We start from the raw sequence: 72,089 nt of genomic DNA, 5'->3' as shown, positions 1-72,089 counted from the left end.
GATAGCCAATGTGATGCATAATTTATGAGCTAGAAACAACTATCATTACAATGGAATTGATCTTACAAAGACAGGAAATCACGACCTGTCTCATAATGTTATGCCGAAACACACTTATCACACTCTTTACTAACGTGGCGTATCGCCACGCACGGAGTTTCTTTTAAGGTGTCTTTCGCATTCCTATTTTCATTTCTATCACTTCCGTAGGGCGCGTAAACTGGTAAAATTCCCCGTTTTGAACTGACGACGGGTTGTTCCGTACGAAGGACTGAAGGTTTTGGATAAACGCGTGGCTTTCGAAGTCGAGGGTGAGTTTTTCTATAAGGGTTGAAAAAATGGGAGCACAATAATTTCGGGCGGCACTTTTTTGAAACTCAATTTACTTTTATACCTTGCAGAGAGACACATGTAATACGATGGTGGGTTTATAGCTATCGTCATCATAAAATATCAACATTGAGCTCCGATACAGCCTTTTGTATGCGGTGAGTTTTGAACTTGGCTTAGCTTGCACATTCAAGATTTCCACGTACCCCTTAGAATATGAGAATTACGTAGTTGTGTCTCATTATTTCAGCGTTATGTGGCAACACTGAAGCAGACATTATTTATTCATTTTTGGTGAGAGCGCACGTGAGTGACATCGTCACTTTGATATTTGAGTGGTAAGCGCTGATGATTCTAAACATGGGGCATACGGGTCCTGCCATTAATATTAAATGAAGACTTGACATATACTCTCGTACTTTGGTGCATTACAGGTACACCGCATCAGAACAGTACGCGTATCTTGGTTCAGACGGTTATTTGTTGGCTTTATGCATGATACTGGAGGTATTCTGTTTATTTATTTTTTCTATTTTTTCTATTTTTCTACTCTTTTGATTTTTCATCATATATTGTTACTAACACGGGTGACTCACACCAGTATAACCTTGCGGTTTTTTTGGTTTTCAACATGACATGGTGGTTGGGCTTGACATATTACACCATATCTTGTTCCATACTACGTTGTGTGTAATGAAGGCCACAGTTAATATGATCTCTGCATTGCTATATTGACCTTTGATTCTCGTAAAAGACTATGATCATCCTGGAAGTTTTTGCCATAATTTAAGACTATTTTGTGTGTATAAAACCAGTAGCATAGTTATTTGACATATATACATTTGTTTGTAGATTTCCCCTGACGAAGGGTGAATGCTCACCCGAAATGCATTGGGAGCGATGAATCTCCTTGTATGGGAACAGTTTACATTTTAAGAATCGACACGACAATGTTGAATTTGCTGAATAAAGCATGTTGAAGACGAATATGGAGATAATCTTCAGGGTTATGATTTTGAGTGACATTTGAATAGATTCATTGTGTATTTTGGTTTAACAATGTCAAGCTCTTTATTACCAATGTTCAAATATGCTTTTTAACTTGAACCAAACATACTCATTTTGAGTTAATTAAGGTAGTGCGCTTTCTGTTTAAGACTTCAGTCTTATTCGTTTTGTCTTAGTGAATAGGTGGCACCGTGGAACCACCACAGCAGGCGCACACCGATTTTGATAACTAATTATATCGAGTAGAATACTTAGTTCAATATTCATAAACTGAGTGCATCACCGCTGCTATCTTCTTTATCATAATCAACAACATGTAGCATTTGGCACAGACATTCATGACACCGCAACATGCCAATATTTATTGTCCATACTCACCAGTGGCGTGTGGGTCCCGGAATCTGTCCATGTTCCCCTGTGTGATAGGTTGACGTCCATCTGTGAGTGAACAAATGTAAACGTGTTGTTACCAGACGTAAACAAACGTGACGTATTCTTTTCTTTTTTTTTTTTTTACAGCCCAATGGTTTCTTTTTTTTTTTTTTTTTTTTTTTGGCGAAAACCTTTATTGTACATAAAAATCAATACAAACATGGGCCTACAACCACCAGGGCCGGCCGCTAATATGTACATGATCAACAACATCAGGGCAGCAACAGGCCCCCTGGGGCCCAGCCGAATTAACGAGTTACTGAGTACACCACAGAGATTATCAGGATACATAGATTTTAAAAATACAAACAAAGAAAAAGAAAATAACACCAAAAAACAAGGCGGAAACCATCGAAAAAGGGGGCGTCTAACCACATCCGGGGAATGCACAATACAAACTCCACCCGCAGGTGGACAATGAGGATGAGCAAGAGGGAGGTGGGGGCGACGGGAGAACCACAACCGTCTACAGGTAAAATGTAATAGTCCGGGAACCTCAGGATCAGGGGGACAAGGCAGCATCAGATGTGTCCACGAGGGGGGGCGTGCAGATGTTCCCTCGGTACGCGTTCCACCGACCCCAGATTCTACCCCACGCCCCCGGCTTACCCCGAGACACATACACAGTCTTCTCTCTGCACATGCACCAATCCATGCTCTCCTTCCATACCGACACGGTGGGAGGCCGTCGGGAACCCCAACGCTGTGCGATGTCCCTCTTAGCAATCATGTTCCCAAGGGCCGCCCACCGAGCCTGAGCCGCATTATAGTCATTAGGCTCCCACACGTTCAACAAACATCGGCGAGCCTCGGGCAACAAAGCGACCCCAGTGACGCATTCCATGACAGCATGCACCCGGCGCCAATACTCCGCTACCTCACAGCACTCCCAGAGAACATGGAGAAAAGTGGCGCTGAGCCCACAGCCGCGCCTACAGAGCCCGTCTTCAGAAAAACCCATCAAAACTAAACGAGGGCCCGTCACGTAGACACGGTGGAGAATTTTAAGCTGGACAAGACGGAGACGCGCGGGTATGGCCACTTCCTTAGGGGAGGACAGCGCAGACTGCCAGTCCTCATCGTCCAGTTCCACACCATCCCCGGTCCATGCCATCCCCGGTCCACGCCTCCCGAAGGCGCACGAGGAGATCCGCCCGCACGTTTATTAGTTTTTTATAGATAAGGGAAATAGTACTGTCGGGCAAGTGACCGTCAAGTATGCGGTCCTCGAGTGGCGAAGACACAGGGACTGCAGTCCCAGCCCCGAAGGCCGAGAGCAAGGCGTGCCGAACCTGGACGTACCGAAAGAACTCCCGCTCACTCAATTCGTACTCACTCTGCAACGCAGCAAAGGATTTAACCGCACCCTTCACCCAAAGGTCACCTACTCTACTGATGCCAATCGTGTCCCAACGCTCGAAGCCCTTCGTCGTCCAGAGGCTTCCCAATCTTACAGACGCAAACAGAGGGGTCGCACCCGTCAAACGCTCATTCCAGCCCATGGCCACATTCGCAGCCCTCCACACGCGCACCGCAATCTTAGTGGGACCGGTTAAGTTCCTCCCAGCCGATCGAGAGTAAAGCGCTCTGTTAAAGTTGCCGCCAGGCAACAAAAATCTATCCATTTCGACTTCGGATTCGGACCAGGTGCGTACGTTGCATGGTTAATAGCAGATAGCTGGGAGGCCCAATAGTACCTCCTGATGTCCGGGAGCGCAATGCCCCCGTCATACCAGGGGAGAGTCAGTTTTGCAAGAGCAATACGTGCACGACCATCCCAAACAAGCCTCCTCTGTAAGCTCTCCACCTCCCGGAAGTAGGCCGCCGGAATAATATCAAAGGAGTTCTGAAGTGCGTAAAGGAATCGGGGAAGAGACATCATTTTAAAAAGCGCCGCACGACCGAGGGGAGACAAGGGAAGCTTACACCAACGGGCCACGTCTAACCTCAATCTCCGAAGTGGAGAGAGGAGATTATGCTCGTAGCGGATCGCCGGGTCCAATGAGACGTACACCCCCAGGTACGTAAAGCCGGAGTGGGACGCCTTAATAGGAAAACGAGAAGGCAAGAGAGGAAAGTCACCGGATATAGCATAGACACAAGATTTGGACCAGTTAATAATCAAACCAGAGTTCTTGCCGAAGGAAGTAAGGATGTCAAAGAGCACATTGAGTGACTGACGTGGTGAGGTGAGGTACAAAAGAATGTCATCTGCGTACAACAAAACTCGATCCTCGAAGCCAGGGGCCCACCGGATCCCTCTTATCGACGGTTCCCAACGAAGCCAAGCAGCGAGCGGCTCCAAAGCCAGAGCGAAGAGCAGGGGAGACAACGGACACCCCTGCCTAGTGCCTCTCCCAAGAACTAAGGGCCGGGAAACCCTTCCATTAACGACAACCTGAGCCAACGGAGCAGCATATAAGAGTTTAACCCAACTAATACATCCCGCCCCGAGTCCAAACTTTGCCAGGGCGGCCCAAAGATACGGCCATTCTATCGTATCAAAGGCCATCGTGGCGTCCAAGGAAACCAAGATGGCCGGCTCCGAGAGATATTCCGCCCTTGCAAGTACGCCATGTAGGCGCCGCAAGTTAAGGGCCGTATTCCGGTGCGGGATAAAACCGGATTGGTCCGGATGCACCAGGTCACAGATAACAGTAAGCAGGCGATTAGCAAGAACCTTGGCAAGGATTTTCGGCTCAGCGTTCAACAGAGAAATAGGCCTGTACGAGGTGCAACGGTCCCGAGGCTTACCGTCCTTGGGAATCACGACTATAGTGGCCAAGAGCTGGTCAGCAGGGAGAGAACCAAGTTCAAGTGACTCCGAAAACATACGACGGAGAAATGGCGCAATTTTATCCGGTTGCAGTTTATAAAGTTCAATAGGGAGTCCGTTGGGGCCCATAGCCTTGCCTGAGCGAAGGGAACGAATCGCGGTAGCAATCTCGTCGACCGACAACGGGGCATCTAACTGCTCACGCTCATCCACCGACAGGCAGGGCAAAGCAATATCCTTCAACAAGTGACGGGAGTCAGCCTCATCCCTATCAGACACCGGGGAGTACACAGCACGGAAGTAATCCGAGAAACACTCCACAATCTCACCAGGGTCAGTCACACTCACTCCCTCCGACGTCTGAAGCACGGGGACCACTCGATTCACTCTCTCCTTCTTATCAAGCCAAGCAATCAATTTACCCGCCTTATCCCCAGCATCATACAGTCTACCCTGCTGTTCCCTATACATTGTTCGAGCAGCCTCCGTAACAAGGGATTTATATTCGAATTGCTTCAGGCTGAGAGCGTGGAGCCCGTCCTGAGTGACAGCCGTCTCCAAGGCAGCCTCCAACCCCGATATCTCGGCCTCCAACGCAACCACCTCCCCGTTCTTAGCTTTCTTGGCCTCCACGATCAGGGATAGGGCGTGTCCTCGGAGAACCGTTTTGAAAGCCTCCCACAAGGACACAGAGGACAAGACGGACCCCTCATTCTCAAGAAAATACTGGTCAAGCGACTTAATGAGACCCTTGCGGATCTTGGGGTCACGCAGGTACAACGTGACGTATTCTTAATGAAATCCATTACAGTCACTGAAAAAGCAACATCACTGTGGTGTTGACTTACATGTTGGCCACATGACTGTGTCTACTTTGACTGCCATTCACAAACAACCTGTGAATGCAGTGGCGGCCCACACAAAACATCACTGCTTAAAGTCGTGCACATATGAGTCGTGTCACGCAATCTCAAGGCACCATTTCTACACGGGCATGAGATAAAACACGTTCTGTGTATGATGGCATCTCTGCAGTTTGAAAAAGGCAGTTACACAGAGCTTTGTGGTGTATGACACTCTGGAGCTATCCTATTTCCTTTGTGTCTTTTGACCTCCCAAAATTATTACCACACATTAACTATGTACAGTGGCAGCGAAGCTACGGTTAAACTTTTTATGTAGGACTGCTATTTTTACACTAGATTCTGTCCCGCACATAGCTCACACACAATGGCTTGGATTGTACATGTACCGTCACCCTTACTGTACACAAACATACGTCATCCTGCACACAGACTTTGCACAATTGTTCCAGCTTTGGCACCACATTGCTAAGTGTTGATCCAGTGCAGCGGGTCACCCATAATAGTCCCCTATGCTTGTCAACATGATGCAGCGTTGTGTGTCTGATGTGACCACATCATGCGTAGACACATTGCACCTCACACCTCACTCTGCGAATCTTTAGCAATCGGCCCACTACTTAATGACGTCCGCTGCGGGGACAGACGATCAAGACCACTGACTATTTGTCAGTGAAATTGCTCTCCCCCTCGCAGATCCACCATTGAATGTGGGCTCCCACAAGCCCATGCACTCTCTAGTGTGAGTGTTTGGAGGCCTCCTCTATCCACAGGTTCACCTGCGCCTCATCCCTGATGTTCCAGTGGACCTCTGTCTCCGACTTACGGCTCCATTTTTCAATCATTAAAAATTGTTAAATCACTTGTTTTCACCCTCGTCCATTAACTATTGGTCTTCAACGTCAGGCCTTCTCCTACTCACTCTTTTTGTCCTTTCAGGCTTCTTTTCCTCCCTTCACGCACGTTTGTTGGCCACCGATGCTGCCCCCGTGGGCCTCTTGCCAAATCCATCCCCAACACCATCTCCCCACATGCCATTGCATCCACCACCTACAACCCGCTGTGGAACCGCAACTTCCATGTCGATAAACAACTGTACCCCAGCATAACATTCCTCCTGGACAACCTACACAACATTGTACTCTGCCAGATCGTGACTGACCCCACGCACTCATCAGGACCCACCCTTGCGCCCCTCTTCACAACAGGAAACTCAATCAGCTTCAGCCACGCCACCAAAATTCCATTGACTGACCATCGATGTGTCGACTTCACCTTCAAGACAGTCACCATCCACAGGAACCAGCACCTACTCCCACAAACAAACTGCACCAGAATCACTGCTCAACATCCAAACTCATCACACAGCAACTCCACCCCAACCATTGTGGAAGACTAGAACCACAACAACGCATCACGAAACATGCACAGATGCATCTCCAACAGCGACAACACCCTAGCCCCCCAGAAGAAACTGTACAACCCCCCCCCCCCTGTAGTAAGGACTCCCTTAATACGTACATACATTGTTAAGTTAGCATAACCACGTTAGATGTTAGAAAGCCATCTTGCTGCTTTTGCGCACGACACTGCGTTCACATGTTATTGCTTAAACAAACTGCTGACTCGAGCTTTGCCTCACACAAGAGCAATCTGTTGTTACCATCCAGAGCTCTGCGCAGCGACCTTGGTCTGTACATGATGTGACAAACAGTCTGGGTTGTTAGAGAATGCATGTTTTCCACTCTAGGTTTTAGCCATAACACACAGGCAGCTGCAAAATACCTGAAAGTTGGTGCTTTTAATATTACAGCCCTCATGTTTAATATTCAGACCGAAGACGAGCCTTCCTGCGAGAAGACTCCTGATGCTCCTGTGATGTGATTTCACTAAGCTGATCTTTGAGGTATGGGGTCCCCTATTCAAGCCTAAGAGACCTTCTATTAGCATAATAATAATATTAGCTTCTTAGTAAAGGGAAGGTGGTAGTATCCACTGTCCTTATAACATGATCACCCCTTTTATATTCTATGGTATTGTAACGATGTTGATGGTTTTGATTTTAATCATTTGTCTGCTTGTATTAGCCAAAGTACTGCATCTTAGGACACGTGGTCTATAAAAATAAACTCTTTTTATTTTCACCGTGTCTCTGTTGATTCTTGTTGTGGACTGATGTGAGAATAATATACGAACAGGTATTTCCGATTCCCACCATTCCTGAGAGTGTACTGAGTCGCTTGTTCTGGGTTGTCTTTTCATTGGGATCGCCGAGCTAAATCTCGGATAACGAATGGGACACTTATGCTAGCCGGATACTGGGTTCTGGGTTCTGAGGTGAGTTTCTGGTACACCACAATTCACTGAGGTCCTGGGGTTCTATGCATAGTTCTGTATATAAGCAGAATCCCTGCAACATGGCGCACCTAACGTTTGGTCTATGAGTTGAAACGCCTTAGTAGTGCTTATATTAGTCCACAACACCCTCATTCTTGTTTCCGGATAACAAGTCTGACGGATTTAAACCTACCTATTTCTGTTGATATAGGTTTCTTCAAGCTTGATCATTAAAAAGGTTATTGAACCCTTGTGCTACTGAATACTTCAAGTGTAGCTTGTCCTTATGGCGGTAGATATTGCGGCGCATAGCCGTGCAGCTCTGAAACGTCATTTGACGCAGTATGGGGTGCCGGACACTGGTATGAACGTCATCTTTGTGGTGGGAGCCGATGCGGCTCATCCCTATGAGTTGTTCTACTCTTGGGTGACGATTCCGGCGGTGAGTGCGGATGATAATACCTTTCATTCTTACACTGCCACTGCCGTGCCAGCGAACTATACACCGTATAGGACACAGGAAATACCAATATCTGCTTGGCAGCATCATATTTGGTTTAATGGCGCCCTTCCCCATGTGGTTATACCGCCGAGAATGGGCCCTTTATCAATTGCAGGGGCCACTTGGCCGGTACTAGCCGGATTTACGCCTCATCCCGTTACCTCACGGTGACGGTGGCTGAGTTGCGTGTACTACACACTGCCCTTATTACGGTATATAGGGCGTTAGTGCAGTACGTGTCGCGCAATATGCAGGCGGGGGCACCTGCTGTTGCGGGGCAGCCTACTGACCACCACGCGGTAGTCATTAGTCCTGTTATGGTTAATTCTGTTATGGGCAAGCGCCCCCAAACTAGGGATGATTTCCCCTTTTGGCTTGCTGAAAAATTTGACCAAATAGAAGCGGTATACCCGAATACGTCGCCTGTGGAGAAACACAGGATCCTTACCATTAGTTTGCCTAAAGACTTGGTCCCCAACGTAGATGATTGTGTTAACTGGGGTAAGGTCTTTGCAGCGACGTACGCGCAGTGCTTTGGCACTCCGTCTATGTTGCAGCTGCCCTCCGTTATTAAACGTGTTCAAGAGAACCACGGTGCGGAGTCTGCGATAGAATTAGGGATGCGGCTCCTCGGACAGTTTGACCTGGTGGCTACCATGATAATGGGTAACCTTAAGGGTGATGCTTTGCAATTCCAGGTTCGTAATGAACTGAAGAAAGTTGCTGAGGAGGATAAGCCGCAGGAATTTGCGAAAATAATCTCAGGTGCATACAGAGATTTAGGTCGTAGCTCTTTAGGGGTTAAGCCTGTGATCAAAACTCCCGATATTAAGCAGCAGGGTAAGGCGGAAGCCTCTGGCAAGGATGACCGGCCAAGCTTTCCAAAACAAAATTGGCGGTCTAAACAACAGGGAAAGCAGCAGCAGAAACAGGGCTCTCGGCCTGCCTCTCCCGTTCAGTCAAGTGGTGAACGCACTTATGATCTGCGTGATCGTGCTACTATTAAGTCTCCTGATAGATTTCAGGTTTCTGAACAACGTTCTCCTCGTTCTTCACAGGAAACATCGGCTTCACAGTCCGGTGGCGGAGGCGGTGGCAAAGGTCGGGGTGCACCACAAACACGTGACCAGCCCCGACAGTCTGAGGGTAAAGGCAAGCAGGACGAATTTGCACGACAAAGACCCCCGTTTCAGAAGAAGAAAGTGGCAGCTCTGACGGCAAGGTATGCCTCAGATAGTGCGGACACAGCTTCGGAACCGGACATGGGCGCTGACGCTACTGGACAGCGCAGCGGAAATTACCATAGTCCGTCAAGCTCTGCGTCCATTTCTGGCGGCGACAGCAACTGATATATTGGTTACTGTTGAGACAGCTGACACCAGAGTGGCACCCCCTGACAGACTTTATGAAATAGTCTTATTGATTGAGGGTGACATACAACGAACAATAAAGGGGATTTTTTGGGATAATCTGACTACCACCTATGATATCCTCCTAGCGTAGGCAGATTGGCCCCCAGATTTCATTTTAGAAGCTCCTAGAGGGGAGGAGGTGATCCTCCCGTCCTTTGCGCACACAGTGCCTAAGGACCAGGCTGAAATGTACGCTGAGGAGTGGGCGCTAGCGCTTGCGCCGGCGGTATATCGTACTCAGGTGGGATGGGACCGGTTGTCCCCCTGCCATGAGATTCCATTGCGGTCTATGCCCCAGCCTCAACCCCAATATCCCATGCGTCGTGAAGCTAGGCCACACGTTGCGGCGATCCTGGAACAATTGGAATATCAGGGTGTTATTGAAACTTGTGTGTCCCCTATGAATAACCCTTTATTCACTGTAACGAAGCCTGACGGCTCGTACCGTTTAGTTTTGGATTACCGGCACCTAAATTCCCATTGCCGGACCTGCACGGTACAGAATACACACAGCTCGGCTCTTGTCGACAGTCTCGTGCGTAAACGATTTAAAACGACACTTGACATTTCCAATGGCTTTTTTAGCCACAACCTGTCCACACTGATTAGCCAGTGGACGGCGTTTACATCGGGCGGCAAACAAAAACAGTTTACGAGATTGGCCATGGGCTACAAAAACAGCCCTGGCGTCTTTTCCGCTCGCGTGGTCTCTCTCTTAGAGAGAATAGACCCCGATGCATACTCCTATGTTGACGATATCTATCTCACGGATGATGAGCTGATGCCACATCTGTCTCGAGTCGACAATATTATTGTGAGTTTTGCAGACTATGGCTACAAATTTAATTTTGCGAAGTCTCACATCGCGGAATATACGGTGTTGTTTTTGGGCTACGAGCTCAACAATGAGGGCAAGGGATTAGCTCCTCACTTTCTGGAGAAGTGCGCATGCTTGCGCGCTCCTACAACGCTGAAAAAATTACAATCTCTTCTGGGCTTTCTGAATTTCGGACGTACGTATATTCCTGATTATGCCCAGCGTATCAAACCGCTTTATGCCTTGGTACAACCTTCCTTTTCGAAGTCTAGCTGGCAGCTAGAACACTCTGCTATTCTACAGTCTTTACAGGCTGATCTTCTTGCTTCACAATACTTGCTGACGCGTGATAACCGCACTAACCTGGTAATAAGAATAGTACCAGGCGCCGTGGGTTTCACGTATTTAACGTTTAATGAGGGCGATACAGTCCCCATTGCGTATAAATCGCACTTGTACACCTCTGCTGAATTACGTTTTTCCACGGTCGAGAAAGTTCTGACTGCTGTACAGATGGCGATCCTTAAAGAACGCGCACTGTCGCATGGGAAACAGATTCTGGTTGTAACACCGTATCCTGCCCTGGAGGCAGTGACTAAAGCAAGTGTACCAAATTCTAAAGCTTTGCATCCACGGTGGATACAATGGGCCACAACTCTGACGTTACCAGATGTCACTTATATCTTCGACGCCTCATTACAGACTCAAGAGTACTTGCAGTATGAATTCGTTCATCCGGCTCCTCTGTCTTTGCGCCCGCTGGAAGAATACCATTGTGTCATATACACTGACGGCTCGGCGCAGCCCGCGATCGGATCAAAGCACGCTTATTCTGCGGCTTGCGCAATTGTCGTAGGTACATTCGTAAATGGTGAGTTCCAATCTGATGCAGTGCATACGCAGTCGTTGGGTGATTGTACCGCGCAGTTGGCGGAGCTTCGGGCTCTGGTGCTTGCACTGGAGTTTGCAGATCCCCGTGTCACGACTTTAATCGTTAGTGACTCTTTTTATTGTGTCCAGTCATACAATGACAACTTACACTTCTGGTCTCAGAATGATTATCGAGACACCAAAGGTAGCACAATTAAGCATAAACTGCTTTGGGTTCGAGTGGCAGACTTTAAAGAACGTCTCCCACTCGTGAATGTTATTCACACTCTTGGTCACCAACGACTTGGTGTCCATGCTGTCGGTAACAGCTTGGCTGACGAGGCAGCAAAAACAGCAGTGGCAACATACTTAGTGGCAGCAGTTACAAGATCCAAAAGTAAGATTGATGATGACATCTTGGCAGCTATTGCTGCTACAGAGAAGGGAAGTGATTACCCGAAGGGTTTTCCTTCTCGTTATTTTTATCATTTAAGTCCTGATAACGTCCCGTTAGTGAGGATTAACGACGTTGGTGACAGAATTATTCCCAACGCGGACTGCAGACCAGCACTGATTCTAGCTGCACACGAGAGGTTGGCGTCAGCCCACGCCGGTGTGTCCGCTACTATATCTCTGTTACAACAACGTTACTGGTGGTTTGGTTTATATAAACAAGCGCGCGCTTATGTTCTTGATTGTGACATTTGCCAACAGATTAAACCTTCTACTGTTGCGCGTCCACCACAAACACAGTTGTATATATCTAATAAGCCATTTGGTTGTGTTTATTTAGATCACTGCGGTCCTTTTTCTTCTGATACTGCGTACAAGTATATCTTGGTTGCAGTGGATTCGTGCACACGTTTTCTCTGGGTATGGCCACAAAGGAGTGCTGACTCACGGACTGTCATCAGGGATTTGCGTGTCTTTGTGGGAACTTTTGCGTGTGGTACCTTCCATTCTGATCAGGGCCCTGCGTTCGCCTCTAAGGCTTACAAGGAGGCTATGAGAAATTTGGGGGTCCTAGTCAAATTTTCGTCCCCCTACCGACCTGAGGGTAATAGTGTGGTGGAGCGAATGAACCGTGACTTAAAGCAATCATTGACAGCACGTGTTTTAGGCATAGGCCGGAACTGGCTAGCCCATTTGTATAACGTCCAACGTGCACTTAATAATCTCCCTAGAAGGTCTCTGGGTGGGCGGACCCCATACATGATGCTCTTCGGAATCAGAATGTTTGTTCCAGACCTTGATGGTCTAGACATAGCGGCGTCGACCGCACCCTTTGACGTAGATGATCACTGTGCTGTTTTGCAGACTCTACAAGAAGCCAGAGACACTTTTTCGAAGGAACACTTGCCCTCCACGTCTGAGGATGAGGTTCAGATTCCGGTAGTCGGCTGGCTGCCCCGAGTTGGAGACCTGGTCCGTGAGAAGGTGGAGAACAAGAAGGAGTTCGGCCCCTCTTATCGTGCACCGGTTCCAGTGCTTGGAGTGCAGGGTACAAGAACAGTCATTTTACCTCCACTTCCTGGTCGAAAGGACAACAGGTACATCTCTATTGACAATGTCAAACTTCAGCGAGTGGCCGATACTTCTTAGCCTGACTTCAGCAGTTTCATGCCAGACGATGCAAAGAAATTCAATGTTGGTTCCTGCTTCTACCACCTTGTCTGAAGTTGCCATCGAGATGCAGTCAGTTACTGATCCCCTGTTAATACCACCGGCTGGTGGTCTGCCCGACGAGACTGAGTATGCTTATCCTACAAATGGTCACTCGCCTGTTTTACAATCTACGGCGCTTGACCAGTCCCGTTTCTCCTTTGACACTAACTCATTGCCCTCCACTCCCCCTTCGAACATTGCTGTTTTTGCTAGTTGGTTTAAAAGACATTTTTTGGTTACCTCTTGGACATACATCTGGCTATTGCTTTTTAGTATTTTTTTGTTTATGTCCATTGGATTTGTAATAGTGTTTTTCCGTCTGGTAGATGGTCACTATCTCAAAGAGAGATCAACAATTCGACTTATCAATGGAACTTTGGCCCCCCACTCCTCATCCCACGTCATGAAAAGAGACCAGACTTTTGTGAATATTACTGCCTGGCCAGTTTTGGATGGAATCGCGTGGGATGCTGTTAAATTCCAAATTCATGGACCCACAGAGGTCATCAATGTACCTAATATGTTTCGTGTTTCTATGGGTGATGTAGTTAAGCAGAACATACGTTCTGATGATTGGGATGTTCACGCCATTGAAGCACTGTTTTCAGATTTGAAATATTATGTCGCTTTTGATGCTGAAGATTTATATGAAAATACGGCTAACTATGCGGAACAGTATTGTTTTCAGCATTATGGAAATCACTTCCTGCATAAAGCGAATACATTTAGAAATTTTGTAAATTTTACCCAATGGGAACACTGTCCCACCCCCTCTTTTGGCAGTTCACCTACATTAGTTGATAAGTATACTTATTTTACTGATTTCAGTGTTTCCGACCCGGCATCCTTTTATTTTAAGGTTATGCCTGAGTCTGCCTCGACGGTTAGACTGACACACACCAAATTACTTTATTCTAAATCCTTTATGGATGAGTTGTCAATCAAAGGTTATGATTTATGGAAGGCTACTATTGATCTTAAGTCGGTTTGGGGTTCCAAACCGTGGCAGGTTCAGGGAACTGAAGCTTTACACCGTGCCTGTCTCGTACCAAATCATATGTTGTTTTTAAATTCAACCATCTTCCAAACCACCTGTTTCGGATTGGCCACTTCTAAAAAACTAAATTCACCTTCTGTGCCGGATCTGGGCGCTTACCCCAATTGGGATAACCACACAGATCTGTCCCTTCCTGCTTTGCAGTCATTGGTTTCTAATACATCTTTCAATATTTCGAAATTTAGTAGTGAAGGATGGTTAATTTGGCAAAGCAGTTCTGATACCTGTCAACGTCGTTTTCTAGGGCTGAAACCAGGGTATACTCAGGAACGCGTAGACCCTCGATTTGAGTCGTCACATACAGTAACTACATACTCTGTAGGGAAATTATGTCAGTCCTGGCTGCGACATTCCACCTTGGCATCTGTCTAAGTTCATTTATCAAAATTACATGACAAAATAGATTTGAATGATTTTGTTAAAGGTCCTGTGGGTGGCAGATCCAAAAGGTGGGCGTATGCTATTTACAACGAAGTATGGAAATTGTCACAAATTGAGGCAGCTTCACGATTAAGAGCTATTGATCAGGCTAATATGGAAAAAGTATTAGCAGTTATTGATAACAGCATTAGCACTCTTTCTTCTCGGATTTATACATTAGATAATATTGTTTCTTCAATTGTTGATATTGTGCATGATGATATGTCGGTATTGTATCATGGTCAAAACCAGTTGCGTTCTGTTATGCAGTTTGCATGGACATTACAAACGTTAAAGGCAGGGAAGGTCCCCTGGGACTATCTGAATACAACATCATTATTTCTTCCCTTTAACCTTACTGACAAACAGCAGTTCATGTCCATGAAAGATGCTTCCTATTCCTTATTACATATTGAAAAGTTTGAGCCGTTACCTTTCTCTGTGGCGGAATTGGATTCAGCAGTGTGGTTATTACATGGGTTGATAACTCTACCGTTCGCCCTTTTAAAGTTTACCTCTTGTATGAAACACTATGCTCTGGGTAGATATGAACAGCTGGGTACCGCTTTCATACATGAGGTCTGGTCCCTCCCTTTTACGTATAGATGTACAAGAGACGGTACTGAGGTTTATCTGAAGGGTGAGGAATGTACAACGACACCTGATCATTCTGTAGTATGTAGGCACATTCAGTTGCACGGTGCTTGTAATGTAAACGCCCCGAATTTGCCCTGCGTACTCAAAGGTATCCCGGTACCGGTGATTACACCATATTTCACACTGCTTGCAAACGGTAGTTATTTGATTTTGAATAGTGAAGCTTGCTGCGGGATGTTAGTGGGAATCCCATATATAGTAACTGTATCACAGAGAGTTGTCTGCTGCAATAATGTTCTGTTTCCTCCCCCGCATGGGCGGCTGGATGTTTACAGCGGGCCTTCGATTCCGACCTTAAAAGCAAAGTTCAACAAGATGAGCAGAATAAGAGCTCTATTGTCCCAAAAGGAGGTGCCATTGACTTCCTCCCGTGAAACATTTGTCCTTCACGTTGCGAATACGCGCACTGAGGTACAGGCGCTTTTAAATACTGACCTCCCCCTGCATTTTGGAGCTTTGATCCAAACAATTTTCAATGCCTCGTCCACAACCGGCCTGGCTCATTTTTTTAAACTTGTGGGCTCAGGCCTCGTGACATCTTTCCAAACTATTTTTGGTGTGATTCCGGCATTTTTTCATTCTATTTTCTCGAGCGTCTTTGGAGGTGTCCCGTTGATTCTGGCGCTAGTGGCAGGGGTGCTACTTTTACTTTTCATACTACGGAATGGCTGCTCTTTCTGTGCCACACGACAGCCTGTCCCGTCTGCAGCTTCTTCGTGACAGGATGCTTGAATACTATGGCGTCCTGCCATTGGCGACTTTGAGCCTGGCATATGGATTATCCTTCCGGTATTCCTACTTCACCTGCGTGCAACCTGTCTTTCACTGCCTAGATTGTCCCTTTGAATGGCCTCTGGATTTGTGCTTAACCAACACGGTGTCTCCGGACCCGGATTATGATCGACTGATGAGGCCCTTAGTGTCTCACGAGTTCGCTGTTCTGGTGTTCGGATTATGGCCTGTGGTGCGGCGCATGGAATCCTGGGTAATTGGGACATCGCAAGGGCGGCATATGACTTCTTGGATATGAGTTATTTGGAAGTACACGCTGGTTGCCCTCTGATGGTGCTAGAGGCTCCGCTAATGGAAGAACATGTATGTTCCTTTTCTTTGATTAACTGGATGGCTGAAACCTTCAGTGGCCGTGCCAACGATTTTCTGCTAGAAGCAGTGGCCACGTATGCTGCATATACGTTCATGGATTGAGTGAACTGTCGTCCACTATGTTTTCCTCACGTGTCTTGAACTGTCCCTGTACATCTGCACTTCTGCCCGGTGAGGCGTTTTTTATTTTTTTTTTCACCCCGCACTGCACGTTTGAGGTTTTTTGTTTTTTCTTTCCACGTTTGGTTTTTTCGTTCTTGGACTTTGCCTGAACTGAAACTTGTTTTTTGAATTGAATACGCCTTGTTCTGCTCTGTCGCACTTGAACTCTGCGTTCTCTCTTTTCTTGCATACTAAGTAGTGCTTCGATCAAGGGGGCATGTAGTAAGGACTCCCTTAATACGTACATACATTGTTAAGTTAGCATAACCACGTTAGATGTTAGAAAGCCATCTTGCTGCTTTTGCGCACGACACTGCGTTCACATGTTATTGCTTAAACAAACTGCTGACTCGAGCTTTGCCTCACACGAGAGCAATCTGTTGTTACCATCCAGAGCTCTGCGCAGCGACCTTGGTCTGTACATGAAGTGACAAACAGTCTGGGTTGTTAGACAATGCATGTTTTCCACTCTAGGTTGATCGACCCACTATTTAGCCATAACACACAGGCAGCTGCAAAATACCTGAAAGTTGGTGCTTTTAATATTACAGCCCTCATGTTTAATATTCAGACCGAAGACGAGCCTTCCTGCGAGAAGACTCCTGATGCTCCTGTGATGTGATTTCACTAAGCAGATCTTTGAGGTATGGGGTCCCCTATTCAAGCCTAAGAGACCTTCTATTAGCATAATAATAATATTAGCTTCTTAGTAAAGGGAAGGTGGTAGTATCCACTGTCATTATAACATGATCACCCCTTTTATATTCTATGGTATTGTAACGATGCTGATGGTTTTGATTTTAATCATTTGTCTGCTTGTATTAGCCAAAGTACTGCATCTTAGGACACGTGGTCTATAAAAATAAACTCTTTTTATTTTCACCGTGTCTCTGTTGATTCTTGTTGTGGACTGATGTGAGAATAATATACGAACAGGTATTTCCGATTCCCACCATTCCTGAGAGTATACTGAGTCACTTGTTCTGGGTTGTCTTTTCATTGGGATCGCCAAGCTAAATCTCGGATAACGAATGGGACACTTATGCTAGCCGGATACTGGGTTCTGGGTTCTGAGGTGAGTTTCTGGTACACCACAATTCACTGAGGTCCTGAGGTTCTACGCATAGTTCTGTATATAAGCAGAATCCCTGCAACACCCCCCCCCCCGAAGCAAGATGGTTTTCAAACAAACTTTGCAAGTCCAGACGCACTTGCCACCGCATAAAAAAGGCATGGAGGAACAACATGCAACAGAAGACCACTACAACTTCCGACCCGCCATCAATGGCCAACACCAACTCATCATGACAAACATTAGAAATACAATGTTGACAGGATCTCCACTCATGCGCACAACATCAAAGGAATATTCTACATCATCCATGGAGTTGGCCCGACACACCAGCGAGTTCACCGACATCCCTTTCTTACAAGACATCTGCGACAAACTCAGCATTTTTTCTAAGACTAAACCATGTGCATGTAGGACAACTCGGACGAAGACAACCAACACACTGAACCCTCACCAACCACCACCACCAACCGTAAACCAGCGATTAACAACTGGACACCCATCACCAACGAAGACACACTGAAGGCAATGAAGTCAATCCACTCCGGGTGCCGCACAGACCCCTGCCGCACCCACTTTTTCTACTTGTCAGCAATATACATTGCACCCATACTCTGCCACACCATCAAACGCTCTCTCGCAAATGCATTGTTGCCCAACGACTGGAAACACGCCGAGATCAAGCCACTCATGATGGAACCCTAGGCAGACCCCACAAACATCCCAAACTACAGAGCCATCTCCTTGCTACCTATCCCAGCAAAACTCATTGAGAAAGCCATCAACAGCCTACTTACAACCTTCATCAGACAGCACAACATCCTCGACTGCTCACAATCCAGCATCATGTAAAACCACAGTCTATGAACCGCCATCCTCGCCGCAAGGGATGACATCCGCACCCTACTGGACAAAGGAAACATTGCTACCCTCATCATACTTGTCCTCTCTGCGGTGTTCAACACTGTCTCTCAACACACACCAATATGCAGGCTCCACGACGCAGGGATCCAAGACAAGGCCCTCAACTGGATCTGCTCCTTCCTCTACAGACAGACTCTGTGGGTCAGACTCCCCCCTTTCTTCTCGGACCCTACAACAGCCACATGTGGAGTCCACTAGGGATCCGCTCTCAGCCCTACGCTCTTCAACATCTACATGACTCCGCCTGCCACAATTGCCATAACCTATGGACTCAACATTGTATCATACGCAGACGGCAAACAACTCCTTCTCTCCACATCCAAATGACACAACTCCGCCATACACAACTATTGAGAAGGCATGGAAGCCCTCGCCAAATGGATGGCAAACAGCTGCCTACTACTAAACAACAACAAAACGTCAGTTCCCCTCATGCTCCAAAACAGCGATGCATGGATTTACAGCTGGTGATCCCACGCACTTTGAAACCCACACACCCCCACGGACAACGCACACAACCTGTGAATCATCATGGACTCAGATATCAAAATGAACCGCAAGATCTACCCCATCTCTTACTCCTGCTTCCACATCCTCTGCCTCCTATGTTAGACCACCAAATAAATCCGACTCAAACACACATAGACAGTCACTCATGACCTGGGCAACAGCTCACCCAACTACAGCACCAATCTCCATGCCGGAATTAACACAAGTCACATCCGCAAGCTACAGGAAATCCCAAATGCCACAGCAGGACTGATCCTCACACTGCCAGGACACTGACACATCTCCCACCACCTGCGCACACTCCACTGTCTCCACATTGGATCTAGAGTCACCTTCAAGATGTTCACCCACGCTCACACAGCCCTCAGCAACACTGGGCCAGCATACCTTAACGTCAGAATCACTTTCCACACACACCAAAGGACCCTACGATCAGACCATATATCCTATGCCATGTTCCCCCGCACCAGAGAGACCAGTCTGCTCCTTTTCCTACCTCGCAGACATAGCCTGTAACGACATTTCGCTCCACCTACGACAGACAAAATTGCTCACCATCAACAATGATAACCTCTTGACATATCTCTTCGACAGACACCCCCCTTGATGTACTTCAACATGTAAAGCCCCACTGATCCTTACTGCTGAGTAGACGCTCATGATAAGCATGTGATTTTTTGGATGGGTCACACGAGAGACCTCTGTTTCAATGTGGTCTTTACAGCGCAAAACTTATTCTACTCGATCGTTACAACGCAACTCGTCACTACAACTTGCGCAGGATGGCGCTCTACAATAAGGGATATTAGGATTGACATTTCAAACACCTTCCCTACTGTTGCACACACTGTTGTGGGAATATTAAGTCATACCAATGCAAAGTCATGCGCAAGTGTTTTTGGTGAATTGCATTGTCTTGACCACGTGGTTACAGTGTCACGGTGTTGAGACAGCATTATGACGTCATACCTTCTTGTCACACACATCACTTATTTGTGTATGTAACATTAGTCATGGACAAAAATAGGCTTTGTACTTACCACCCTGTAGGCCATGCATTACTCCTGTGAAATCGAGGAGGTCGGCCTCACGTGCCAGCATGTCCTGCCAGCGGTGCTTCCACTGGTGCACTGTCCGGTCCACTCCAAAGCACCGGAGCATCTGCGCACGCAGACGCTCCCACCGCAGCTTCCGCACTGACACATTGTACCCCTGTACTCCCCTCTTCAACATCAATGGAAGGGAAAATCGGACCATCCAAATGAAGCCCCCCAATGCCCCCTCAGTCATCCTTCCTGACCTGCCCACAGCCGGCATCTCCCTGCACCCCAGTAACCACTCAAGCCTAACAAATAATAACCCTCTAAAATAACTGAAATTAAATACCCCTACACAAATACAACATGACTGAGGACAGTAGACAGTTAAACAATTTAAAACAATAAAAACTGATTTAACAGACACTTTGGACAGGACACAGCGACACTCTCTAAATCTCAGGCCAACACCACAAACCACCAGACACCTCCTTCACTCAGAACATTCACCAGCAATGTGCTCAAAAGTGAAAGTGAAAGTGAAGACCACTCCCCTGTGAGACAGGAAGCATGCATACATCACTTCCTGTGTGTTTGCGGCCCGTTTTTTGGAATGCAATAAAAATCTGAACGCAAATAGGCCGCAAATGTCCTTAGTCTGATACTGTGAAGTGTATGCGGCCCGTTTTGTTGAATGCGATAAAAATCTGCACGCAAATAGCCCGCTAAAGTCCCAATGCTGATACAGTATTGTACAGCGATGTTATTTCCATAGCGCGGATGAGAAATACATAGCATGGGCCTGAAGATTTCACGCAAAGCCAAATTTCATACACAGATGAACAGACAGAGCAAATTTTAAATCAAAGCACAACAATACAATGTAAGGATTGTTTTGCACAATAGAGACAGCCTACATTTTATATTTCATGAAAGTTGATATCCTAAATTGCATGTGACATGAATCATCACCACCTCAATAGCAATTTGCACAAACATTTATTCCAAAAAATTATGTGAATTGTAAGAGCACTACTCACCTGTGGTGGTCTGTAGGTGATGAGTATGTGTGCATATCAATCAGACCATAAGTGTGGGCATGATGTGCGCTACTCACCCGTGAGGCTCACAAGACGCTGTGGGGGAGTGAGAGTGCAGCTCCGTCTCAGTCAAATAGCCATGCCTTGTTGTTCTGCCTGTAAGCGTGCATGGTGGTGGAGCGTTTGATGTTGACTGTCATCACGTTCATGGCTCTGCCACCGACATAGGTGAAAGCTCTTCCTCCCGCTCTGGATTTGGGGATCCAGGGAGTCTGCGAGGGCAAGGTTGGCGGAGCAGCAGTTCCTCTTGGGGATGTTGGGGTGACTCTCATGGATGTCTTTGTGTCCGATGATGTGGAGTGATTTGTAGGCGTGTATGAGTAGTTTGACGGTTACTTTATTCTTGACGGTGAGTCAGTGGAGGTTTTGTATGTGTTGGCTAATGTGTTTGTGATGTGGGGTTCTGAGGACGGGTCTGTCTGCAGCCTTCTGTGTGTTTTGGAGCTTGTGTAGTGGCATTTTGTTGATCCCTGCGAGGGTGTTGCCGTAGTTCAGTCTGCTGGTGATGAGTGCGTTGTTGACATTTTTGATGCATTCTGGGGTTACCCATTGGAATGTATTGCGTTGGATCAGTAGGCAGTTGTAGCTGTTGCAGGCAATGTAGTTGATCTGGCAGGTCATGATGATGGAGGAGTCGAAGATGATGCAGAGGTTGCGTGCGTGGTCTGTCACTGAAGGCAGGCTCACAAGAACAGATCTCCACCAGGGGTTGCCCCATGCGGGTGTGGAAGGCCTGAGCATGAGGAGGTCAGTCTTCTCTGAGTTGAGCTTTAGGCAGATGTTTTTCATCCAATCTGCAAGTTCCGACATTCATTCCTGGGCGCATGGTTTTGTGTCTCCGTCTTTCTTCGTGAGGGAGAGGATGAGCTGTGTGTCCTCTGTGGGGGATGATATGCTAAGCCTGTGCTGGCTGACAATAGCGGTGAGGGTGGCCATGTAGATATTGAGAAGAGTGGGGCTTAGTGACGGTCCCTGGGGTACTCCGCAGTTGATCTCTGTGGGTTCGTAGATGGTGGAGGGGGGTCTGCTCATTAGGGTTATTGCGGAGAAGAAGGAGTGGATCCAGGAGAGGGCGGTTCCTCGTATCCCCGGGTCGTGGAGTGTGGCGTATGGTGTGCAGTGTGAGACGGTGTTGAAGGAGGCATAGAGGTGTAGTAGGATGTGGGACGCAATGTGACCCAGGTCAAGTGGCATGCGTATGTCATTCTTGGTGGCAAGGTGTGCGTTTTTGGTGCTGTGCTTGCTGCAAAACCCAGACTGGGAGTGGTCCATGATGGAGTTCCCTTCAATGAAGGCAGTCAGCTAGGTGTTTATGAGTCTCTCGGTGACTTTGTCCGCCACAGGGTGGAGGAAGATGGTCAGATAGTTTGTCTTGTCTGTTGGGTCATACTGCCGATGAGCAGATTTGTTCGACGTAGAGACAGGTCTTGACAGTCTTCATGAAGGTGTTCAGGGATGGTGTGCATGTGAGCTCTGCTGGTGGCTCAGTCAAAGTCTTGGATGCATGCAGAGATATTTTCTCAGAATTGACCCCCAATTTCACAGCCAGTTTTCAGCTTAGACCCCCATTTCACACCCACTTTTCAGATTTGGCCACAATTTCAGACCCATTTTTCTGATTTGACCCCCAATTTCACACCCAGTTTTCTGCTTAGACCCCCATTTTACACCCACTTTTCAGCTTGGGCCCCCATTTCACATCCACTTTTCAGATTTGGCCACAATTTCAGACCCAATTTTCCAATTTGACCCCCAATTTCACACCCAGTTTTCAGCTTAGACCCCCATTTCACACCCACTTTTCAGATTTGACCCCCATTCCACACCCACTTTTCAGATTTGACCCTCATTCCACACCCAATTTTCTGATTCGGCCCCCTTTTCACAACCTTAACAGTGAAATTTAACACCGACTAAACATTCAAATTTATTATTTACCACTTACAAACCCCTACATTTCAAGTTTTCAAACCAAGTACACCCTGTAAATCATGATTTACATACAATTTGACACAACAATTGATGAATTGGGTGCCACATTTTACTCCTTGTAAAGTCAAGTTGTGCACAATTGACACACTATGGCATCTCTGTAATGTGGAGACATACACGCCATGATTTTACTTTTGGGATCTTACTTGCAATTATTGTACAATGGTAACATTTCATAGTGATCTACTTATACAGGAGAGTAACTTGCAGACAGGGTATGTGTGTTGAGTTTGTTTATTGTCACAAACAGTTTTTGTGGTAATTTTCCACAGACCTATCTTTATTTTTGTCATTCACAATGTTATGTGCTCACGGAAAGTAATTGTTTATTATAGTGTCCCTTCGGGCAATTCCTGCTGCTGTGGCTGTGGGGTGGGGTCCACCTCGCTGATCTTCCTCATCATCCTGCTCATCGTTTGGTGCGGCAGGCACTTGGATCCAGGGGGCATTTGTGCGCACACAAATGTTGTGCAATAAACAACATGCTAGTATGATTTTATTTACCATTTCTGGGCTGTACAGCAGTTTGCCACCTGTGATATCCAAGCAACGGAAACGTGACTTCAGCACGCCAAATGTGCACTCCACGATACAACGTGTGCGTCTATGTGCAGCATTGTACTGCCTCTGTGCCTGGGTGGTGGGGTTTCGTATGGGTGTCATCATCCACGGGCAGAGGGCATACCCTTGATCACCTGTGACATGTAATAGGGAGATGGGTCCATGATTCATTAGGCATACTATGTTGGCAGTGTTGACAGTTTTGTGTATTGTGATTTTTGCTATTTTTAGACTTAGATTAGACATGTGTTGCTTCTGGCTGTTTAGCGGCATCAATGCTGAGTACATTGCCTCAGTGTTGATCCTCCAAACAGCCATTTTGCTAGTGTGTGCTGCACGGTTGCATCAGTGTCAATACAACTGTACAAAATATGAATGAGACCTGCACAATAAACACAGACAACAACAGGCACACTGGCTCTCCTACCATCTAGCGATGGCAATGATCCACACTCCTTGCAGTCAACGCCATGTGAATGTTCAAATGACATAGGCCACGCCTGACGCAGCTCACATTCAGATATGTGTCTCCTGCTGACGGTAGACCTGTGACACCACACAAGCGATGCAATTGTATGTCCAGAGCTAAAACAAAGTAACAGACAGCAGCCACCTCACCTGCAGGGCCCACTGAGGACAGTGACGGTTTGCACACACCATCAACAACATCACATGTCACAACCTAAACTTCCTGGACTGCGTCATCTGTCACGAGCAGAGCATCAAACTCACATAACACGACTTCTCTGAATCAATTACACTATGTGGATTATTTGACAATATCAGACTGTCCACACACTTCACCACACAGATACACATGGCAGGGCTCACCTTTGCACACTTCTTGGTATTTGTAATAGATTTGCATTTGACACATCAATTTCAGCACACAAGTAGTGACCAAATACACATCCACTTACTCATTGGGCAACCACAAAACACACCATATCACAGATGGGACAATGAGAAATATGTTTAGCTGAGTCAGAGAGGAGATGCTACACATCACCATAAACAGCAGCACCCACAAAACTGCAGTCAACACCAATGGCGCTAGATGGTGATTTCATGACAGATTTTTCAGCCTGTGCATGCACATTTGCCCCACAATGCAACTCCTACATTCAACATGCATTGTTACAAACTTGGTCACAACAAAGCTCTGACTTAACACACTGATTTGACATGTGTGAGTACTTATGCGACATTGGGTCAACCCTAATAGGTCACCAGCAACAAAGACAGAAACATAATCCACTTCCTCCACAATACGACCACACACCGGACTGGGATACCAGTGAGGATAACTTTGATTTGTTACATGGATGTTCAGGAGCTGGGGGTTACTCTACGCAGTGGAGCCTGTAGACCTCATCCTCGTACACAATACATCAGCATGTGACACAAATTGTTGTGCCCATGCCTTTTGCGGCCCCCCCCCTAACGGTACCTAGGCAACGTATTTACATCCTCCCTCTTGATGGGTCAACAGGATTGTGTATTTTGGGCATGTGGTGTGTTCAGTTGGTACTTACCGACAAGCAATGAATTGCCATATGTGCGATTCTGGAAGCACTGGTTTATGATGCAGTGTCGGAAAATAAATGCATCATGCACACTCCCTGGAAATTTGGCAATGACATTTGTGAACAGTCCGCGGTGGTCCACTATTGCCTGCACATTCATTGAATAGGTGTGCTTCCTGTTGCGGTATATGTGTGCGCTGTCCGCAGGGGGCACAAATGATGCATGTGTGCAGTCAATTGTACCCACCACCTGCGGGAAGCCAGCGATGGCATAGAATCCTTGCTTGATGGCAATCTGCTCCTGCACAGTGTTGGGGAAGTGAAGGTGCTAGGGAATCAGGCTAAGTATGCCATCCAAGACAGTGGGGAGGAAGGTTGAGGAGGCTGCCTGTGAAACTTTACCAACTCTGGCTGTTGTTGGTTGAAATGTCCCAGAGGCCAAGAAGTGCAGCACAGCGAGCAGTTTTGTCTGCGGAGCGATGTTGGTTCTCCGCGGTGTGGGTGGCGTCAGCCTGTGTGCAATCAGGGTCAGGATATGCTGGATGGATGTCCTTTTGAGCCTGTAGTGGCATTAAGTCTGCGAGGCAGACACATCTGCGCAGTGCCCGCTGTCTTCTTCGTCCCTGCATCGGTGGTGGTGGTCCTGGGGGTGGTGGCATTGGCGGTGGTTGTTGTTGTTGCCTTGGTGGGACTCCAATCTGCATGATGACTACCTCCATGGCTTCTGTGGCTGTTCTGAGGGAGCTCTGGCCTAGTCTCCCTTATATACACCCACTTATCTCCAGTGTAAGTCAGGTTTTTATCAGGTGTTAATAACTGGAGCTAACTGGAGTTAGCATGACTTTTTTTGTAGCTAGACGGGTCAGCAATATCATTGTTAATAGTGAGAAGCTCTGTTAGTGACTTTTTTCGTGAAATTTCAGTCAGGAATGCCTACTTTGCATATCATTGGCGTTGAATATCGCTGATGTGCAAGGCAATAAATGTTCTGGTTGCTATCGCCGGGAAACTAGCGCTAAAGGGGGTTAGCGATGCATTGTTGATAGGGCGATAAAATTATCGCCGCTTTATCACCAAAAAGTGATGCTAACGCGGCGATAAGTTCCTTGATGATATGCCCCTATGAGTTTTATTAACAAATTCACTCAGGAACATAGAAATAAGTTCACTCCAACTTACCCTGCTGGACTCAATGCAAAATTTTAATACTGCTAGACGCTGCGATAGCTTGTTTTCAAAATATAATCTTTTATGATGTATTGCAATGTAAAAATGTCTTTTATGCTTATGAATTGTTTCTTTTTATGATCTAAATGATCATATTTTTGATCGAATGAATAAATACATATCTCCGTACCGCCGCATGCAAACATGACCGACGTTCACAAACTGAGCACAATAACAACGCTGTGTTGTCTCCCCTGAATGCAACTGCCCCCCTTCAACTAAAAAGAATACCCAATCAAGAATCCAAACCACGGTTCAATGACAGCCTAAATGCTGACAGACGCAGCCTGAGATTAGCAGAACGCGCCTGGAGAGCCACTCCATCCACTGGCCTTCTAAAAACTCTAAGACTAAAAAGAAGTAGGTACAACAAACTCATCAGAACGGCAAAAGCAACCTTCTTCTAATCCCAACTTGACAAAGCCAAAAATCACCCGAAATGGGTATTTGACCAGAATGAAGCTTGCCTTCTAATACTACTCAATCTCTCATCTGCATTTGACACTGTCAAACATGACAATCTACTTAACCTCCTGGAATGCAGGATGGGGCTCTCAGGAATGGTCCTAAAATGGTATGCCTCTTTTCTCAACAACAGAACATAAAGAATCAAATCCAATCAAACTCTATCCAACTCCAGTCCCTGCACTCTGGGTATCCCCCAAGGGTCCTTACTCTCTCCCACGCTCTTTAACCTTTTCATTGAACCACTGACTGTAATCCTCAAAGCATCCACCATCCAATATCACATGTATGCGGATGACACCCAACTTACTGTACATGAAAATATCCTTCCTCGAAGATATGAAGTCACTCAATGGTACCCTGCTCAAAACCCCCAATTGGCTAACCTCCAACCACCTCAAACTGAATGCCCTTAAAACGTAATTCCTTCTCATTTTACCCACTAGGCAAACCCCCACTGTTGTGAAATATCTAAGTAACCTCGCCGCTCTCAACTGCACACCACACATCATTGAGTCCACTAAATCACTTGGAGTTGTGCTAGATAAGAACCTGAACATGCAAGATCACATCAGAGCATCTACCAAAGGAGCAAACTTCCAAATGAGCATCCTAAGAAGACTCAAACCCTACCTTCCCCAAGATGACTTCAAATCGGCGGTGCAAGCACTACTCATCTCTAGACTAGAATACAGCAGTGCTACTCTATGCGGACTTCCGAAACTCGGTTTAGCCCCCTCAGAGCGTCTCTGAATGCTGCGACTAGACTCATCACTGGTTCCTAGAAAACCAACCACATCTTGCCGGGCCTGAAATCACTCAACTGGCTTCCATTTGAGGCAAGGATCCAGTTAAAAATTGCATGTATGGGGGGGCGTGGCTGGGCAAGATGGCCGGACAGACGTAGAACGTTTCGGCTCCTGGTCCGCGTACCATTCCTGAACTGTTTAATGCGGCTGATTAACGCTTTGCCCATAGCAACACACATCGACGGGGAGCGGAAGATGCAGGTCCCAAACTGAGTGCTTCAAATTGCCTCACTCGCACTCCTACGGACAGAAATAAACCCTTGCGGCGGAGCACCGGAGCTCACCAAAATGGCGCCCGCTACCCCGAGAGAGTCGGAGCAAGCCTCAGCCCGGTGAGGTGCATAACAGGCAGTGGGGGAGAAGATAATTCTACTTTCTGAGCCTGGAGAGGGCGTCCGCTACCGTCACAAACACTGCGAACCCCCGGAGAGGAGGGACGCCAAGCCAGCGAGATAGCTTCCCTGGACTCTACAGCATTGCGGGGCCACGTGAGCCACCTCGGGTGCGTGAGTGTCGGGGGTGGAAATCGGGGCACAGGACCGTATCGATCGAGTGAGTCTGGACTTCGGGGGGACCACCATCGTTAGAGGGAAGACCATAGCCAGCCTCGATGAGCACTTTCACGCGCCTTGCCTGACCTCGAGATGGCGATCAGGCTATGACTGAAGAGGAAGGTACACCACTTTCCCCGCTTCAAGGCCCACAGCCCAGCCCCCTGTGACACGGGACTGGCGGTAACATACCAGCTATCCAAATGACCCACCTGCAGCCGCGGCGCCGCCTTACGGTTGAGTCCCCAGCACGCATACAATGAAGTAATTGGACGGCGTCCTCACTACGCAAATTGGCGGCCGATGAGCGCAGTGGGGCAGCACCCTCCTAGCGACGACACGATAATTCCCAGGCTCTATCCGCGGAGCCAGGTGAGCACTCTGCAGCCTTCGTATCTGTTAAGGGCATTGTGGAGGGGACACCGTGCGCTGTAAGCGCTCCCGCGGCTGCACTTCACAGGTCCCCGCTATACCTCAGACAATATCGGGTGGAGATACGTTGGCTGGAGGTTGGCTGGGGGCCCCCGGGAGAGAGGTTGAGGCAGGCGATATTTGGAGCGTCACTGCCCCTGGACTGCATCCAGTGCGGAAAGACCCACACGCCATGCTTGACTCTGCGACGGCAGCCAGGTTGGGTTCACAAGCACTTAAACACTGACTCCCCCAGCTTAGGGCAGTCAGCACCGAGACAAGTACAGACAGATGTCATAAAATCAGGGTACCTGGCCCGTTCACAGCTACACTTAGATGCCACCCTCCATGCAACAACATCAGGGGTCCTTCTGGACCCGACCTTATGCCGCCAAAGAAGACGGCGAGCAAGGCATCAAACAGGGTCTCCCAATTTTTTGCACCAGCGGATAAGCGTCCATCGCCGGGCCCCAGCGAGTGCGCAGACAACCAGGACCTAACGAAAGAGGACTTCCTGGGTATGTTTAGAGATTTTAAAACGGAGCTCCGGAAAAATGTCAGCCAGGACATTAAAGCCTCGATGGAACAGCTGCACTCTGATCTCACAGAAAGACTGTCCTCCCTACAACAAGACGTGGACTCAGTGGGCACAAGGGTGTTGGATCTTGAGGCGCACAACCAAGAACACGACAAACGCACTACCGAATTGAGAGAAGATGTCTGAAACCTCCAGGATCAACTCCATCAGACGCAACTCAAAGCTGAGGACCTCGAGAACAGGGCCCGAAGGGACAACCTACGGATACGGAATCTGGAGGAGCGAGTGGAGGGTCCTGACCTAGAGGCCTTCTTGGAGGGACTCTTTGCGGAGATTCTCAGCCCCCAAACTCTCAAAATAAAACTAGATCGTGTCCACCGCGTGGGCGGGCTGGCGACAGGTGAAAAGAAGCTCCCAAGAGACGTGTTGGCTAAGTTCCACTCCTACAAAGTTAAGGAGGTGATGCTCCTCACAGCCCAGAAGAAGGGGGTCATCTCTTTCCAGGATCATTCCTGTTCCATCTATCAGGACCTAGCGCCTACCACCCTGGCTAGGAGGCAACTGTTCAGACGCATCACCTCGAAGCTGTAAGATGACAAAATAAGGTATAGATGGACTTACCCGTTCGGGTTGAGCTTCGAGTTTAACAACAAACAGCGCTACATCTCGGACTTGAAAGAAGGGTTGGAATTCTTGGGACTTTTCTCAGAGGAGCCGGGCTCTGCCCACACCAACGCGCAAGAGAATGTGAGGCGCGGCCCCACGGTGACACCCTGGTCCATAGGCCCACGCAGGAACCGTAAATGAGACCCGAGAGACTACCTTCTTCATCTCACCGACGAATACGCCGTGCAGCTAAGTAGACCATCTTATTCACCATGGTACCAAGGCAGCAGGAGCCCACCTACGGACCGCTGAAAGCGACGACAATCGCAACTACTACCGGCCCCCGCGGGGGCATATGTCCAGCACACTGGGAACATACCGAGACGTATCCGGGACCACTACTCTGATCTGGTTACTGCTCCTGGCGATCTGCAGCCAGTCCAACATGCTGGTCGACCAACGAACTGGGGAACTTTATTCTCGGGCGAGTCTGGGTGCACTGGTACTACTGAAGCCGGGATGAAGGCTTGGCTGCGGTTCCCCTCTGCTGCAGCCTGGGTCCCTCTCCGATTGCCCCAGAGACCCAGAGACTGTTTGTTTGCACGGGTCTTGAGTTCACTTTGGTTGCATGTGGGCCAGTGAACAGGTCAGAGACACGACCCTATTGGCGGAGGCAAGGATCCCACGCCACCATAGGTTGCCTTACAGATCTGAAGATATAAGTCTGGCCGCTAATGAACACAACATCAAGTTCTGTTTGGGATGGGCGCGGACGGGGACCTCGGTTGTACCGTCCCCCCCCCCCCCAAGTTCCCCTGGGGTTTTCTTTTTCCCCAGCTGGGATCATGTTAGCGGTTCCACAACCGCAGTTTTTGGTCATGGTAGTTTTTCTTTCATTTGGGGGAGAGGAGTTGGTGGTGGCTCTTTAATGCTACATTTTGTTAGTCTAGCGTGTTACAACTCACTTACAGGCAACACTCACACGCGGGTTTGGCTCCACTCGAGCCGACTCTGGTGCACCAACATGGCGAGACAGTTAGCATTTGCAGAGAGGAAGGGATACCCATGCTAGATAGGTAGCAATAACCATTGACTCATGGAATGTTAAGGGGCTGAACTCACCCCAAAAACGCCAAAAGGTCTGGAAATATCTCACCGACCACCATCTTCACATAGTGGCCATACAGGAGACCCACCTTGCTAGAGCTGAGGACACCCGCTTCCGAAATAAGCAGTATCAATTGATATACAGATCCTCTGCCCTCACTAAAGATAGAGGGGTGGCGCTCCTTTTTCATTCCTCTATGAAATTCCAACCACTAGATGTCCAGACCGACAAAGCGGGCCGCCTGGTTAAGGGCCTCCCGATGGGTAAACTTTGCACATTTGTAGCAATATAAATATATGCCCCTAACACGGGGCAGATGGCCTTTTTAAACACGCTAGTGGGGAAGGTTCAAGACTTTGTACAGGGACCAACGATTCTCATGGGGGATTTCAACCTAACCTGGCAGAAAGACCTTGATAGCACCCATTCAAAGCGTTCTGACATGGGCTCCTTTTCCTCAGACACTAAACAACAATTATGTCACCTGGGTCTAATAGATGCCTGGGGCACCCTTTACCCTCAGTCCCTTGACTACACTTTTTATTCTCATGTACACCGCACGTATTCCAGGCTCGACTAAATTTTAATTAGCCAGGACCTGATGGGGGCACTTCAGGAAGCTAAGATATTTCCTCTTTCAGTATCCGACCATGGTCTAGTATCGATCTGCCTGGTTTGGAGCAGTACTGTTTCAGCCACTCCTAGGTGGTATTTTCCGGCTTCCCTCACGCGGGACAAAACTCTTCGTACCACGCTGAGAGAATCAATCGCTGAGTTTTTAAACTTAAATAATCCAGAGGACACGTCGGAATATACCAACTGGGACACGTTTAAGCAGTCTTCAGGGGGAAATGCATTGCCCTTAATTCGGCTTTGAATAAACAGCGGACCAAGGAGACGGAAGCCCTTGAAGTAGAGTTGGCTGCAACCGAAAACACGCACAAAACAAACCCCACTAGGGAGACTTTTCGCAAACTAATTGGTTTGCGGGGCAAACTTAGAGCCATTTATAGCAACAGAGCAAAACACACCCTCCTTAGGCTCCGCCACCTACCCTACTCCCAGGGCAACAAGATTGGCAAACATCTTGCCAGACAGCTGAAGGAGAAGCGAGAATGTAAATATATAGGAGGTATACTTGGGGAAAATGGGGTGCTCAAACATAAAGATGAGGAAAAAGCTAACATCTTTGGCTCCTTTTACAAGACTCTTTACACCGAGGATTAGCGGGACACGAATGCTCAACACCACTATCTCCAGAAACTACACTTCCCACAGGTTTCCCCTGACTGGAATAACACACTCACTGCACCCATAACTCCTGAAGAGATAAACACCGCCATAAAAGCACTCAAACCCCACAAGGCCCCAGGCCCAGATGGTTATACTGCTCAGTTTTACAAAACCTTTGCCCCTGATCTTATTTCGCACCTCACGTGGTTGTTCAATAAAATGGCAGAGGGGGGGAGTCCACCAGATCAATGGCCAAAGCCATGATCACAGTTATACCTAAGCAGGGAAAAGACCCTCAGCTATGCGCCTCGTATCGCCCCATTGCCCTGCTAAACCTGGACGCGAAGCTTTACTCCACTATTCCAGCGTCTCGACTTAACGACCTCGTGCCCGACCTTATACACCCTGATCAATCGGGATTTATCAAGGGCCGACAAACTCATGACAATACGCGACGCATAGTCCATCTGATAGAGAAAGCCACCAAACGACAAATTCCTGCTGTACTGGTGGGATTAGACGCTGAGAAGGCCTTTGAAAGGGTGGACTGGTCGTTCCTTTTTAACACACTCACAAGCTTTGGGTTCACAGCTAAATTTATTAACATGATCTGGGCTAACTATGTTCAACCATGCTCCAGAGTGCAAGTCAATGGGATACAATCAGCCCCCTTCTACCACACTAGAGGCACGCATCAGGGGTCCCCGATCTCGCCCTAACTATTTGCTCCTAGCATCGAACCCTTAGCAATGACTATTAGGGCCAACTCAGAGATTAAGGGTATCCCCTTTAGTGGCGACGCACACAAAATCACACATTTGCAGATGATGTCCTCTTGTCCCTATCCGAACCATCTAGGTCCCTTCCCCCTTTGCAAGTGGAGCTGGAGAGATTTGAGGCTGTGGCGGGGTTCAAGATAAACCTTGGCAAATCATATATACTTAATCTCACACTCCAGAACGCGGAAGGGCGTGAGCTACAGATACAAACCCCTCTTCAATGGACCGCTTCCTCAATACAATACTTAGGTTTTCAGTTAACTCCCCAGGTCGAGGGGCTCTTTTGCGCTAATTTCCCATCCACTCTCACCCGCATCCAAACAGACCTTGCAAGGTGGAAACCTCTTTTCATATTATGGCTTGGCCGCATCCACGCTGTCAAAATGACACTCCTTCCAAAGCTCCTGTATCTATTCCAAGCTTTACCTATAGAACTATAGGGAGACTTTCTTCGCAGGGTCAAATCCATGATGCTCCACTACATTTGCCAGAGGGGACGGGCTCGCTTCTCCTTCACAATACTATGTCACCCCCGTGCAGAGGGCGGAGTGGGACTGCCCGATATTGCACTATACTATAAGGCAGCCCAGCTAAGGGTACTGACAGAATGGACCAAACAAGAGTCTGAAAAGCATTTGCTCCATATGGACCTCTCTGTAACGGGGAGAACCATTTGGGACCTTGTGTGGTGCCCCAAGAAGGACAGGCCTAAGAATGCATACATTAGCACCCCCACATCCACCACTTTGAAAGTGTGGGACTCGATAGCGGGTAATGAACAGTGGACCTCGTTCCCCTCACCATTTACGCCCCTCCATTTTAACCCAACTTTCCCCCCGGCTATGCAAGAGGGCCCTTTTGACGCCTGGAGGGACGGAGGTTGCTTAGCTCTGACACACCTCTTCCACAACGCGGACCCCCTTACCTTTGACAACTGCAGACGAGATTATGGTCTGGAGAACACGGAACAGTATCACTACACTCAATTGATACACTGGGCTCTCACCACACAGGTGCGCGAGGCGGCCACTCGCTCCCCTACGAAATTTGAGACTTTCATTTCAAAAGTCACCACCATGAGAGGGGTAATCTCATTCATATATAACCACCTACTCACTACCACACTTTCCCCGCGGCCACGCTACATGAATATGTGGGAGGACATACTCCAGCGGGATATCTCCGATGGGGAATGATCACGGCTGTAGTCCGATACCACGAGATTCAACCACTCCATAGAGCTACGAGAAGCCCACCTTAAATCTATGATGAATTGGTACCTGCACCCCTCCAAGATCAAACAGATCTGCCCCAACACCTCTGATAGATGCTGGAGGGGATGTGGGTTTTTAGGCGACTTCAAACATATATGGTGGGATTGCCCTGCTCTACGCCCTTTCTGGGAAGAAATTCTAACACATATCAAAGATATGTTAGGCTACCCCATCCCGACTACCATGGCAGAGATTCTCTTAGGTCTCCGTGACCCAGTCCTTGAACACCAGACCCGAGCGGACAAAGCAATCATGTGGATGTGTATAGGTGCAGCTAAAGTAACCACAACAGCCACCTGGAAATGGAAAGAAGCCCCGGCGATTTCCCTTTGGCACTCTCGTCTGTGGAGGCTGCTCAGCCTTGAAAGAATGTCTGATATATTCCGGGACGACTATAAAAATTTCGAATACAAATGGGGTCCTTTGGTTACCTTTCTCTCGCGAGGTTAACCCCTGGCTGTCTGTCCTTCCTCTGTCAGAGAAATGCATCTCTTTCAATTGTGAACCACCCATGACTACTCATTGTCGAGCGTACCAGTGAGATCGAGCCACCACCAACGTTTTGTGGGGGGGGATGGATTTTTTCCTTTATTTTCAGGGTATTGTTTCTTAGGGGATTTTACTGATTTTACACTGCTCCTTCCCGTTGGAAGGGTATGATGGAAGCCCATCGCAAAAGAAAGGTGGGTTGAACAGTTAATTTCTTCTTTCCTGGACATTCCGAAATGGACCGAGCCTATATATCATTAGAAACTGTACCCTCCTTAGTTGCACTACCTTATGAGACACTGGCTGGGACATTGGCTGAGTAATGTACCACTGCTCAACCCCTTATCGTGCGTTCTATACAAAAGCTCACTGCGCTGAGCAAAGTGATGGCAATTATCTTAGTTGTATGTTATGGAAAAATGTTCAATAAACACAAGATTGACAAAAAATTGCATGTATGACCCATAGAGCACTACACTTCAATACCCCACTCTACCTGACAAATAAGCTCGAACTTTCTGGTGGCACCCGGCCTTCAAGGAGCACCAGCACAATGCTGCTTAAACCGAAGAAAACTGAAAACCTACAATCGTACATTCTCTGGCATCGCCCTGAGAATCTGGAACTCCCTACCCGTGGAAACAAGACTGATTCTCTCAACATTTGCCTTCAAAAGGGAAGTTAAAGCTCTATTAATGAACACTGCGCTGAACTAGAAGCTTTTCTCCTTTTGCCTCCGATCTTGTCTAGCTGCTTTAGCTACTATCTAAAATTTGTTACGGCTTAGTGTCGCCCGCCATTATGTCATTTTTGTTCCTGATGTAGCAGCTTCCTATGTCTTCCACAACCCATATGTAAAGCGCTCTGATACCCGCTTGGGTCATGTTCGCGCTATACAAAATCTTAAATAAATACATAAATAAAGAAATAAATAACAAATGCAGCAGATGCTCAAAAGCCACCTTTTTCAGAAACTAATTAGAGCAAGCAAAAAAATGCCCCAAAAAACAGTTCGAACTCATCAAGCGTCAAGCAAACAGTCAACCTAACCTCTCTTCATTGGGCCGAGGTCCACAGGCGAACTGCGAAAAATTTGCTGTTTTCTTCTCGGCTAAGACTGCTGAGATTGAAGCTGAACTACGGTCAGCCTTGGAACACCTGTCCATCATCCTGCCTAACAACCTCCATCCTCCCGGGTCAGATGTTATCCTGCACGTTCAGCTTTGCCACCCCAAAAACAACGCATTTTGGAGCATATTCAAAACCTTGGATGAAAGCACTATACGCAAAATGCTGGCTACTCTAAAACTATCTAATCATTTCCATGACCCTCTGCCATCGAACCTCTTCTCTGAAATCAGAACCTCCATACTCTCACTCTGGATTAAGATTGTCAATGCTTCACTTCTGCAAGGTGTTATTCCAGACAGCCTAAAATCTGGGCAAGTTACCCCTATTCTACAGAAGCCTTTCACAGATCCCGCTGATCAATTAAAACTCTTGGACCAATTTCAATCCGGTTTCCGCCAGGGTCATAGCACAGAATCCGCTCTCACTCACATTGTAGATGATGCGCTAAGATTGCTTGATCAAAACTAATCTTGCCTACTGAACCTCCTCGACCTTTTGTCAGCGTTTTATACTGTTAAACATGATAATCTAATTGACCTCTTGGAGCACAGGATGGGGCATTCTGTGCCTGTAATAAACTGGTTTTCCTCATTCCTCCACAATTGAACCCAAAGCTTCAAGGTGAACCAGTCCTTATCTCATCCTTCTCCGGTCACGCTGGGGATCCGCACTCTCACCCACTCTCTTCAACATGTTCATGGAGCCTTTAACAGAAATTCTGAAATCATACAGCATTCACTATCACATGTATGCAGATGATACCCAACTGTATCTGAAGATCTCCTCTCCTGAGGACACAGGTCTCACAATTCAGTCTTACTGAAAACACAAAGCTGGTTGACACATGACCACCTGAAGTTAAACTGTCTTAAAACGGAATTCCTCTTAATTGCACCAACCAAGCAATCTCCAGTCATAGAGCAATGGACGAATCAGCTAACAGCTCCTAATTGTACGCCACACATCGTTGATTCCGCAGTCTCTTTGGGAATAATGCTAGACAAGAGTCTGAACATGCAGAAGCACATTAGTACAATCACCAAAAGAGCGAACTTCCAACTCAGCATCTTAAGGAAAATAAAACCTTTTCTCCCTTCACATGACTTAAAGGTTGCTGTGCAGACCTTAGTGATCTCAAAGCTGGTTTATGGTTGCGCAACCCTTTGCGGCCTTCCAAGAACAAAGACGGCTCCTCTCAGGGCTGTCCTCAATTCTGCTGCAAGGTTCTTAACAGGCGCTAAATGATACAATCATATCTATCCAGATCTGATATCCCTGAACTGGCTCCCATATGAAGCCCGGATTCAACTAAAAATTGCATGTCAGGCTCAAAAAGCCATTCATTTCAATACCCCAATGTACCTCGCTCAAAAACTGGAGCTCTCAGGTGGTTCAAGAGCCTCTAGATGTGCCAGCACTTTACTGCTCAAACCACAAAATGTCAATGACAAAAAAACTACAATCGAGCCTTCTCGGGTATCGCCCTGAGGATATGAAACTCCTTGCCCCCTGAAGTCAGGTTTAATCCCTCTACTGTCCTTTTGAAAAAGGAAGTTAAATTGTTACTGATGAAGAGATATTTTCAATAGAAAGGGAGCTTCCAAGGAGCTAGAGGCCACCCTCGCTGGTTTGAGTCCACAAACTCTGTGTTGTGGACCTGTTGGTCCTTTGTGACCTCCGCTTCTTCCGTTTGCAAATATTATCCTGTATTGTGCCATGACACCTTCATAGCCTTGTTTGTTACATTGTGTCCTAGCTTCCAAGACTCATTTGGGCACTCAACTCTACAAGGATGTTAAATTTGTTTTTTGTTTGTTTGTTCTATTTTTACCTCGTGTATCCTTCTTGCAGTAAAGCACTCTGAAATCCTCTGTGGTCATGTTTGCGCTATAGTAAACTCTTTAAATAAAACAAATAAATAAAATTGTAACTTCAGAATTTGGGTTTATCACAACCCCTCTCAACTTTTAACAATAAGAGCAGCCTTGGTGAAGATGCTAGCTGCTTTAGAGACATGGACCTATCCTTCAACTAGCATCAGGTTGAGCTTCACTCACTCTTAAGGTTGTTTATTTCCTTTATAACCGTACTAGGAGTATACAGATTGCATACCAATCAATCAATCAAAAATCTTTATTTGGCATCTAGAAAACACCATAAAAGCACATAGCAATAAAAAAAAATAAAAAATTTCATTAAAATCCATGCTGATATACATCAAATACAGTACTAATTTTTGCTTCAGCAAACCCCTCTTGCTTTCCTTATTTTTAAGGCCATCTTCAAGAAATTCACCACACAAAACAGAGTCCGAGAGTCATTTACCATTTGTAGGTGTAGCAAGGCGACCCTGGCCTGCTTGAATTTAGCCTGTTTTAAAATACCAACTACAAATCGACGTCTCGGCACTGAATAAAATGGGCATAACAGTACAAAATGAAGGGTATCCTGAGGAGATCGTAGATCGCAGCCACAGGGACCCTTCTGCTCAACCGAAACAGTAAAACCATGAGGCACAGATAACAAGTGATGTAAAAGATTGAGCCTAAAACGGATGATTAAAAACCTATCCTGAGCATTACACATAAGAGTCAAATACGGTTCCATCACCACCACCGTTTTCAACATATTGTAAGCTATCACAGAGTTCTTGCCCCCTTCTTTTGTTTCTCTCTGCAATTGGACATAGTTAAAATATCTTTTCATCAGCAATTTCCTGTCCAAACGGGTAATTACCATGGGGGTACTAAAAAGGTTTTTACATCCAATAGACTCAAGAGAGGACTTTACATATCTCAGCCAAGGAATGGACAACCCTTTATCCCTACTGATGCTGTCCATAATTATTTGCCTGTTTGGTTCAGCCTCTGGGTTCGCCCATATCCTAATCCAGGCCATAATCGGCTTCAAATGAACCACATCCTCTATATAAGCCAATCCTAGTTCCTCATGGGTGACATAAGACGAGGTACTTTGGGGAATGTTAAGTAGGGATCTCAGGTATTTATTCTCCTCTGTCTGAAGCTGATGGACTTCTCTACAGCCCCAAAGTTCAGCTCCATATAACACCTTTGCACAGCAAATTGAGGTGTACAATCTTGCTATCTGCTCCGGGGACCACCGTCCCAGCCTACGTCCATAATTCATAATGGAACCTATGGCCGAGAATAACTTTGTGCATCGTACCTCCAGTAAAATTTTAAAATTTAAACGTCCATCAAATAAAATGCCTAGATATGAGAAATGTTGTACTTTCCCTATACTATTGTCACCCATTTTATAAGTAAATTTCTTAATGGGTTTGCGTCCAACCTCCATGACAAAGGATTTAGAGAGATTGCCCGACAGATCCAGCGTGTTCATGAAATTAACAAAACCGTCTATTAGACGCTGCAAGCCCCTGGGTGTGCTTGCTAGAAGTACCGCGTCATCTGCGTAAAGCAGAACCGGGATTGGCCTAGATCCTACCCTGGGGGAATCCACCTTTAGATCAAGTAATGCTTGCCCCAATCCATTAATATATAGGGAGAACAAAAAGGGGGCCAAAATGCCCCCCTGTCTAACCCCACTGGTGCATGAGAACGATGCTGATAGGTTCCCCTCACGGTTATATCGGACTCTAGCAGATGTGTTACAGTGTAGGTCCCTAAGTATATTTATAAGTCCCCCATCCACCCCCAGCCTACTTAAAAGGGCCCATAATTTCTCCCTGTTTTACATGGTCAAATGCGGCCGTTAGGTCCATAAAGCCTAAATAAACAGATCCCTCACTTGCTAGTGTATATTTAGCCACTAGTAAATATAAATTTATACACTGGTCGAATGTAGATTTCCCCGGTCTAAAACCATATTGAACATCAGTAATGACCCGATTTTCCTCCGACCAATCCATCAATCATGCTAAAATCACACGTCCCATAACTTTCGCTGTGACGTCGATCAAAGAGATGGGGCGATAACATTGAGGATTGTCCCTATTCCCTTTTTTTAATATAGGGACAATTATCGCTGTGGACCACGAACTGGGACAACCAAACGTTACTGCAGCATTGATCACTCTTGTCAGTGTGGGCGCCCACAACTCAATATTACTTAGAAAAAGATCCGGGGAAATGCCATCCGGTCCTGGCGCTTTATTAGGGGATAGACCCTGTATTCCCCCAATGATCTCCTCCAACGTAAACATAGTTGCAGGTACCTCCCCTGCCTCCACCTCAGAGGGAATTGTACTATCTGCTACATAATTATAAAGGCCTTTGAAATGAGCTACCCAATCTTACGGCAAGATATTGGTGCCGAGTGCAGGAACACTGGCATCCTGGAAACATGGATTATTAATTATTTTCCAGAAAGCGGATGTGTCCCTCCTTAAGGCAGCCTCCCTTAGGTCTTCCCAGGCCTGTGTTTGAATGGCTCTTTTCCTGCATTTAACGGCCGGATTATATATCAGCCTTGACTCTTTTACTTTCAACTTATCCCTTGGTGAGATTTTTAAACAACTTTTAAAATTTTTAAGGGCTGAGGTGCAGGATTTATCAAACCATCTTGGATTATCCATAGCTGGACCATGGTGGGTGGAGCACAACAACTTGTCCACTAAATGGGCAACTGCCTCAAAGCATTTAACTACTTCTGGACCCTCAACCATGGGGTCCAGGCACCTTTCTAGTTCTCTCTTGCCTTCTCTTATGAGTTTTTTATAAAAAGTACATCCATCCACTTTGGCCCATTTTAATCTTCTCCCCTGGTCTGTTATTTTCTCTATGCTACCACCCCTTCCCTTCTTCTTAGATTTTTTAGTGACCACACCCTCAACCACCAATGTTAGAGGGTTGTGGTCACTAAAAGCACTTAGGTCAATATCAGCCCCACTTACCCGGTCTTTTAAAATTTTTGAGACTACTATAAAGTCAATGAAAGAGGAGCACCCCCTCCCCTTAAAAGTGGGATTAATCTCTCTCTCCTTCTCTTTGGTTATCAAATCCACTGTATGCTCAAGGGCGTGTTTGCTTAACACCCTTCCCAGCTCATTGTCCTCAATTGAGTGCTCAAAGTGTGGTCCGATCCTAACCAGGCACGAAGACCAATTTCCTTGGGCCGGTCTCAGATCAGGGCAAAGATGACAATTATAATCACCCACAACGGCTACCAACGGGGCCACCGCCCCCTTGTAGACCCAATTCCCTGCAGTGAGCCTAGCATCTAACTCTTCCACACCAGACCCTGTCTTTTTTTGTGACGTTGGGTTATAAAAATTAATCAAGAGAATACAGTCTCCATAATTAGAAAACCTAAGGGCCTGCATACAAGCAGAGGACCATTTTAGATTTGGTCCAAGTGCCTCCCAATTGTAGGTCCACAAAAATACACAATCCCCCCCATGGCTCTCCCTGAGCAGGACTTTCGGGCCGGGACAGCGAAGCGCTTGTAACCTACTAAGTGAATTTGTTCCCGTTGTTGCCGAATGGACAGGCCCCCCACTCGCTGGGAGTGATACGATGGGAGGGTCAATGTCTGCGCTATCTGGGGGTTAATATCTACCACACCCAGCCTGATCTGCTGGAAAGGAATATCGGCAGAGCCATTCGGGGCTTGCGTGGCAGCATGGGGTTTTGGAGTACGCTCCCACTTTCGTGTGCGGGAAGGGTGGCACTGCTGAAGATGGTGGCGCTGCCGCGCATCCTATACTTTTTTCGCACATTGCCCATATGGATACCGGCATCGTTCTTTGAGAGGCTTCGTGCACTGTCGACGGGCTTCATATGGGGCTCGGGACGGCGGCGGGTGGCTTTGACCACATTGCGGCGGCCAAGAGCGGAGGGGGGACTGGTGGCCCCGGATTTTGAATGGTACTATCTGGCAGCACAGCTCCAATGGCTCACTCAGGCGGTGGCTAGGGAGTATAGAGGCTCAGAGGGCCCGCAGGGCAGGTTGATTCCACGTCATGTGATCGCTTTCATAGTCCTTCAACAGCGGATGGATCTTGCTCAGCTTATTCTGGAGGAGCGCACCCTCTGGTTGTGCTGGAACCGATGTCAGAAGAGGGCCGCCATAGTTCACCCTTATGCCCCAGAGATCCCCCTGGGCATGTGTACGGCGCTCCCGCATGGGGGCGACCGGTCGGGGCTAGCTGTTTGGGAGGAGCTGGACATACAAGTAGTGGGGGACTTGTTTAAGGAGGGGGTACTGCTGCCCTTCCAGGACTTGCAGGACTCTTATGGGCTCCCGCGGGGAGACTATCTACTTCACGCAGCCCTCGTGGCGGGCCTCCAGAGGCATTGGAATATGGGGCTCTCGGAACCGCCGGTCGCCGCGGGCTGCCAATACGTAGTTATGGCGGCAGGGACGTCCAAGGCTATTACCTGCCTCTATCGCAGGCTGTTGACGGCAAGCTTGCGGCCCTTGGACACGTTGAGGGACAGGTGGGAGGTGGACCTCGGGAAGCCCATCCCTGAGTCGACATGGTCCACGCTGGTGCGGCGGGCCTGGAAGGGAACGCGTAATGCCCGGTTTCAGCTGGTTCAGTTTTTCACACTACACAGGGCCTATCTGACGCCAGTTAAGATACTGCGATACTTTGGGGGTGCGCATTCTCAGTGCCCGCGTTGTGGGGGAGAGGGGGCTGATTTTCAACATATGTTTTGGTCATGCGTGAGGCTGGGTGACTATTGGGAAGATGTCATAGACTGCCTGAATCAGGTGACAGACCGCAATATTGCCCTGGAAATGGGGGCCTGCCTGTTGCTCTGGTTTCCCCATACCCGCCGCACGAAGATTACCAGTAAGTTTTATGACTTAGGATTGATTATGGCCAAGAGGGAACTAACCATGCAGTGGAAATCGCGGGTGGGGCCTAGCTTTCTGAGGTGGAGTACGGCGTTTGCGAGATGGGCAGGCGCAGAGGGCACACTCCGGTTGCAATTAGCACTTAGGAGGGATGGCGAAAAGGCATTGGCGACGGCCCGTGCATGGGACGCGTTGGTGGTGGAACTTCAGGGGCTGATGTCTGACACGGGAGGAGAAGAGAGCACGCCCGATCAACAGGAGTAAGCGGCAAGTGGGGAGTAGGGGGGCAGCCATGGTGAGAAGTGAACACATGAGTCGTGGCTAGGCATGGGGGGAAACCCTGAGCTGCCAGGGAACGGTTTGAGTACCTGTACATGATTCGTAGGAAGGAGGGGGTCTCAACAGTAGGAGGACAGGCAGAGGGGGGCACACTGACATGGGCTGAGGGAGGGAGAGGGTGGGGGGAGCCCATGCGGGAAGGGTGATTTTTCTCATGTTCACCTGTTTGACATATCAAGTGTAACACTCTCCGGTGGAGGGCTGAGACTGCTGTGGGGTGGCATTGCGCTGTTGGTAAGAAAATGATAATAAAAAATGTTTTAAAAAAAAGAAAAACCTACTAAGTGAATATTACTACAATCTATTATCCAGGTTTCCGGTAAACATATAATCTGGAAACCCTGAATATATTGCAGCCAATCAGGGTCCTCTATTTTGGACGCAAGCCCTGCAATATTCCAAGATGTTATTTTTATTATATTGGAATTTTTAGCCTTGTGTACTTCCAACTGTGACGAGTTTACGGGGTCCTGTGCTACTCTTTCTGGTGTGATGCCCTCTTCCAGTGCTACCATAATGGCAATCCGCCCTGCCATCCCTACATTTTCCATTAACAGGTCCATGTTATCCCCACACCCCGCATCAACACCCTGTGAGACCCTACCTGATTCCTTTGTTTGGTCTAGCTGCTGTACCCTTCCATTTTTCTCCCACCGTCAATCCACCTCACTTAAAACTCTCCCTCTAAGCAGTGGGTTGAACCTGTTGCGTAAAGGGATATCTCTCACTCCCCCTGCTCCATATGCACATTCTAATGATCCCTCTCCATAATTGCTAACCTCCAATGCTAATCTTGCCGGCTTTCTATAAAAGAATTCCAGGGGCAACAAGCCTATCGCCAATCGTTCCTCCCACGCTCGATCTCTGAAGCAGCGAAGTGCTTTGTCCACCAGGTTAGGGTGCCTGAGGGTTACTACAACACAGTCCCCTGGGTATACTTTTTTAGACTTCCCTACCCATGCTACTCGCCTCGCCATTAAAATATGCCTAAGGTCTGTACCATTAAACTTCGCATTCTGACTTAGCCAGTGTGCCGTCTTGTTTATTAATATTTCTGTTGTTTCCCGGGTGTTCCCTTTGGGTGCTGGCACGCCCACGAGAACCAATTTGTATGGGCTGCATGCAGGAGGGAGATCTAGATGTATCAACCCCTTTGATCCCTGCACACAGCCTTCGCCCTCCGAGTCCCTGTTATATTCCTTACCCAAGATCCCCCTAGTAGCCTGATTCGGAGTAGGTCCCTGCCTCTCTGTCTCGCCCTCATTAATCGCTCGTCCTTGGTCCTGTTTTTTTCTAGTACCGGGCACTTGTTTGACCCTCTGTGTTCCTAGTCCATTCTTCCCATCAGAAGGCCTTGTCTCTACCGCCAGATGATCACTAACGGTCCTCCCTATAATATCCACACCTTTCCCACTTATCAAACTCTCCTGGTGCAACTCGGGACCCTTTCTCCAATTTCCCATCTCCATCAAGTGAGACTTGATAATATCATTAGGTTGGCCTATGCTGCTACAGTGTTCCAACACATTATGCAACTATACTGCGCAGCCTCGGAATGTGGTTTACTTCCAAGAGGACATTCTAATCATTGGAACTTTCATGGAGAATTGAAGTTTTCAAGTTTCTTACTAACATGTAGACCACATGTAAGTTATGTTGAAGAAGGGTGCAAAATCTGATTGTAATGAGTAGTATCAAAAAGTTTGGTGATGGTCAAAAATGAAATCTCAAAGGCTCTGTCTTGAAGAAAGTTTGATGTAAATAAGCATTTTATTTTGACTACTGATGCAACACAGAGAAATTAGAGGCAACTCTAATTTCAATAGTTAGCAGCAAAGAAATAATGATGGCTTCTGCTTCACATGCCTTTAAGTGTTTATAGTTGGCCTACTCACTTGAGCATTTTTAGTTTTTCATTTGGCAATCGTCTTTTGTTCTGCCTACTGAACATAAGCCCCTTGTTAATGCTTTCACATCAACATGTTATAAATGTACTGCCCCCTGGATTTCCTGTTTGCTGATAATACTTGAGGGATATAATCTTTTGTTGAGTTCTTATTGGTCATACCTACCATAGCAGCTGATTGCCTATCTAGATTGCATCTTAAACCTGTGGAAGAGGAAACCCATACAGAAGAGGTGGTGGTAACCGTAAACTTGTTATGTCTTAAAAAAGATAAGTGTAAAAGGGAAGCCCTCTTGAGAGCTGAAATCTAGGGGAAAAACATACAGGATGGTCCTAGAAAATTCAAGGGCTTACCAGAAGATGTAAAGGCATACTGGGAAGTTAGGGATGAATTGAATCTGATGGAATGGCCTCAGCTTGCTATGGTAAGCGGTGAACACCACGTTTTTCCAGCATTTCGACCAGTGTATTCTTCCTGACAGGCATAGCAACCGCCATCTTATTTTTGACCACATCTGGTTTCTTCAAGTTGCAGTGCACAGTGTACTATGAGCTTCAAAACAAACAGTTGACATTTGCAAGGATTATTCCTAAGATTATATGGAGGCATTCTTCATCTATATACCATGTAATTTCTTATAAAGGTACCAGCAATAATCACTCCTCAGAGCTGGAACTAAGCTTAACCATATGACAGTTTTTCATCGCCGTGTAGGGTGAATAACAAGCTCCTACGCAGCAATATTTCAAATGCATGTATTTACCCTGCATAAAATAAAAGCCGAAATTAATGTTTATGAAGGAATGTTTAATACAGCGGCATTTTGACACCATTTATATATTCAAATTATAAACAGTTATGGATGGTGGAGAACTTCATCATTTCATCTTGCCATTTCTTTGACACTGCTTTGTTGGTTTTGATAACTACAGAATTCAAATCATCTATAGAAACATTTCTATATTATGCAGCGTTGACTGTCATGCGCAACTTCTTGTATTTTCTTATCTAATTCAGCTCCTCTCTGCGTATCGTGGCACATACCTCTTACAAGTGGTGTTGGAGAAATTTGAGATTTGACCCTGCACCTACCTTCAAGCACTGTTTTACATACTGCTGTTTCTCCTTGAATAACAATAGCTGCTTCATAGTAACTTCTTAACCCTAATGAAATACCAAGTTATTGCTACATTGCCATCTGTGTTTATGGGGAAGACAAATCCTTTGGATATAATTCCACTTCTTCAACACCACAAACTATATATTTTAATTTGTTGAATTCTAACGTGTTTTCTATACTACAAGAAGATTGGACGGCTCAGAGCCTGGCAGCCCGTCCTCATACTCAGGAGCAACAGCATAACATTTTCTGTTTTCTGCTGCCAAACATGCCTCTGTATTCTTTGATTCTTCAGCACTATCATCGAACAAAAGGGTTAAAAAAGAGCCCCTTGACCTGCTAAATCCCCTCCACCTATATCTATGGAACTACTTCTAGAGGAAATATAAGCTCTCAAACCATATGTAGAGGAAACAAGCAGGCGTATTCAAAACCTTGATGACCAATGGTCGACTATTGACAACAAAGTTCCTCAAATGGAACAGAAGGTGGAGTCAGTTCAGGTTATTGTCTCAACAGCTTCCTCCTTTACTAAAGGAAATATCTCATCTTAAAAAACAAGTGGAGGATATTGAAAACCGCAGTAGTCATCATAATTTGCATATTTTTGGCTTAGCAGAAGGTTTAGAAAGCTGCAACCCTGTCTTCTTTTTTCAATCATTTCTCCCGAAAGCTCTTCGTCTTCCTGAAACACCATTATTGAATATGCAATGAGCACACAGACTAGAACACAGTCTGTGTGCTGCATCTTCCTCTCAAAAAACAAGTATGCTGATTTACTGAAAGTCTTACAAGCAGCTAAAACGAAAGGTCGAATATCATTGCAAGGATCTGCATTGTTCTTTTCTATAGATGGTGCCAAAGCTCTGGAGGAAAAAAAGAAAGAAATTTCTTGACATGTGACCAGCTCTACAGAATATCAATGTCAGATTCGGACTCTTCCATCCTTGTCTTTTTATAGTGATCTACAAAAACAATACTACGACATATGAGAATCCTGCTTTATTACAACCCTTTTTGGATAATTGCAGAGAAGAAGAAATGGAGGTTGCAAGACTATCTACTATCTGATTATCCTTTAGAAATATTAGGCAAAGTTCTGTTATCACATCTACTTCATAACTGGTCAACATTCATCCCTAGTCCGTTTGGATGTTCTGCCTTCCTTCCCATCCTGCCCTGAAGTTTGAGTAATTCATGTCATCTTCCCAATGTTGCTTAACCACCCTTTATTTATGTTTGGGATTTCGGTATGCCATTTTGTCTACTCTCTACATGAATTCTATCTCTTTATCTTTCTTCTTTTTCTTCATTTTTTCTCCCTTTCCTCTGCTAAGTCCATTTGCATATCTCTACTACATCTACTATTTATCTATAATTTTTCATTCTATTCAGAGAGTGTTAATTCATGTTAATTTAAAGTTTCAATTTATCATCATAAATATAATTTGTATTTAATAGCTATGAATCTTTGTTAAATGACAGTACATGTTATCTCTTGGAACGTTAAAAGTTTGGGTTCACCCATTAAAAGACAAAGAGTACTCACTCAGCTATCAAAACTTAAGACAGACATAGTATTCTTGCAAGAAACTCATGTGGTTGCTTCTGAAGTTCAAAAACATAAATGTCAATAGGTGGGAAATGTTTTTTCTTCTCCTGGCTCGGGGAAAAGAAATGAAGTTCCTATTCTTTGCCGCAAAAAACTTCATGTTACGCTCTTCTCTCAAGAGTCAGATGATAAAGAAAAATGGGTGATTACTGATCTTCAGTTTAACAATGTTCCTATCTCTATGTTTAACATATGTACCTACTAAAACTGATAATGTATTTAGTGTTCCCAATGTCAAATGTTTTCAAGACGATATATTGGTTTATGGTAAAAATATGGAATCTCATGACAAAACATTGGCCATGGTTTTATCAATTCAGACTGACTGAGGTGCAACTTTAAGAGCAGAGAAATGTAAATTTGCTGTGGATGAGGTGAACTACCTGGTTACAAATTGTCTGCCAAGGGAGTTGAACCTAAGGAAGATTTGGTTATGGCCATAAAGGGTTTCCCTACTCCACAGAACAAGGACTAACTATGATCTTTTTTTGGCATGTTAGAATTTTATGCCAGGTTTATCCCCAACTGCAGTAATAAGACACATAACATGAGATTGCTTATGAAGAGGAATCAACATTTCCTATGGTCATCTGATCTAGAGAAGGAATTCAATTCGATAAAATTAGAATTGAGTAATACCATTCCTTTACAACCTTTCGACACACATGACCAGCCTATTGTAGTCACTGATGCCAGCCAGTACGGTTTGGGTGCTGTTCTTTTTCTGCCTCGCGTGCTTTAAGAGGTGCCGAGTCCACTTACTCTGTTGTAGAGCATGAAGCTTTGGCTTGTTGGTGGGTGGGGATTACTTTAGACAATACTTTTGGCGTGCTGAGTTTATCATTCATATGGACCACAAGCCTTTGGTTAATTTGTTCTCTACTAAAGGTGCTAGTAATGCTACTCCTCGCCTTGCCAAGTGGCATTACAGATTGATGGAATTTCATTTCTAGGATATTCCTGGTGTTAAAAACATTTTTACGGATTGTTTTTCCAGATTGCCTCTTTCGAATGAAAAATCAGGTGAACAGTTGGAGGATGAATTTTGTATTGTGGCTTCTTTGATGGATTCTGGTTTTATTTGTATTTCAGAGGAAGAGTGGAAGTTTGCCGTTCAGCAGGATGAATTGATTCATTCAAGAAGTTGTTGCCATGTTAAGTAAGGGTTGGTTACCAAAGGATGGTGATGTGAGTTCATTTAAACTTGTTTTTCCTGAGTTAAATATGCATTCAGGTATTTTGAAGGGAATGGATTTATTAGTTGTGCCTGTTTCTTTGCAGAACAAGGTTTTAGTTCTTGCCCATGAAGGCCATATAGGTATGAGGGCCATGAACAGAAGACTTAGAGAAGTTTTTTGGTGGCCTGGAATGGATCGTTCAGTTGAACATTTTGTGAGAGACTGCATTTCATGTGCTGTCAATGATAAGACCCAAATCAGGTTTCCAAGTCCCATCCAGGCTGTTCCGTTTCCTGACAAACCATGGGTCAAATTAGCTTTAGACATCATAGGACCCATGTTTGTTTTGGATGAACGGAGCAGGTATGGTTTGGTGGTGGTGGATTATGGCTCTAGGTGGCCCGAGGTGAAATTTGTGAGATCGGCCAACACTGAAGAGGTTATGGATTTTCTCCAGTCTTTATTTTTGAGGGAATGTGCTCCAATTGAACCCGTCACTGACAATGGGGTGCAGTTCATTTCTAAATAGTTTTAAGAGTTTTTGTGTCATTGGTGCATCAAACACATCACTACTTCCTTATATCATCCCCGGAGCAATGGTTTAGTGGAGCGCTGTAACAAGGTCCTAAAAGATAGCATTCAATTGTCCATGGCCAATGGTTTAAACTGGAAAAAGGAACTAGTAAATTTGCTGTGGGCTTTACCTACCACTCCAAATGCTGTCACCAAAGTATCTCCTTTTGCATTATTAAAGGGCAGGTTAGCTTCCACTAAATTGGTTAGACCCTGGATGCGGGATTTGAATGTTTCTAATGTGAATCCTGAGTTAGTGAAAAACAGTTGTGACAAAGCTCAGAGCAAGTATGTTACCAATGAACCAGGTAAAGGAAGAAAATGAGTTGTTTTCAAAGAAGGGGATTCGGTTAAAGTGAGACTTCCTGGTGTTGTTTCCAAAGGTCATTTTAAATGTTCTTGTCCTATGCAAATAATTGCGTTGAGAGGTAGATCCGTTTAACTGAATGATGGTAAATGGTGGAATATGGAGAGGTTGTCCAAACAGAGATCTGTTGGTGACCATTGCATGACTTCCACTTCTCAAAGCGTGCCCAGCTCCATCATTCAAAGTGAGCCTAGTTCTAATGCTTCTGCAAGAGAAAGGAGACCTCCTGTTTGGTCCATGGATTTTGTTAAATCATGATATATTTTTAGTACTGATTCTGGTTGAAGATCATGTATATGTTTTTTGTTTTTGTTTTGGTTTATTTTGATTTATTTTTCAACTTTATGTATTCTGCATAACTTTTTCTTTTCTCATTGTTATAAGGGAAGAGATGTATTGGGTTCTGTATACCTTTAACTCTTGCACATGCCACCATGACTACGAGTTCCATGTTGGAATGGTGGCATGTGGAAGGGTCAGGAGAGCAGTTGGTGTTGCTGTCTGCTCTGACCGGTCTGACCTCCCTGTATTGAAGTGGGTTAGGAGCGCTGCCCTCTACTGATGAAGGACTAAATCTAGAAACACATGTATGGGCCTGGTTCACAAAGGAGCCCAACACTCGGAATTCTCATTGTGGAGAATCTGCCCTGGGTAGAAAGACTCCCCATGGCTGAGGGGCCTCCTCCACAAGTGCGGAGGCCGTTTGTGAATCCGGCCCTTTGTGTCTAGGGATAAGCACCACTACCTGCCCTAACTTTGGTGAAACGCCACAGTCAAATTTGATGTAAATGCAAAATGTGGACTGCATCTACCATAATGCAAAGGGGCAAACTATGCTGGGATGTGATGTAGAGTGTATCCAAATCCTCTTCCCTTCCTGGATTTGTCATTGCCATTGTTTCCAACTTTCTTTCTCAAATCCTGGGGGAAAACATTGTTTTTGGCCCGTTTTTAGAGTTTCTGGCACGAATGCGGAGAGTCCGCCCCAGATGCGAAAACTCCGCAATTGGGCTAGAGACTCCTAAAACATGCCAGAATCCAATATTTCAATACAGGAAATCACAAACAGGAAATACAAGGCAGGGAGTTAATGACAGAAAGTTGCAGGCAGCCATTTTATGTTCATTCTGACATCCTCACCCCCAAATAAGATCCTCTGCCATCCTGCTGCTCTGTTCATCCAAACTGCCCCCAACATGGCTGAGGGACTTGATGAGAAGGAACCCCCTTCAGTGATGGAGAATTAAGTGTATTAGCTGAGGGGGTACTTGATAAGTACCGTCAGCTTTATGGGGGTCCAGAGAACAGGCGGAGCAATGCATCGCACAAAGACTCTGGTCAGACATTGCTGTTTGCTGCAGTGCAGTGTGCGTATTCCACTGGCGGGCCCGATCATGCTGCAAGCTCTGGGAGGACCTGAAACTCTGTGTCAGATTAAAGGCCTAGGAAATATTGGGCCAGTCCCCCCAGCCCCACGTGCACAGCCCTGTCTTTCGTCACTATACAGTAGGATTCTGAGGGCAGCCTTGCTGACTCTCCAAGCTCAGCTGGAGGAGTATGAGCAAGGAGACCTGGTAAGTGCATGAACTGCTTTGTGTGTGTGTGTGTGGTAGTATGATGTGAGTAGTGACAGAGCTGTACCATCATGTATGTTTATTCACCATTCACATAATCTGAGTGATAGCTACAGTAGTAATAAGGCCAATGCCTCATTTGAGCACACTGAATGCACTGACCAGAGTGCATTCTGGAACTTGTTGTGTTCTGAACACAAGTGGGCAAATTACCCTCACATGTTGCATTTGATTCAATACATGCACTGTCAACACATGAACGGTGAACCAAGGGCCTTATGACTGCTGTGTGCAATGGGGTAGGAATGGACCAGACAATGTCCAGTGTTGGGATGAGAGGCCTTGTTGTATTGGATGCTGCATCATGCATGCCGTTTGTGTGTCTTATGTCTCCTTTCCTGTAATCTGAGCGATAGCTGCAGTAGTTATAAGGTCAATACCTCATTTGTGCACATTGAATGCACTGACCAGAATGCATTCTGAGACTTGTAGTGTTCTGAACACAACTGAAGAAATGACCTTCACATGTTGCATTTGAATGAATAAATGCAGTGTCAGCACCATGACTGGGGAACCAAGGTCCTTATGACTGCTGTGTACAATGGGGTAGGAATGGGTCAGAAAATGTCCAGTGTGGGAACAAAAGGCCTTTATGTGTTAGATGCTGTATCATCATCAGGGCCGACTTTAGAGATGGTGGTGCCCTGTGCGACACCCACTGTTGGCACCCCCTCTACCCACACATCTAACTATGCATTTCTTTCTTTGGTGCTGTCTGTGCTTTCACAGCTGTGTACCCGCATCATTTCCATAGAATCACAATTTCACTTGGCCCATATGTGACCATTATTCTGTCTACAGAGTTGTCAACCGTGCAGTAGGCACGTGCCCCATCTGATCTCCCTAACAAGGAGGGCAGTAGACATGGGATGGATAATGGAGTGCGGGATGAGGAGGGAACATGCAGGAAAGGGGGTACCCACTCGCCCATATGTATCTAATTCCATCTCTCTCTCTCTCTACTTGCAAAAAAGCCAATGAATAGATGATCATGTAATTTGGATACTTTTCTGACCCAGTGACCAGTGCTGACAATGACATACACTGGTTTCAGTCTCAGTTCCACAGCTCTAAATCATGCCCCATCCTCATTCACACTCGCATTTTAGAAGACTCATATTACATGAAAACCAAAACTACAAAAACTCAACAGACAAAAGGAATTTCTACTACCGGATAGGGGAGCATACCATGCAGCATGATCTAAAATGAGTGAAAAGTAAAAGAAGACTGCGTGGCTGTCTTGAATTACTTTAAGGGTTCTTACAGTCTTTGCTTAGAACCAGATCAGAGTTTTTATTTTCAAAGTTAAAGATGTTAATATAAGACATCATAGAATCACATTTCAGTTGCAGGCTGTATTTCCTGTCATTGCTTACCACTAGCAGTGCCCTTCCCTGCACACAGCACAGTCAGAAAATTCAAAGCAAATGCTTCTTTTAAAGATGCATGTCGATATACTCCAGCGTGCCCCTTTTCCCTCCCACATTCAGTTGTTGAGTGGGATGAAACAGGGTTGTAGGGAGGTCCTCAAAAGGACCATTGCCAAAGAAACCTAACAAGGAATCTGTTCCAAAACGTGAGGCTTGTTTAATTGTGTGACCTAAAATATTTAAAGTAGAATTATGTTCCTTTGAAAGATGCTACCTGTAAATTATTATGTGCCTCACTGAGTTTGCTATAATTGCATCCTGATAGATCACAGAACAACGAACATGTGCCTAAAACAAACTAGGCCTATTGGCTTTGCCAGTGCTTATTGACAGCATCAAATAAATAAATAACCCCATGTGAATAATTAGACTTGAAAATGCATCAATTCTCGAAATATGAGACTGTAAATTAAACATTTCCAAGTTCTGTGGTAGGAGTAGATTTGAAGTGAATCATTTACTCCATTTCTTCTTTCTGAACCATTTTCCTCTGCATTCTCTAATGCTGCTATATGCTTAGACCCTCGTATTCCCAGCATCTTTCTGAAATTGTCTCTCAAATCTCCCTCATCACTCTTTTCACTCAGACCTTTTGCATTTACTTCCTTGCGTCACCTTTTCACCATACCCTCGCACATGCATATACACACACCCATACACAAACACACACAATAAGCACACTGTCTCTCTCATCTAGAAACACAGAATGTTCTTTTCCTTTTTGCTCATTCCTAATTTCCACAACTGTGCACCTCCATCACCCACTTTCAAATAAATTAGTCATTACTATCAGAGCATGCAAGTACACATTGCTCTGAAGAGATGCCAATGATTGGAAGAGCATATAGTCAGCACACCTTTATGATCTACTGACACACACTGTGAGGAACATATACCTCCTTCAGTTCGTACCCTGAAATCACCCAGACACCTAGAAGTAACTCAATTCAGCTTATGCGCAATATAAGAGTCATTTGCTACATTGAAAAAACACACATCTATAAAACACAAACATTGTAGAAGATGAAAAATAACTACATCTTACGCAGGCACAGCACCACTGCCTTGGATTACCTTAAGAATGATTACATTATTGAAAAAAAAATCGGAGTTTTGAAATTATTGTCGAGAATAGACTCTTTTCAAAGTTATTTTCCTAACAGCTGTGGCTCTCTTGGTCGTTTCTTTCAAGGCAAAAAAAGCCTCAATGGTAATTGTGGAGCCACAAGGGGCTCCTACTCCCATGACAGGCCGATGACATATCAAACCCTCTTCGGCACAGAATATGCTTGCCATGCTGCGCACCAAGTACAAGACCAGAAAGCCACTCCTCTTTTTAAATAACAAACTGCTGCTGCTTTCATAATCTTTCTTCTGGTGTGAGGAGTGGCATGAGTGCTCCCACACAACCTCTAAGGTCAAGGTCACAAATATGGGCAAGCAGGCACGCACCTTGCTAGCTCCAAACCATGTGTGCTTTAAGCGCCCCACTCGAACTTGGCACCTGTAGTGCTTTGCCTAGTGGACCCGACCACTGTCACGGGGGTCCCTGGCAATAGTGAAAGTAATTCCCCCCCTGAGCGTGCCCACCGTGGACTTGCCTGACGTCCACACGGGAGGCACGTGATGTATAAGAATAAATAGCCCGGAGTGCTGGGCGTGGCAAGCAGTGTTCTAGCCACTACTCGAGAACACGTGTGGCGCAAATACTTATTCCTAGGCCCCAGGCTACAACATTACACTGGCGACGAGGTGGTCTAACCACCGCATCGCGTGCATTGCCGCCTCTCGCTCTTGCCCAAGGAGCGGATCGATTCCCCTCCTCTTAAGGCTGTGCACCGCCCCTGTGTGTCCCCAGCCGGCTCCTGGCTGCCTACTTCGTGCCCAGCCGTGCTGCGTGCATTTCCCCGCCTGGCCAGGCCCACCGCTGCCCCCTCGGCCTCCAGCGACCGTCTGCCGTTTCTCACGCATCTCGCGTGCAACGCGTGGTCCAGACTTGCCGTTTCTCACGCATCTCGCGTGAGATGCGAATCTGGCCGTTCTGAGGCCCTGGGTCACCCCTCTTGCTTCCCTGGACGCTCCTGGACCGCGAGGCGGCCCCTCAGGACCAGCGCACGATGCCTGGAAGAGTAGTGCACCGCCCCCAGAAGAGTGAAGGTGAGCCCGCCCCTGCTACTGCACCCATCCCCAACGGCCATGGCCAACGTACCCCCTTTGGAGCCATTTGCTGTCACCGGCACCCCCCCGTCGCAGGCGGCACAGTGGAAGAAGTGGGTGGAGCGGCTCGAGAACTACTTTGTGGCGGCAGAGATCGCGGCCGAGCGGAGGCGTGCCATGCTTCTACACTTAGGCGGAGAAGCCATCCATGACATTTCAAAGGACGTAACGGAGGCTGGCCCACCCAGGACATATGACACGCTGTGCGACGCCATCACAGCGTACTTTGAACCTTTCGCTAGCGGCGACTATGAGAGATTCCTACTCCGCCAAGCCCGCCAACTCCCGGAGGAGTCAGTAGACGTCTTTTACGCAAGACTAAATAAGCTAGCCAGCACGTGCACCCTTCCCGACGTGGATGACGAAATCCGCGCCCAATTCATCCAGGGCTGTGCGTTGTCGAAGTTGCGCGAGAGGGTGTTGGAAGCGGACAACATGCCCATGCGTGACAGCCTCGTACTTGGGCGGTCAAAGGAGTTGTCTAAAGCCAGGGCTGAGAACATGGAGCCAAAGCCGGCGGTCACAATCAAGACAGAGCCAGTGTGCGCCCTCAAGACCGACACCGCCAAAGAACCACACGAAACAATTCCGGCGGAGAAACCCAAGACCGGCGCAAGCCCCTCCCGGCCGTGCCTGCGCGTGGTGTAGCGGCGCGATACCCCACAGAGGAGCGTGCCCGGCACAAGGCAAAGTGTGCAGCGTGTGTGGAAAGGCCAACCATTTCGCGAGTGTTTGTCTGTCGGCACCCAAGAAGAAACAGAGTGGCCCACCCAGGAGGGTAAGACAGGTAGAGCCGCTAACCAGTACATCCACCAGCAGCGACATGGACGACGACGAAGCGGACGTGGCCTCCGTACATGTCGTGAGAGTGCTCCACACTCTGGCGGCTACACCATCCGCAGAACCCATGTGCACAGTCAATGTGCGAGACCAAGCAGTGGCGGCCTTGATCGACACGGGCGCATCAATCAACCTGATGGCTGCCAGCGTATACCGGACGCTAGAAAATGCCCCAGCACTCCATCCCACGAGGGTACAAGTATACGCCTACGGCACCTGTTGCCCACTCTGCCTGTGCGGGATGTTCCGAACGGATCTGTCCCACGACACCACTCACCTGCAGACCAAGATCTATGTGTCGCAAGAGGGATCGGGATTCTTGCTTGGTTGCCGAATAGCCCAAGATCTTGGGCTGATCCATTTCGCGCTCACAGTCCAAGCCCGCAGCCTCGACCATCTGGTTCAAAAACACACATCTCTGTTCGAAGGGATCGGCTGTTTGAAGGGACCCGCCATCCATCTCCACATAGACAAGTCGGTCGCCCCGGTAGCCCTCCGTCACCGACGCATTGCGTTCCACCTACGACCCAAAGTTGAAGCAGAGCTGAGGGTACTCGAGCGAGCTGGAATCATTGAGAGGGCAAGCGGGCCCACCCCGTGGGTATCACCCATCGTAGTGGCCAAGAAGCCGAAACAGCCGGACGCGGTGCGAATCTGCTTGGATATGCGCATTCCCAACCTCGCTATCAAGCGTGAGCGCCACCTGACGCCAACCATAGACGAAATAGTCAGAGAGCTGTCTGGTACGAGGTGGTTCTCCAAGATGGACCTGAGGTCTGGATACCACCAAATTCCCTTGCACCCGGATTCACGCCCGATTACCACCTTCTCCACGCATGCGGGCCTCTGGCGCTACACCCAGCTCGACTTTGGAATATCGAGTGCAGCGGAGGTGTTTCAAAACATCATTCAGAACGTACTACAAGGGCTCGAGGGAGTTTTAAGTGTCAGTGATGACATTCTGGTCCACGCACCAACTTTGGACGAGCACATCCAACGCCTCCAGGCAGTGTTCACCCGGCTTCAAGAGCAAGGGCTGACCCTCCACCGAGAAAGATGCGATTTCCTACGCAAGGACATCAGTTTTTTCGGCTACTGGTTTTCAGACCAAGGAATTGGCCCGGACCCAGACAAGGTCAAGGATATTCAAGCGGCCCCCGGCCCCACGTCGGTGACAGCAGTCCACAGCTTCCTCGGGATGGTCAACTACTGCGGGAGGTTCATCAAGGATCTGTCGGACCTCACCGGCCCCCTCCGGGACCTCACAAAGGCGGCTGCCACCTGGGAATGGGGCCCGGCACAGCAAGAGGCATTCCAGAGGACGAAAGCGGCACTATCGGCCGACACAACTTTGGCCTATTTCGATCCCCGCAACGAATCACAACTTGTGGTGGACGCTAGCCCGACAGGCCTGGGGGCCGTGCTAACCCAACAACAAGCATGCGGAGAATGGGCCCCCATCACATACGTGAGCAGAACCCTCACCCCGTATGGCACCCTTTTGTGGTCATCACAGACCACAAACCTCTAGTCCCGCTGTTCCAAGGTTCCTCCACGCGCCCCCCTCCTCGGATCGAAAAATGGGTGCTCCAACTCCAAGAATTCCAGCTTATGGTGGAGTATCGGCCGGGCACCCAGAACCCTGCCGACTTTTTGTCGAGGCACGCACGCCCTGCCACTGACTCGGAAGCCGTAGAAGCCGCGGCCACGGAAGAATACGTCAGGATGATCGTGGAGAGGTCACGGCCGCTACCGATCTCTTTGGAGGAAGTGGCGCAAGCCACCAAAGATGACAACTGCCTACATATTGCCATCCAAGCCGTCACGTCAGGCAACTGGACAGCACTCCAAAGCCCATCGTCGTTCCGCACACCGGATACCCAAGCGACGCTTAAGGCCCTCCATCAAGTCCGGAACGAACTGTCCGTGTCTCCGGAAGGATGCCTCCTGAGAGGGCCCCGCCTGGTGCTACCTCACTGCCTCACCCAACAGGCAGACCTCCTGGCGCATGGCGCGCACCAAGGCATTGTGAAGTCAAAGAACCGCCTTCGAAGCAAGCTCTGGTTCCCTGGCCTCGACAAGATGGTGGAGACAATCGTCCAGCGATGTCCAGTGTGCTTAGCGACCAGCCTACCCAACCCTCCGGTGCCAATAATCACTGAAGAAGGACCAACGTCTCCATGGGTGCGAGCCAGCGCAGACTTCGGCAGTCTCCCCGGAGGAAAGTACATGCTGGTTGTGGTGGACGATTTCTCGCGATACCCCGAAGTGGAGTTCCTGTCCTTGACAGCCGCATCGGAAGTAATTCCCAAGTTGGAGAAGATAATCGCCACCCACGGCCTCATTGGGTAGCTGCGCACGGACAATGGTCCCCCGTTCAATGGCACCGAGCTAGCAGAATACCTGCAGTCCCACAGTATTAAGCACCGGCGCATAACCCCGAGGTGGCCTCAAGCTAACGGGGAAGTCGAGAGACTAATGAGAACACTAAACAAGACCATTCAGATCGCACTGGCGGACGGCCAGGGCATAGAGTTAGCCCTCTATCAGTTCCTACGGGAGTACAGGTTGATGCCCCACTGCACCACGGGGGTTTCTCCAAGCCGCCTCTCCTTTGGCAGAACAGTCACCGATACTATCCCACACCATCCCAGGTGGGCGTCAGCACCGACCCCGCCTAACCGGTCCATGGAGCACAGGACACGAACCAATCGCGAAGCATCCCGGAAGAGGAGAGCTGCTGACAGCCCCATCCAAGTGGACGACCGAGTGCTTGTGAAAGACCGCCACCCAGGGGTAAAGTTCCGCCTGCCCTTCGAGCTGGACCCCTGGACAGTCACGAGAGTCAGCGGAACACTGAACATGGCGGTCCGGAATGGAGAAGAGGTCACAAGGAACGTGTCATTCTTTAAGAGAGTCTCAGGTGAAGGAGAGGAAGAGCTTCCTGAGTGAGAAGACTACCGGCCAGTGGCACCCCCGAGTCCCAGAGAGGCCACGGAAGAAGAGACAGCCATGGCAGGAGAGACTCCCCGCAGAACTGATGACACGGAGAGCGCCTAACCACACCAGCCCAAGGAGAGCGGGAGTCACAAGGGACACCGAGCTGCCCCAGCATGGCGGATACAGACTGTTCTGAGGACATGTTTCCAACCCCTCCAGAAGGGCGCAGCCAGAGCAGGTACCACCTACGCCCATGCCCGCAGCCATCCCAGTGGTACCGAGACTTTGTGGCCCGCTGTCAACTCCCGAAGTGGAAGCGAGCTGCACCAAGACCAAGTAAGACTGTTCTTTTTGTTTGTTCAGGAAACCTGCAGAGACTGAGTTTGAGACTGTGAAAAAGAACCGTTTGTCGCTAAGCCTAATGTTTGTTTCGTTTTTGCATTTGTGAGTAAAGGAGGAATGTAGTGTTTTGCCTAGTGGACCCGACCACTGTCACGGGGGTCCCTGGCAATAGTGAAAGTAATTCCCCCCCTGAGCGTGCCCACCGTGGACGTGCCTGACGTCCACACGGGACGCACGTGATGTATAAGAATAAATAGCCCGGAGTGCTGGGCGTGGCAAGCAGTGTTCTAGCCACTACTCGAGAACACGTGTGGCGCAAATACTTATTCCTAGGCCCCAGGCTACAACATTACAGCACCCAGTGTCATGGCACTGGCCACACCGCCCTAAAGCCGTCCCTGATCATGATTCCCATTTGTGTGTGTTTTTTCAGGGAAAACATTATTATGTGCCATGAAGTAAAGGCTGACTTTGTGATACTTTTCTCACTCAAAATTATACCAACATTTCCAAGGGGGTTGAAATGCACACACCTTCCCAACAGAGGTTTGCATGTCGTCTGCAATGTCTAGGTAGTTGTACTAACTATGCATGTGTTCTAACCAATGTACCTCAGTAACAAAGCCTTAATGACATGCTAAATGTGCCACTTGCCATGTAGAGTGTCTGATTTTGTGAAGAGATATTCAAATAGTTAGATTCACATCTTAGCAAAGGTCCTATCCAAGGCCCTGTTTGTATATGTACACACATACCAGCATTTGTGTTGTGTTAGACAATGCTATACAACAAATGACATTTGATACTAAGTGTAAGACTGTTGAAACTGCACATTAAAGGATAATAATTGCTTAGAGGTGGCTATAGAGATTGAGACTGTGTCCCATCTCCACTTGTAGACTGACATCTGAAGATGACTATTTTGCAATGTCAGGAAACACTGATTGCAATAATGCTGAATTTGGCTGCAAGACACATCTATTTGGTTAGTGAGACTAAAGGAGAACAAGGTCTGCACTTGCTTCATGGAGTTAGGTGATTTGTAATGACTTGTACACCAACTACATATTATTTCACCTTTTATTTCAGTGGACACGGTGGGCCAAGAACACCAAAAACAGGACCAGGGGAAGAGCGGGACATTGGTTGCCACGTCCTATTTCTTCCAGTGAGGAGGATGAGGAGGAGGACCCTGATACATCTGCAGGCAGGGTAGTGTGCCCACCCAGACAGTGCATCCAACAACTGCAACAGACCTGGTGGAGACTGAAGACACTGTAGGGGTGCACCAATCTGGGCACCTCTGGCCGGGGGGAAGGAATGTGACTCTCCCCCTGACACACAAGACCTTGTAACCGCTGAGATGTCCCTAGAGTAGGACCTATAACCACCTGGGCCTGCCAAAGACCCCTCCCTATCTCTTGAGGCCCCCATTCTATTGGGGCCTACAGCTGCACCCCTGCCACTAGTCTCCCTCCAAGTGGCTGCCAAGATACACTGAGGGAAAGCTCTGTCCTTGACACCACACACCCCTCATGTGAGACTCAAACCCCTCCCTGTATTGTCATTCCTGTGGCTGCATCCCAGGAAGAGACGGTGGCATCTGAAGGTGAGCCAGATATGTACTCTCGGAACCTACTGTGGCTCTGTGATGAACTAGGTAGGTTCCGAGAGGAACAGGCAAGAGCCATGGCCACCCTCAATGCAACCATCGCTTCCTTGGGTGCAACCATGTTGGCTGCCTTAGCCCACTGTCCCTCTCAACCCAACCCACCCTGTTCGTCTTACCACACTGCTTCCCCTCGTACGCCTCATACCCCTCTTGTTTCCCAATCCCATGGGAGCCTGGCCCTGCACTGGCCAGCCAGGAGGAGGCCACAGAGGCAGAGGATCTCCACATCATGGAAAAGGAGGATGATGAGGATGACCAGTGACTGGACCATGTTTGGACTGTGGACATTTTGTTTTCCCCCTGTACATAGACTGATTCCCCTGATGCTTCCTGATGCATTTTATTTATTTTGGCAAACACTCTCCATGTCCCCTTGATCATTCTGTATGAAGACCATTATTTGATTTCCTTTCCCCCTTTCTAATGGACTGTTATTTAATTGCATTTATTTTTCTAAATATTATCCAAGGTATTTTTCTGAGCATCATCTCTGTCTTGTGAAGTTCATGATATTTATGCAGGATTCAAAGTATGGAAGTGTACATTGGCAGTAGTTTAGCTATGCTTTCCCTATGATAACTTGTTACACATATAGTCCTACACAATTTTATGTCTCATTCACACACAATTATCATCACATCTATGGCCTATCACTAGGGTTACCAATTGACCATCATTACATAATACACAACTCAGTATTGATTTGTGAGGAATATATTTTTATTGACATATATTGTGGGTAACATTTTACAGTGATCATGGGGGAATTTGCTTGTGACCGCAATTGTGGTGGTGAGAATTGCTGTAACTGCTTTTACTGTATTGGTGCTGCGTTGCAGGTGGGTGTTGTGTATTTTCCTGTACCAATGGGGAGGTGCCTGGATAGGGGACAAAGGTATCTGTGTAGGTTGGTGAGGTGCCTGAACAGCAGATGAGGTTGCCTGTACAAGTGCGGGGTATCAGGACTGGAGATGAGGGTGGCTGTACTGGTGGGGGAGTTGCCTGAACAGGGGGGTGTGGATGCTTGTACAGGTTGGCGGTGCCTGGACAGGGGCAATGGTGGCTGTAGGTGGGGTATGTGACTGGGCAGGAGGGGGACAGAACTGTGCAGTGGGGGCATGTGCAAAGGGGTGGTGCCTGTGACTTTTGGTGGGGTGCCTATGCAGGTTGTGGTAGAGGTGGCTTGTTGTGATGTGGTGCAGGTAGATGTGTTGGCTCAATCAATCAATCAATCAATCAGGGATTTATATAGCGCACTACTCACCTGTGTGGGTCTCAATGTGCTGGGGGAGTGTGCATTTGTGGATCAGTCAAAGAGCCAGGTCTTGAGGTACTTCCTGAAGGTGCGCAGAGTAGGGGAGTGTCTGATGTTGACTGGGAGCTTGTTCCAGGCCTTTACTGTGACGTAGGAGAAGATTCTTCCCCCTGCTCTGGTTCTGCGGATGTGTGGGGTCTCTGCCAGGGCAAGGTCGGCGTAGCAGAGGTTCCTTTTGGGTACGTGGAAGGATACTCTCTCATTGCGGCATTTGGGTCTGATGTTGTGGAGTGATTTGTAGGCGTGGGTGAGTAGCTTGAAGGTTACTCTCTTCTCGACAGAGAGCCAGTGGAGGTCTCATAGGTGCTGGGTCATGTGCTTGTGTTGTGGGTCTGGCTGCGGTGTTCTGGATGGTTTGGAGCTTGTGTAGTAGGGTTCTGTTGATTCCGGTGTAGAAGGCTCTGCCGTAGTCCAGTCTGCTGGTTATGAGTGCGTAGGTGACAGTCTTTCTGCATTCGGGGGGGATCCACTTGAAGGTCTTGCAAAGGATGTGGAGGGAGTTGAAGTAGGTGGAAGTGACGGCATTGATCTGGCAGGTCATGGTGAGGGAGGAGTCTAGGATGATGCCGAGGTTTCGGGCGTAGTCTGTTGGAGTGGGTGGGTTTCCAAGGGCAGAAGGCCACCAGCTGTTGTCCCAGGTGGTGGAGGAGGGTCCAAAGATGAGCACCTCTGTCTTCTCCGAGTTGAGCTTCAGGCAGCTGTTGTTCATCCAGGCTGCAACGTCCTTCATTCCTTCCTGGAATGCATTGCGGGCGCGCGAGTTATAGTTAGCAGAACTAACTATAACGGAGGAATTTCTATGATTTTGTACAAGTGAAATGGCTAGCTAACTATAACACCCCTGAAACCTATGTTTTTTTGTGTGAATTTCTAAGGTTTTTTAAATGCTAATTTCTAACTATAACGTGTCTGAAACCTATGGTTTTTTCAGTGAATTTCAAAGCTTTTTTAAATGCTAATTTCTAACTTTAACGTCTCTGAAACCTATGTTTTTTTTCAGTGAATTTAAAAAAAAATTAAATGCTAATTTCTAAGTGTGTGTCACGAAGCGATCCCGGTAAACACTGACGGCCTCACGCAGCCGGCAGTAACAGGCATTGTCGCGCTCCTTGCAGGAACTACCTTTCCCGGCATGCGTAGCGGCAGCACGTCCCACGTGAGCAACGCTACGCACAAACCCGGATATAGGAAGTCCTCGCCGATACAGAGGGGCCGTTGATTCCAGTTCCGGACGGTGTTGGGATCCTGCCACCGTTAGAGATCCATCAGTGGGCCAAGTCTTCCAGGTGTCGAGCGGTACCGTGAGTACATGTTCCTGTAGGCTCTGCCATCAGGAGGTTTGGTCGTTCTGAGAGTTCCTCTGTTGGGGAGACAGCAGGCTCGCGTCTCATGCAGAGGGACTATAAAGCATCCTACCCTTTTCCGTTGTTACAAGCCTGTGGTTAGCTTCCGGTTTCTCCGTTGGTGAGATTGCTGTCGGGCATCTCATGCGGAGAGATCTATTTGTGTGCAAGAGGCCTCAGCTGGAGTGGCCAGCCCGCTCCATATCTGCCTTTGCTGTATCGCCCCTCTGTTGGTGAGACTGCCGGCTGGCGTCTCGTGCAGGGGAGCGAGTTGTGACGTACACTTGTTCTCTGTTGCGGAGCCAGTACTTGAAAGGCTCTGACAGAGACAGATTCCTGCTCTGTAGAGATTCTTATCCTCTCTACCACCACTTCCCAAGGCCTTAGGATGGGAACCTCCCGTTAATCCTGGTTTCATTTAGGACAAATGTGTTACAATCGTGAACTGATGGCACGAAGAGCTGAATTGCTCCATATTTCTATGTTTTTGGGGAGACTCATGAGGCCAACGATGTTAATGCAAGTCTGGTGATCAGACCCTGTTTTACGTTATTTGTTGTGTTTTCATTAGGAGAGAGAGCCGTGTGAGGGGGTCGTCCGCATATCCCAGCTCACCATCCTTACTTCGGGGTAGGTGTCGGGAGAGGGGCACTAGGGCACTGACTAGAAGATTCTACCCGGCAGAGCTAGAAGGGTAATGCCAGTATCTTTTTTCTCTTCCATTTCCTAACAGTTGGGTTGAACGTGTGCTCCCATCCTCACCTCTCTTCCTGTGCCAGCCTTCTGCCTTTTTCTTTCAGGTAGGGAGAAGGATCCCCTAAAAGTGGAGCGGGAGGTCACCAAGTAAGGCGGGTGTGGTAGTTAGGCTTTTATGTCCAGGAAGCTCAACCCCGCAGAGCTCAATTACACGATAGCAGAGAAGGAGCTCCTAGCTATCAGAGACTCTTTTTTGGAATGGAGACACTGGATAATGGGGGCCGCCCACCCGGTGACTGTGTATTCCGACCACCGCAATCTGCAGTACATGCGTGCGGCTCGGCATCTCACACCCAGACAACTCCGGTGGATGTTGTTTTTTGCCGAATACCGGTTCACCATAACCTTCCGTCCCGGTACAGAGAACCGGAAAGCAGACGCCTTGTCACGGCAGGAGACATCGACCCAACGAATCCCGGGGGACGACAGAGCCATCATCGAACCTAGCCGAGTGGTATGCACCCTTCAAACGGACGACTTCTTACGGAAAACCCGACAGCAAGTGCATTCCTTTGCTTGGAAAACGTGGTTGAAACACCACCCCGAATGGCAATTACGACAAGGCCTCCCTATGAGAAACCGCCAATTGTTGGTTCCTACACAAGCCCTAAGAAGGGAGGTGTTCTCATGGTGCCATGAACTTCCCTGTGCAGGGCATGTTGGTGGCCAAAAGACACTCGACAAAGTATTACGCCAATTCTGGTGGCCTACAGTGCGTCCCGATGTCTTGACTTGGGTACGGATGTGTCCCGTCTGTGCCCAGATGAAGTCCGATCACAGAGCGGCACAGGGTCTACTTCAGCCACTTCCCACGCCCGAAGTCCCTTGGGAAAGAGTATCGGTAGACTTCATCGTGGGGTTGCCCAAAGATCAGAGTTGTACCGCTATTATGGTGGTGGTGGACTACCTCTCCAAGATGGGCCATTTCATCGCTTGCCCTCAAGTCCCAACAGCTAGTCAAACGGCAAAACAGTTTTTGCAGCATGTAGTACGATTGCATGGCCTTCCGAAAGTCATAGTGTCAGACCGTGGTACCCAGTTCACCGCTCGCTTCTGGAGAGCTTGGTGTTCTGCCCTCAAGATCGAGTCATCTCTATCAACCAGCTTCCATCCCCAAACCGATGGCCAGACGGAAAGATTAAATCAAACATTAAAACAGTACTTGCGTTGCTACGTCGATAGCAATACAGAGGCGTGGGTGGAGTGGCTATGGGTGGCGGAGATAGCATATAACAGCTCCAAACACTCCTCAACACAACATACACCCTATTACTGCACTTATGGGTTTCATCCTCGGGTTACACCCTTGATTCTTCCCAGTCACACTGCAACCCTTCCGAATCTACAACAACGCTTGTCCCACATTCGCTCCGCATTGACTGAAGCAAGGGCCAACTTGATTCAGGCCAAACACAGGTACAAAGCTCAGACGGATAAGCTTCGCAGACAGGGTCCCGTATACCAGAAAGGGGAGAGGGTGTGGTTGTCCACGAGACATATACGTTTTAAAAAACACAGCGTTTTTAATCCTAGTTATATAGGGCCATACCCTGTGATTAAACACATCAACCCGGTAGCAGTGAAACTAAAATTACCAGATCACCTCCGTATACATCCGGTGTTTCATGTATCCCTCTTGAAGCCCTCACACTGCCCGGTGAGGAAGCCACCCATGCCCATCTGGGTACAACAGGACCAAGAATATGAGATCAAGGGGATTTTGGACTCTAAGTGGGTACGACGAAAACTATGGTACCTCCTGTCCTGGAAAGGGTACGGCCCAGAGGAAAACTCTTGGGAACCTGCTGAAGCCGTACATGCGGCACGGTTGGTCTCTGCTTTCTTTAAACGCCATCCTTCCAAGCCTGGAGCCGATCAGTGTCTTCAAAAAAGGGGACGTACTGTCACGAAGCGATGCCGGTAAACACTGACGGCCTCACGCAGCCGGCAGTAACAGGCATTGTCGCGCTCCTTGCAGGAACTACCTTTCCCGGCATGCGTAGCGGCAGCACGTCCCACGTGAGCAACGCTACGCACAAACCCGGATATAGGAAGTCCTCGCCGATACAGAGGGGCCGTTGATTCCAGTTCCGGACGGTGTTGGGATCCTGCCGCCGTTAGAGATCCATCAGTGGGCCAAGGCTTCCAGGTGTCGAGCGGTACCGTGAGTACATGTTCCTGTAGGCTCTGCCATCAGGAGGTTTGGTCGTTCTGAGAGTTCCTCTGTTGGGGAGACAGCAGGATCGCGTCTCATGCAGAGGGACTATAAAGCATCCTACCCTTTTCCGTTGTTACAAGCCCGTGGTTAGCTTCCGGTTTCTCCGTTGGTGAGATTGCTGTCGGGCATCTCATGCGGAGAGATCTATTTGTGTGCAAGAGGCCTCAGCTGGAGTGGCCAGCCCGCTCCATATCTGCCTTTGCTGTATCGCCCCTCTGTTGGTGAGACTGCCGGCTGGCGTCTCGTGCAGGGGAGCGAGTTGTGACGTACACTTGTTCTCTGTTGCGGAGCCAGTACTTGAAAGGCTCTGACAGAGACAGATTCCTGCTCTGTAGAGATTCTTATCCTCTCTACCACCACTTCCCAAGGCCTTAGGATGGGAACCTCCCATTAATCCTGGTTTCATTTAGGACAAATGTGTTACAATCGTGAACTGATGGCACGAAGAGCTGAATTGCTCCATATTTCTATGTTTTTGGGGAGACTCATGAGGCCAACGATGTTAATGCAAGTCTGGTGATCAGACCCTGTTTTTCGTTATTTGTTGTGTTTTCATTAGGAGAGAGAGCCGTGTGAGGGGGTCGTCCGCACATCCCAGCTAACCATCCTTACTTCGGGGTAGGTGTCGGGAGAGGGGCACTAGGGCACTGACTAGTAGATTCTACCCGGCAGAGCTAGAAGGGTAATGCCAGTATCTTTTTTCTCTTCCATTTCCTAACAGTTGGGTTGAACGTGTGCTCCCATCCTCACCTCTCTTCCTGTGCCAGCCTTCTGCCTTTTTCTTTCAGGTAGGGAGAAGGATCCCCTAAAAGTGGAGCGGGAGGTCACCAAGTAAGGCGGGTGTGGTAGTTAGGCAGTTAGGACTAATTACTGTTCTTGTGTCTCCTCAGGTCTCCCTCCCTGCAGTTCCCATCCTTTCCTTCCCCCGCTTAACTATCCCACTAGTCCGAGTTTGGCAGTTTAGAGGTGGACCCCTTTGAGCATCGGCACAATCCCGAGGACTTCGTCTGGCAGAACCTGACAGTGTGATAGTAGTTATACCTATTTTTTTGTACTGATTTTCTACAGTTTTTTAACTGTTTATTTATAAACATGTTATTCATTAAATAAGATTATATATTTTTCTGAAAATTGTAAAAAAAAATGTAAAAAAAATGTAAACTGAAATATTGATTCATTTTCTTGTTTTCGAGTAGCGTTTTTCGGAGGAAGCAAGATGGCGGGCTGAAGCCGCCTCTAGGAGCGGATCGCTACGGCTCCCGGTAATCCGGCCCCCCTCTGCCGAAAAACACAAAAAAATTAAGATACGAGGATACGAGAATGCTAGGACAAAGACACTTACACATCGAGAAAACTAAGAAGTGGACGATATCAAAGAAAACGCTAACGTGAGTGACGACTAGAGAGGGGAAAAAAAAAATCTTCAGGCAAACCCCTCCGCTGCAGCACTGACCGGATGCAACTCCTCCTACGGCCCCGACACAGCTGCTCGCTATTGACTCGATACCTCGAGCGAGTGCCGGCTTGGCGCTCGGCTTGGAGACTGACATTTCGTTCTCCTTGCAATATTCTCTGCAGCTATAACAATTCGACTGATTCCCGAATGGCTCCTACAAGAAGTGGCCGAGGAATGAACCGTCAACCTTCGGAGATGCCTGCAGCAGCAAAACCAACGCCTGCGGTGAGTGGGAACGGTATCGACATTAACTCGGCCTTTGGCGATGACAGAGCTCTGGCAGAAAGGGGGTCAGCTGTGATTCTACAACCGGGCTGCTTGGCAGGGAGGTTACAGGAGGGATTGGAGGCTTCTGCTGCTACTGATACTGTACCCCCAAAGCTTGGTCGACAGGTGATTCAATATTTACAATCTGGAAATATTTCTGAGATCACTGAAAATGCGCCACTTTATGGAGATAGCAACTTGGCAGAGACAATAATCAATGCTATAGCTAATAATTCCAAACAAGGCAGCGCGGATTTAAAGCTACAAAAAAACACTAGCCCTGGTACTCAAAATATTCAAGATAGTCGATATCAAGCTGATGCTGGAGGTTTCAATTTGAGAGCTAACAAAGCAGAATCACAGCCTGAAATTGACCCTAAGCTACTACTCGGTCCACCTATTAGAGATATAAGGCCAAAGCCAAACGATGATGACCCTAACGCACTAAGACGTAACAGTGAAGATAATGGTAGCAACAGTCAACTGCCGCTCACTCTCCTAGATGGGCAAGATACTAACATATTAAAGATACAGCCGGAGAGTCTAAAGGGTTTGGATGGTTCCATATTAATAGCGGACAATGCAGTATTAGGTAGTGGGCATATGTACCAGCTATCTACTACTTCAAGAGAGCAGCGTCTGCCAAGAGAATCGAAGAAGAAAATAATAACTAAAACGGACCAACCAAAAAAAAGCAAAACATACTAAAGGACTCAAAAAGGTGCAAGGCCTACCTAATATATCAACAACATTTGAAAACACACGAAAGAAGATTCGAAGAATAGTCCAATGCGGAAATGGGTACAGTCTAAAGGTGGGATCAAGAAAACCATCGCTAGGCTATCAGGAGTGGGGCTTACTGATGGGAGTATATTAGCCGTCTTCACACCAGCAACAGAAATATCGCCGATTAATAAGGAGGATTATTTATATTCTGGCTTGGTACAAGATTCTGTGAAAAAACCAAACACTCAGCAGCTTCCTACTCCTGGCGACATTGAAGATACTTCCTCTCTTACTTCAACCCCACCTATAGAACTACATCAAGAGCCGTCTTGCTTTCCTCCCCTAGAAGATCAAGCTTCTGCGGAATATAATGCTCAGGGCCAGGGCCAGGAAACAACTATGCTTGCTATGATATTGCAAGCTTTAAACAAACAGAGGGAAGAAACAAGGGCATTCTTCTCACAAGTTCGGGCTGACAATGGAAAAATCCAACAGACAATGAAAGAGGCAATGGAGAAAGTGGGATGTGTGACGGAAGAGATGGTGGAGCTCCAACAGAGAGTTGTCAATATAGAAGAGGCCTCATCTAAAAGAGATTGCTCTGTGGAGCGACAAGAAGTACAGCTAAGGGAAGTACAGACTAAACTGGAGGACTTGGTAAATAGACAGAGACGACAGAATCTTAAACTATTTGGTATTCCTGAAGGTTTGGAGGGAGCGGATCCTAGAGCGTATATTGTTCAGATTATGCAGAAGGCTTTCCCTGAATTTGGGGATTGGGACTGGGATTGCCAGATACAGCGGGCACACAGACTACCAATAATACAACGTCAAAAGAATCCCCGATATCCCAGACCATTTATACTCTATTTTGGCAATTATTTATTGCGTCAAGCTGTCTCTCTAAAAGCTGGCCCTAGGTCGCCCGTGGTGGTGGACTCTCTTTCTCTGGTCTTTCGATCAGATTTTTGCAAATTCACGATGGATAAGAGATGGCAGCTAAAACAGCTGATTGACCCGCTAAAAGCATTCGGTGTTCAAGCTTATCTGCAGGAGCCTGCTCGGCTCAAAGTTATTAAGAATGGGCAAAGCTACTTTTTTTTTCCCGATCAGAGGCAGAGGAGGCATTGCAGAAATGGAAAGGGGAAGGTTCAGGCTAAAATAGGCTGAGCTTGGGCCTCGGCAAACAACATTTAAATGTGTCTAAATACATATAGTCTATAGTCTATAGACCTGCTTGGTCTTTCTATTTACTATCTATTACTTACTACTTACTCTTTCTGCTAAAATGGCTGGGGGGGTCTCTAGACCGGGGGCTGGGGGGCGGTTGAGTCCTAGGTGACTGCCATACCAGCGGCAGTTATTAGAAGAGGAAGAGGGTGTGTGGGAAGGGAGGGAAGAGTGGGAAGGGTGAAAAAGGTATCAGGGTTTGGGGTGTTTTTTTTTTTTTTGATGTTTAAAATGATTTCTGTTGAAAAGGATAATTTTCTTGTTTTCATTTTTTATTTTAATATATTTATATTATTTTAAAAGAAGCATTCTAGCCGCCACTTTAGGAAAGTCGTGAAGGATCCGCGTACGGTGTGCGACGGCTGCGTGTTTTTCAGTAACATCATATACATTTAATATTACATGATGTGCGCGATTGGTATGCGACCAGTCCGCGACTCCTGCTCCCGCGCATTTGCGACACATGCACATTATGGTACGAGATGCTTGCGCGGTTGCGGGTCCCGCCTGACGTCATATACGTGCTGGGGAGCGCTGGGTGTGCGACTCCAGCAAAAAAAAATTAGGTTCCAAAATGATATGTATGTGTCTTTAATATACATATTAGGGCAAGAGATTATCTAAGATATTCATAAAAATAATATATTTTTACTTATAAAAAACTTATATTATTTTTAAATATATTTTCGCGAAGTCGGGTGCGTGCATCGTGAGTTTAGAGAACATGGTCAGCAGAGCTGCTGTAGAGCCAGAGAAACCATGTCGGCAGAGCCGTTGTAGAGCCAGAGAACCAGGTCAGCAGAGCTGCTTTAGAGCCATATAACCAGGTCAGCAGAGCTGTTGTAGAGCCAGAGAACAAGGTCAGCAGAGCTGCTCTAGAGCCAGAGAACCAGGTCAGCAGAGCTGCTGTAGATCCAGAGAAACCAGGTCAATATAGCTGCTTTAGAGGGAGAGAACCAGGCCAGCAGAGCTGCTTTAGAGCCAGAGAACCAGGGCAGCAGAGCTGCTCTGGAGCCAGAGAACCAAGTCAGCAGAGCTGCTTTAGAGCCATAGAACCAGGTCAGCAGAGCTGCTTTAGAGCCAGAGAACCAGGTCAGTAGAGCTGCTTTAGAGGGAGAGAACCAGGTCAGCAGAGCTGCTTCAGAGCCAGAGAGCCAGGCCAGCAGAGCTGCTTTAGAGCCAAAGAACCAGGTCAGCAGAGCTGCTCTGGAGCCAGAGAACCAAGTCAGCAGAGATGCTTTAGAGCCAAAGAACCAGGTCAGAAGAGCTGCTTTAGAGTCAGAGAACCAGGTTAGCAGAGCTGCTCTAGAGCCAGAGAACCAGGTCAGTAGAGCTGCTTTAGAGGGAGAGAAGCAGGTCAGCAGAGCTGCTCTTTAGCCAGAGAACCACGTCAGCAGAACTGCTTTGGAGCCATAGAACCGGGTCAGCAGAGCTGCTTTACTCACTCTCTACTACTCACTCTACTACTCTCTACTACTCACTCTCTACTACTCTCTCTCTACTACTCTCTCTCTACTATTCACTCTATACTACTCTCTACTACTCACTCTCTACTACTCACTCTCTAATACTCTCTACAGAGCTGCTGTAGAGCCAGAGAACCACGTCAGCAGAACTGCTTTGGAGCCATTGAACCGGGTCAGCAGAGCTGCTTTACTCACTCTCCACTACTCACTCTCTACTACTCGCTCTCAACTACTCTCTACTACTCACTCTACTACTCACTCTCTACTACTCTCTTACTCTCTCTACTTCTCCCTCTCTACTACTCTCTCTACTACTCACTCTCTACTACTCTCTACTACTCAGTCTCTACTACACACTCTCTATTACTTGCTCTCTACTACTCGCTCTCTACTACTCTCTAGTACTCACTCTACTACTCACTCTCTACTACTCTCTACTACTCACTCTACTACTCACTCTCTACTACTCTCTACTACTCACTCTCTACTACTCCACTACTCTCTACAACTCACTCTCTACTACTCACTCTCTACTACTCTACTACTCTCTACTACTCTCTCTTTACTACTCACTCTCTACTACTCACTCTCTACTAC

Source organism: Triturus cristatus, chromosome 10 (assembly GCF_964204655.1).
Source record: "Triturus cristatus chromosome 10, aTriCri1.1, whole genome shotgun sequence".
Lineage (NCBI taxonomy): Eukaryota > Metazoa > Chordata > Amphibia > Caudata > Salamandridae > Triturus > Triturus cristatus.
This window is presented reverse-complemented; position numbering follows the sequence as displayed.